The sequence below is a fragment of the Passer domesticus genome, chromosome Z, assembly GCF_036417665.1.
Source record: "Passer domesticus isolate bPasDom1 chromosome Z, bPasDom1.hap1, whole genome shotgun sequence".
Classification (NCBI taxonomy): Eukaryota; Metazoa; Chordata; class Aves; order Passeriformes; family Passeridae; genus Passer; species Passer domesticus.
In genome coordinates, this window is record NC_087512.1 from 28834858 (window position 1) to 28903853 (window position 68996).

General features: G+C 44.0%; 6 protein-coding genes across 8 annotated transcripts in view; 5 read left to right on the forward strand and 1 right to left on the reverse strand.

Moving 5' to 3' along the window:
• SLC1A1 (solute carrier family 1 member 1) overlaps positions 1–22239 on the forward strand; it is a 48911-nt gene extending 26672 nt beyond the window's left edge. Inside the window, exons 3-12 of the mRNA XM_064405118.1 lie at positions 2071–2163; positions 3728–3842; positions 5641–5683; positions 7372–7479; positions 8815–8999; positions 10963–11070; positions 15801–15923; positions 16450–16644; positions 17147–17281; positions 20095–22239. Coding sequence (XP_064261188.1) covers positions 2071–2163; positions 3728–3842; positions 5641–5683; positions 7372–7479; positions 8815–8999; positions 10963–11070; positions 15801–15923; positions 16450–16644; positions 17147–17281; positions 20095–20341 — 1352 coding nt within the window. The 3' untranslated portion in view covers positions 20342–22239. The remainder of the gene's footprint in view (positions 1–2070; positions 2164–3727; positions 3843–5640; positions 5684–7371; positions 7480–8814; positions 9000–10962; positions 11071–15800; positions 15924–16449; positions 16645–17146; positions 17282–20094) is intronic.
• A 1865-nt stretch (positions 22240–24104) lies between these two features.
• LOC135291209 (alpha-taxilin-like) lies at positions 24105–31731 on the forward strand. The gene is made up of 17 exons (XM_064405238.1): positions 24105–24170; positions 25060–25578; positions 25886–25990; positions 26213–26317; positions 26741–27034; positions 27152–27243; positions 27405–27513; positions 27670–27837; positions 28098–28220; positions 28427–28489; positions 28829–28993; positions 29153–29271; positions 29926–29991; positions 30295–30396; positions 30827–30923; positions 31096–31189; positions 31520–31731. The coding sequence occupies exons 1-17, from the start codon at positions 24105–24107 to the stop codon at positions 31567–31569; spliced, it is 2337 nt and encodes a 778-aa protein (XP_064261308.1). The 3' UTR covers positions 31570–31731.
• A 1989-nt stretch (positions 31732–33720) lies between these two features.
• On the reverse strand, positions 33721–52662 carry LOC135289525 (C-type lectin domain family 2 member G-like). Of its 3 annotated transcripts, XM_064403198.1 has the most exons (14): positions 52523–52662; positions 51845–52022; positions 51372–51410; positions 49466–50570; positions 48397–48522; positions 47565–47737; positions 47110–47216; positions 41467–41582; positions 38164–38401; positions 37705–37759; positions 37332–37427; positions 37030–37248; positions 36912–36934; positions 33721–36256 (listed from the first exon to the last, which is right to left on the reverse strand). In XM_064403198.1, the coding sequence occupies exons 4-13, from the start codon at positions 49521–49523 to the stop codon at positions 36926–36928; spliced, it is 1197 nt and encodes a 398-aa protein (XP_064259268.1). In that variant the 5' UTR covers positions 49524–50570; positions 51372–51410; positions 51845–52022; positions 52523–52662; the 3' UTR covers positions 33721–36256; positions 36912–36925. The 3 variants fall into 3 exon arrangements, with proteins under 3 accessions (XP_064259268.1, XP_064259267.1, XP_064259269.1); XM_064403197.1 differs by lacking the exon at positions 37332–37427 and having other exon boundaries at positions 33721–37248; XM_064403199.1 differs by lacking the exons at positions 33721–36256; positions 36912–36934; positions 37030–37248 and having other exon boundaries at positions 37353–37489.
• LOC135289527 (butyrophilin subfamily 1 member A1-like) lies at positions 42180–46319 on the forward strand. The gene is made up of 4 exons (XM_064403201.1): positions 42180–42610; positions 43458–43758; positions 44746–44848; positions 45173–46319. The coding sequence occupies exons 3-4, from the start codon at positions 44773–44775 to the stop codon at positions 45682–45684; spliced, it is 588 nt and encodes a 195-aa protein (XP_064259271.1). The 5' UTR covers positions 42180–42610; positions 43458–43758; positions 44746–44772; the 3' UTR covers positions 45685–46319.
• Positions 52652–55603, forward strand: LOC135289526 (killer cell lectin-like receptor subfamily G member 1). Its single transcript, XM_064403200.1, has 5 exons — positions 52652–52766; positions 53085–53225; positions 53666–53820; positions 54042–54151; positions 54562–55603. The coding sequence occupies exons 1-5, from the start codon at positions 52652–52654 to the stop codon at positions 54728–54730; spliced, it is 690 nt and encodes a 229-aa protein (XP_064259270.1). The 3' UTR covers positions 54731–55603.
• A 12267-nt stretch (positions 55604–67870) lies between these two features.
• Positions 67871–68996, forward strand: part of CDC37L1 (cell division cycle 37 like 1, HSP90 cochaperone) — a 9305-nt gene continuing 8179 nt past the window's right edge. Inside the window, exon 1 of the mRNA XM_064405184.1 lies at positions 67871–68030. Coding sequence (XP_064261254.1) covers positions 67926–68030 — 105 coding nt within the window. The 5' untranslated portion in view covers positions 67871–67925. The remainder of the gene's footprint in view (positions 68031–68996) is intronic.

Consider the following 68996-nt stretch of genomic DNA (forward strand, 5'->3'; position numbering starts at 1 on the left):
ATACCTGTTTGCTCTCTTTCAAAAACATGTGAATTGTTCCAAGTTAATTTCTCAGGTACAGAAGTTTCAACATTGACAGCCTTTGAAAATAGGCTTGTTCATAGAAAGCATTATTTGTTATTATTGGTGTGAATTGACACGATCAGATAGCCAAGGGAACCACCAAGTGACAGCCGAAATGCAAAGAGTAGATTTATTTCATTACCTCACAGCAGTGCCGGGTGGCCGAGCCCCGGGGAGACAGCTCCTTAGGCTTGGCTCATCCCAGCGGCCGGTGCGGGGGAAGTGCTTGCAGCCTGGCTCGCTGTAACAGAAGGCTTACTGCATGTCTCTGGGAGCGTTATCTCTCCCTAGGAATTCCACTTCTCAAAACAGGCACTGGCTGAACAACACAAGGCATAATAAATGGAGTTTTCCCGCAATGACATTTTTAGCATTCCTAGCTGCAAGGTCACTTTGGTCTACACTATCCCGCCTCCTCCCCAAATTTTCCAGTTTTACCCGTTTCCTCCCAAAACTATCCATTCTCAGGAGTTCTTGCTGTCACGATTTCCACAGCTGAGCCCACAGCAATGGAAAAGTCCTCCTTTCTGCCTTTTTCCCCCCCAGTTCCCAAGCTGAGAAATAGAAATCAAGGCCCAGATTCTCTGTTCATTCTGTTATTCATGCCTCAAACAATACCCTTACTGCTGGCAATTTCCTGTAATGGCTGTGGCATTGATCTTCTCTGCATTAATCTATTTTCCTTTGCAATATGAACAGTTCATTGATTATCCTTATTTGCTCTACAAGTGAGAGAATCTTTGCATTATGATTTCTGTATATATGTGTGGTTCTTCTGTACTCAGTCCTATGATACACTAGGCCATGGATGACCCCAAGATAATCAGATTATTAAATAAAATAACCTTCATTCTTCCCTCTGAGTATTGTTTGCATTTTGAATAACAATTAACAGAACTAGTAAGACATTATCTGAGTACTCTAGGCACAAGTTGTCTGTTAATATACCTTCTGAATGAGACATCAACACATGGTTAAACTGTGCTTGCTAAGATCCTTTTTGAGCTCAAAGATCAGTAAGTTACATGTACGTCAGATCTCTTGATGTTTCTTCCTTCACTTTTGAAGGAAGTGATTTTTCCTTAAAAATCACACTTCTCTGAGGCTAAATATCCTCCTTGTGGTTTAGCTTTTGTATACAAAGGAATCCATCCAGTCTTTGATAAACTGACTCAATAAACATACAAATATTAATGGATCACAAATATATAATAAAGAGATAGCAGTGAATTATTAACTAATGTTGTTATAAACAGACAAGTTTTGCAGTCAAAATGCTCATTTTGCCCTAGTTACTGATTTTACACATACAACTTTTATAAATCTTTTAAACAATGAATAAATACTTCACAAGAAGTTTCATCAAGTATTGTTGCCAGAAGCTAAATTGATGTGAGTATAATACCTGTCTCAGCCCTTTCCTCCATTAGTAAATCTGCCGTCTCTTCTTGACAATGACATATACAGGTGGAAAAGTGTGGACCACCCAAACATCAGAAAAAGCTTCAAAAATTTAAAACCAATAAACCTGTTAATGAGGACAAACTGACCAGAAATGAGCCTTTGAGCCACCTGGGATAGCAGGCCTGAGAAACTCCCTTCACACGGCTTTTAGCTTTAAAGCCAAAATGTTACAGATGTGGAACAAGTGAAGCGATGAATTAAGTGAATAAGGAAATAAATTGTGACATACTCTTATAAACCAAAGTTTAATTAATCACAAACATCAGAATCAAGAAAACTCAATTGTCTTTGTCCTAGAAAAAAGCGGGGGGGGGGGGGGGGGGGGCAGGGGAGGCAGAGAAAGGAAAACAGATTTTTGCAAAGAATCAGAAGCAAATATGTTGGTCAGCTACAGATATTTTCCACAAGTGCAAATGTCAATTAAATATTTAGAAACATCTTGAATAAGGAAAAGTTTTCTGCATAGTACTTCTCTCTACAAAAATGACAACATTCTTATATGACTGGTTTTTATTGTTTTGTTTCTGTGGCTGTTTTTTGCAGGTGTTGCTGCTTTGGATTCCAATATTTCTGGGAAGATTGGTTTGCGAGCAGTTGTATATTATTTCTGCACAACTGTCATTGCTGTAATATTAGGTACTCTGTGATTCTTTAACTTTTCAAATCATCAGCATTGCCTAATTACAAATGTACTGCACTGTGACATTACTAATGTCCCAAGACAGGATGTGGAGATGAGATGGGGAATCATAGCAGACAACCTCACATTATCTGTAGTTAGATACAGAAAAGAGCTAGTCCTGCTGTCCATGGTTGGGCTGTGTTCACATCCAGTGTGAAGCTACAGGCAATTTCACCATATATTTCAGCTCAGGGAAGATTGGGAGCTGTCTGCTGAGGTAAAAAATGACCAGCAGTGAGAAAGCTGAATGAATGTCAAAGGCCAACCTTAAATACAAAGTGAATTTCCTCGATAGCAAAACTGATAGCCTGTTCCTGATTCTCAGATTGGAAAATATGTAGTGTGTCACACCTGAAAGAATGACAGAAAATACTGCTTCCTTTGTCATCTTGTTTGTTTCCTTAAAGCTTTTTTTCCCTCCTCTGTCACTGCCAGGCTCCAATCCTACATCTCTTGAAATTCTCATCTCCTCTTACAGGAAGTTCATTCCTGACAAGCAACATTGACATGTTCTATACTTGCTCTAAAGAAACATCCTCAAAACAAAACAAAACAATCTGTCTCATATGTCTGGGTAATTTCTGTGAATACATAAGAAGAAATATTATATAAAGACTAACATTAGTATGTATCTAACTTTGAAATTGTCTCAGCTTTGGGTGAGGTGTTAAACCAGACAATCTCCCAGAGTCCTTGCTATTCTAAGTTGTTCCATGGCGCTATGACATTACTTTTTTCATAATGCAGAGCTATGCAAATACAGTACTGCTTTTATTCATTAGAAAGACTTGTTCCTGCCTGTTGAAGGATCATCCAAACAGCTTTCTCCCTTCTTTCTCCGTTCACTGAAATTTACTAGTTTCATTTGCTTTGGCTTTCTTTGGACTTGTATAAGGAAAAAAACAAAAAGAGGAAAAAAAATTGGAGAATTTGGAGGATAACAATAGTAAAAATGCTTAAAATAAATGAAAAATTTGTCATTGATTTCAGTGTTTACAAGGTCAAATCTAGTATTTCTTAATCTACAATTCTTTATTTCTTTTTCTGAAGCCTTGTCTTACATAACTATATTGCTACCTAACTTTAATGAAACACCCTGTGACTCTGGGGTGCACACACTTGTATTCATATCTGAAAGCTAGTAAGAAGAGCTACATAAAGGAAAAGGGAAATAACAATGAAATATATTCACTCTGCAAAAGTTGCAGCACACTCATCTGAAGCCCAGCTATAGTAATTTACCTTCTTGGTGAGCAGTAGTGATGTAGTATGATACATACAATAGCAAAGTTAAAGTGATGAAGTCTAGGGGCAAGCCTGCAAGTAGCGCCTGTGCTAGAGGAACCCACATATTTAAGGACACTCCCTGCAGACTTTTCTGCACATACCAGCAGAAGCACCCAGGGAAAATGTTTATTGAGTTGAGTTCACAAAGAGTTTGGCTACACCAGATATACTGAGGAAGAATGCACCAATGCCTCTGCTTGCACTGTGAGCTCTCTGCTTCTCCTTCTGCAGGGATTATCCTTGTTGTGACCATTAAACCTGGAGTGACTCAAAGAGCAAGTGATATTGACAGAATGGGCAGTACCCCAGAAGTCAATACTGTTGATGCCTTGCTGGATCTGATCAGGTGAGATTTTATTTTTAGTTTCCATATCCCCTTTGCAGAAACAAACACAAATAAAGTTGTGATATGTAATACAATAAAATGCCTTCTGATACTGTTTGGATGAATAAGGGTAGTATTTCAACAAATAAGACATTTTAAAATTTACTCAGAGCAGCTTGTTTAAAAAAATCTCTTTACACCATAGACTTTGGCTAATAATACAGTGATGAAAAATCCCTCCTTCACAGAAATCGACATGCAAGATTTATCTATTACGAGGAAAAGATCCATAAAGGATTGGTGGACTACTGGTGGATTACTGGTTGGGAGCTTCTGTGTCATCCAGCATAGACAACCAGCTGAAATTGCAAAGCTGTGGTTCCCCTCCTTAAGGCAGCATGCAGAGTAGCAGATGCAGTATGCAAATATTTGCGGGGGTTCCACAGTCAAGACGTTTGCTGTATCACCAGTATCTAAGGCAACTGTATAATATGTCTTTCCCCATTAGCATCATGGACAGTAATAGATACTTTAAAGTGGTTAGAAGAAGAAAACCCCTAGACAAAGTCTGCAGGTTTTCAGAGCCACTGTGTATAAGGGATTTGAAGAAAAATAACACCAATAAAGGCTGCCTTTCCAATAGAGGCTAGAGGCTAGGTGGTACCTTCAAAAATATTTCTGTTGATTATCTTTTTCTTCTGGTATATTTAGTCTCTATTCTGGGTCACTACTTCAGCCCACCATTGTGTCTTTGTAGAATTTTTACTTAATCTGTCATGTAAGAATCAACTGCCACATATCTAGTAGTTTGGGGGTTTGCTATAGATTATAACTCAACTTCTTGCAAAGAAGTTGAAGACTGTAAATTAGCAGTTAAAAGATCTGAACTTCTCTTTTAAAGGAATTAGAATTGCCTAGATATTTATATTCAAAAATATATTCAAAAAAATAGATTTAGGATTCAAAACCAGACAGTCTCATAAAGATGAAGGAAAAACCCACACTTACACTAAGTGATTTTGCTTTTGAATAGATTTTGTTTTTAAAACTGGAAACCAAAGGGACGAGTTTGTGAAAGATCTTTAGGGGAAATTTAAAAACTTCTGCTTCAGTATATAAAATTCTTTTTCTGCACTGGATTGAATATTTACCAAATACCAAATTAGTGTTTTGTTTTTGAAATTAGTTGAATCTGAAATTGCCATTGGAAAGGAGTCACACAACTGCATTGCACTAAATCTCCTTATTTTTCAGTATGTAAAAATTGACCTTGACACTAGAATAACACAGGAGAATTTACAATTAACCAAGATTAACTTCTGAATTCAAAACTACAATAGAGCACACCAAATATCTTATTCTTATAGTACAGACTTTGTGTGAGTTTTTTTTGTTTTCTGCCTATATGTGATATATCCAATAAAGATGGTGTGTCCTGTATTCCTTATGCAAGTCAAGGAGATAATGTAGCAGGGATAAAATACACTGGGTTTAGTAGCTTACTAATAGAAATGCCAAACACTAAAAAATAAGCCCAAAAGTTCAACAAGTGCAAGCAGGAAAACAGTAATTTTAAAATGGGACTTTTAAACCCTTAATTTCTTTCGGAAAAAAAATGATCTATCTATCTATCTATCTATCTATCTATCTATCTATCTGTCTGTATCTGGTGATGCTAAATATATTCCTTTCTGCTAAAAGAAACAAAAAGAAACAAAACATGATCTGTTTTTAAGCATCAAATTTTATCATTTTGTTTATACAAACAACTTTTCCTTAGTATGCTGTAGTATTGAAATGCTTCTATGCTTGTTAACAGGAATATGTTCCCAGAAAACCTTGTTCAGGCCTGTTTCCAACAGGTAAGTTTGAACATCCCTCTTTATTTCTGTAGTTTTCACTGTTAACCACAAATTGTTTTCTTATGTCGCAAAAAAGTTGTCAGGCAAGACTTATTTCTGAGAAGTCCAGGAATATCTTCCATCTCCTTTAAAAAGGTGGGGATTTAAGACATCTTGTTTCCATTTCCTTTATGATAAACATTCTGCTATCAGCTATTAAGTCCCAAAAAGACACTGTTTAAGAGCTGGATGCAGAAACCAAGCAGCATGTAAGATAAGATGTTTCCTTTTGGGACAGCAAGAGTTAGAAGAACCATCTTATGAGGATTAGTTTCCTTGTTCTTAAGATCCCTCTGTGCCTGATAAAGTTTGTGTAAGTTAGCCGTCACTCTGAAGTGTCTCACATCTAATATCCACTGCTAGACCAAATCCTTTGAAGAAAAAGGATGATAACTAGTTGTCTATTTGAGATATCTTTCAGGAAAAGTGAGTGTTGCAAGAAAAAAGAGGAAACTTCTGTCTATATATTAGACTTATCAGTTAACCCTCCCCAGAAATTTATATCAGATATGCTGCTGTGTACAACTCGCTTTATAAAACTTCTCCATGCAGTTTTTGTCATCATTACTGGCCACCCCACACTAAGCGTACAGGCAGGCTCTTTCAGAAATCCTTGACAGAATGATGATGGCACTAAACTGTAGTTACTATTAAAGTCTTGTTTTCTTAATGGATTATAATTGTATAGCACAGAACTTACAATCAGAATAGCACAGGATTTCTATGAGCAGAATCAGTGTAGAACAGTTTTATATAGCACCATTTAACTTGTTTTCTAATCACCTGGATCCACTGCATATTTGGTCACATCTGAATACTTCATTTGCTGTATCAATATAACAACCATAATCTAGGCTTGAAAAACATATAAAAGAATGCAGGTTGGTCACTCGTTCCTCAGAGGAAGCAGACCATGATGGAGGCATCCCTGACCACCAGCTCTCACTGTCCTGCAGCAGTTTTGGTCCAACTTACTCACTAGGACTTGGACCTGCTTGGTTTTATGGACAGTATACTTGCTGCTGTTACACTTGCCTATTTTGTGACTGCATCATCAACACTACTCATCTGGCTGGGTGCCTGGAACATTAAAGACAAATAAGGAGAGGAGTAGTCAGCCTAGTGCCAGGAATCTGGAGGCTAGAAGGGAGCAGAAGAGTAAGTCTGTTCAGTTTGTCTGCTTGGTGCACAGGACCTTGAAGACCTGGCAACAAGGAGAAAGGGAAATATGTAACCCATTTGACCACTAAGAGTAGCTGTTTGCCTAGCATAGTGGCATTAGTTATGCTGACCACACCACCAAGGACCTCTCTTGGCATGGCTGTCAGCAATTCTCTGCAAACTGTTTGTTCCAGCAAAAATTCTTGCCATTTTCAGGAGCTCTAGCTCATGCTCCGCAAGACTGCAGCACATCCATGGGGTATCCAAGATCCTGGGGAGCAGAATTCATAGCATATTACTTGTGAACCTCTTGTTTGATCTACAGCTTCTGAGGTACAGAGCCCTGACAACTCACATGCATTGGGAAATAAAGTCTTTGTCTATGCTGGTTAATTTTTCTCTTATTTTGACTCGGTCTTTGTCTGTTCTCCAGTTTTCTCATTTTTCTAAATAAGTTCTTCTGGATTTTTTTAAAATAATTTTTCCAGTATAAAACCAAACGTGAAAAAGTTAAAACTACAACTACTGTGGATAAAAATAGCTCCGTGTTTCGAGAGGAACCCACTACAATGGCTATGACAGCAAAGGCTTCAGAGGTACGACCTTTTATCTTTTTATTCCTTCATAATATATGAAGTGGGAAGAAAGAACATAGACTAAATTTGGTTTAGTTCATGTGGTTAGTGATGAAGAAATGATTGGAAATAGCACACAGATGGATTTCAGCAAGAGCATAGATGTTAATTAGTAAATGCTTAGAGGTTCTTCCAGCAGGTTTAAGAACATCAGAGGATCCCATGAGTAATTGACCAGTCCAAAGAAAATAGATGAAGATTGATTACATTTATCTTCTTATGAATTATCAATTTTTGAGAAATTCAACACTCACGTGGAAAGACTAGATGTATATCACCATGAGAGGTTTGAGTAGCAATGACTGTAATTGTAAGCACTAAAAAAGAAAATTATAAAGTTATTAAAAAATTTTAAAAGTTGAAAATAATAATATATATTTTTAATGGAAAATAAAACAACATAAAGCATTTGTTAATTAATAGTTTTTACTCTGAAAAAAAGAATATAGAAACAAAAGTGAAAAAGAGATTCAAGAAGCCTTTCATTAGAGGTGTGGAAAGCTTATGGGTGTTATGGGTGTTAATGGTATATAAAGTCTAGACTTACCCTGGAGGAGAGGGAGAAAGGAATTCAATAGAATGTGAACACAAAAGTGTAAACAATACCAAATCAATATATATTTTATTATACTCCTTCCAAATTTCATCTCAAAGTAATAATAGCATGGGAGGATGAGCTATATGAAGAGACTTTAATTAAATCCTGAAACAGAAAGTAGTGAAGAATTGCACCCTTTCATTCATATGTTCATGCTGCATAGAAGAATGAATACCTCTTCAGTAGGATTTTTATGTTATGTGCACACAATTCTCCTATAAATTATGCAATTACACTGATGTCCCAGTAGTTAGGCAGTGGTGAATTTATCTTAGATCCAGATACAAAGTTGAGTTGCTCAGAAACAAATACAAGGATTCTACATCTGTGTTTCACTTTCCGTGGGGAGTAAATCTTGAGTGTAGAGGAGTAAATCTTGGAAGCATGACTGTGGATACTTAGACATTGCCATACCTCATGTCAGAAGTCTGCAGAAAGGACAACACAAATTAAGGGGTGCTTTACTCCCTGCTAAGGTTTGGTTAGATCCATGCGTGGCTTTAAAATACAAAGTGTTCAAGTTCAGTTTAGTGTATTCCTGAATTTGCCCACTTGGCAATTTCAGAAAGCCAATAGAGTGGCTGGGAAAGAACTTCATGTCTTTCAAAAAAATCTAAATGTGTTTTTGTTTTAGAACTCTTTAAAGTAAATTCATTATTTTCTGATAGTATTTTTTTTCTCTTCATTCCAATTTATAGAACAAAACCCAAGAATATAAAATTGTGGGGATGTATTCCAATGGCATCAATGCGCTGGGGTTGATTGTCTTTTGCCTTGTTTTTGGAGTGGTTATTGGGAAAATGGGAGAGAAAGGACAAGTGCTGATGGATTTCTTCAATGCACTGAATGAAGCTACAATGAGAATAGTTCAGATAATTATGTGGTAAGTTCAAGGATATACTGGCATTTCTCAACAACTTCTTTAAGTGGATTTTGTCACTGAAGATGTAAGAGCAGATTCAGACCTAATGTTTCCTTTTGCATAGTGCTTTACAGAAAGCAGCTTTCAAAGAAAGATTGGTAAAAAATTTCCTTTCTACAGATTTTGATCCTTTTGAGGAAACTGGAGACAGGGCTTCTTAATATATACTAAAGGAGCAGTCCTATTCATTCACAAGAAACCAGAGGTTTTTAGACATTCTTGCTAGATGTTTATTAGTGCACTAGTCATTTGAGGACTCTTTTAAGGATAAGCATTACTACTCATATGCCCTTCTGGGTCTTGAACGTTATTCCCTGACAGACATTATCTTCACAGGATGGCTGTATTGGATCTAAGCTCCTTTAGAAGTCCAAATTAATATGCAAGCCACAGCACAAAGAAAAATTCAAAATGGTATACAAAACACAACTTAGTATCATTTACCTCCTGGTAATAGGTTTTGTGAGACTACATTCTCATAATATTCTCAGACAAGAAAAACAAATTTAAAATACAGAAACTTATCTAATAGTGTTTGGTTGGACTTCACAGCTATTGTTAGAATTTTGTCTGTGCAAATCACAATTACAGGATTAATTACAAATACACACAATTCCTTCTAGAGTTTGATCCTATATGCAGAGTGCTTTGTACCACTTACTACAATACTGTGCTTATGTGCATGTTTCATACCAGTACCACGTCAGATCTGACTCTTCCATGGGTTTTTCTTACATCCTAGCACACTGAGATGTCTGTAAAACAGCAAATCTGTCCAGGGTTTGCACAGTTCTTGCTTCCTTAAGGAGAGGTAAATTAATTTCTGCAACTGCTCCAGTGCCAAGCACCTAGTTTAGTCCCAGGCTAAGTTAAAGCCCTGTGAGATAGGCTGCCTCACTCTGCAGAAAATTACCAACAACAAGACTCAGCACATGCTATACAGGAATTTACTTATAAATTGATTATCCATTTTCTTGCATGTGCCAGAAGCTGTGGCTACAGGCTTCCTGAGTTTCTACAGATGTGGGAGCTGTTTTTTGAAACAAGGTAGAGTTTTCTGCTGAAAGTATGAGGAATTAGTACTGTTTTCATCAAGTTCAGTGCTTAGAGGAACTAGGTATCCCCGCTTTCTACAGGGGTAAGATACAATTTTGTTTATGAGATAGCACACACATATTTTATAAATGTATAATTTCTAATTTTAAATTGATACATTTTATATATTCACACATTTCTAGATTAGTTTGTACTGCTCAAAGCTCTGAAGTAATAACTTGTTTCTGTGACAGCCTGCTCTGTGAAACCTAAAAAAAATGCAGTGGAGCTAGTGCTAACATAATTCCTGATATTTCCCTTGAATTTTCTGCAGGCAGTAGCCTATGCAGCTGTTTAGATCCATTAGGCATGGCTTAGTGCAGGTTTACTTTATTCTGTGCAGGTGACACAGATATAGCCCCCAGTGCTGCACGGCAGCTCCTGTAACTGCAGGAGACATTTCCCATCAGTGTGATTATAGACTAGACAGACACTGGTCCCAACCCTGCAAACTTCCATCCCCAGGGAGCCTGTGGCTGTACATGAACATTTCCTGTAACAGGGTATATGCCCATACCCCTTCCCAGCTTCTGTGTATTCTGTGTATTCTGTGACACCAAGTTATACAATACTAGCTAGACTACATGTAGAGTTACATTTACTTTTATTTTCCAGTCTTTTTTCATCACCTCTATTGTAACCTTGCTGCAAATGAATAAAGTCCAATGTATAATATAATTTAAGAAAAAAAATCTGTTGTTGTGAAATAGGATATCAAAACATATTTTTTATCTATTTAAAAAAATTACTCTGGGAGAGAAATTATTTAATGGTGAGCATGCAGTATTTCTGAGAATTCATTTTTGATAGTTTTATTTTTGCTTTCTAGGTATATGCCTATTGGTATCGTGTTTTTAATTGCTGGGAAGATAATAGAAGTTGAGGACTGGGAAATCTTTCGTAAATTGGGTCTTTATATGGCTACAGTAATAAGTGGGTATGTCATTTCTTAAAGATGTATGTGGTTTTGGAGCTCAGTTGATTATCACTCAATTATCCACCATATCCAGTCTTCTAGATCAGAGAAAAAAATTCTCATCAGTGAAAATTATGTGACAATATGTGAGAATGGTTTGAATCCATGTTTTGCTGGATATATGTTCTGTTTTAAAAAGTCACTGCCTTGCATTCTAAAAAAACCCAAATCCCAAAAGCAAATTCCTTTCTTGTATTCACTGTTTTATCTCCACAGCTTGTGCTGAAGAAAATATTGTTGTATTAAAGGTGAGGTTATGAATTATGGCTTATTGGGGCTTGCCAGCCTATCAAATATATACAAATATGTGGATTATGTTGGGAACCTCCATGGAATTTTTTGGGCCCAAGGTGTTGCAGCACAGACCAGGCTCCCTGCTGAATACAGATGCAGAGCAGTGCACAATAAAGGATGCCAAAGAGACTGATCACTTCCCTCCCCAGTACTGAGCAGACTGCTGACATTAAGAGAAGCCGTGGGGGCTGCACTGTTTGCTAGTTCCTCCTTCAAGATTAGGGTAGATGGTGAGGCTGCAAAAAGAGAAGTTGCAATCTGAATAATACAGCCAAGCATCAGAACTTTTTTCCTATTCTTTTTCCTTAGCAGTTGTCTATGTAGAACAGTCTGGGTGGAGGAGGTTACACCTGCACAATGTGGAGCCTTTCAGCAGTGGAACTTTAGAATAACTTAACTGCTCCAAATGATAGGTTATAATACCAGGTTATTATAGATCTCTGAAGACTATCCTACAAATGACTCTTTTGTCAGATAAATGGATATTACAGTCCCAATAAGATAAATGTGCTTAAATTTCAATTTCCAATTCAGTGAAGCATAGCCTTCTGGGCAGTCTTGGTCCATTACCTTAGCATCCACTCCTATAATTCCTTCAGTATACTAAGGATTTATATGTGTTTTGTGTAGAGGCTAGGTCCAAAGTTGTTCAAGAGTTTCTTTCCCCACACTTTATGCATTTGCATGCTATTCTTTAAATGTCATTCACACATTTTCTGACAGCCAAGCAAAGAGAATGGCAATATCTTAGTCTTAAATGCAAACTGCTTTATAAATAGTCAAGAAGGATCTCTGGGGTTTTTGCATTAATCTCTGCTAGATAAGCACATTTATTTCAAGGTTGTTGTTTTGTTTTATTCATAAGCCAGTACGTTTGGACTAGCTGTTTGAAAATCAGAGATAAGATTTCTTACTAAATAAGAGTTACTGCTCCAGAAATAGCACTGATTCATGACTTTTTCAAAATGTTACAGAGATGAGTGCAAGTTATGTTTATCTAATGCATTGTGCAGGTTTTTTTGAGTATTTGTTTGCACAGGTCAGATTTTTACAGGTTTCAAAAGCTGATATTTACCAAGAGATGGTAAATCAAGACTAATAGTTTCTATATGAATTATAAATGACACCCCATCCACAAGCTAGATAGAATCATTGACAGAATGAAGTGTATTACTTCTGCAGGTTTTCTATGTCATTAACTCCAGTTAATTCAGAGGAGGAATATATTGAATGGCTTACTACTGCCTTTTGACTTCAGTTTTACATCAGATAGCAAGTTTTAGTTTTAGATGTGATAGACAGCAACTTTTATAACTATTTACCTATCGGTTACTGGTTACAGGTTACTATTTGTACTTTGACAAGGCAAATCTTCCTTATGATGTGTGTGAAGACACAGTGCCTTCTCCAAAGCACTTTGAATGCAAAGTAAACTGCCACTGCATAGCCTCCTGTTTAACTGATAAACATTAGTTTGACAGGCATAACAATTTTAAGCAGATCCCCAGGTGCCATCAAAAACATTAGCGAGCACATTTGCATCCTTGGAGAGAAAAAGTCTGTTCCTCCAAATATGACCATTTTCCCTGATGGGTGCTCAGGTAGATCTCTGCAGCATTTCTGCCTCCTGCAGAGCAGCCTCCCATGAGTGCTGCTCAAGGTGTTGTGGATAAGGATAACAGCAGCGTATTCTCTGCAAAACTGACCATCAGGGAGGGCATGTTATAATCAGATCACAGGAGCAGATATGGACACACACACACAAAGCTACAGGCTGCAGGGAAAAGGTGCTTGTTCTACATTTTTCAGCCTGTTGTGCATTTTTCAGCCTTTTTTCTTACCTCTCAGGAAAAAGGAGATATGTTGCTCTTTGTTTGGGTTTCTTAAAAACTGCTGTTCCCACCATCATTTTGGTTTTCATTCTTACGTGTCTGACCCTGTCTGCAGTGTATTCTGTTCACTGGTGTCTTCTGTAACTGCTTATCATCCTCTCTTTAAGCTTGAACCTGAAAATAACAGGTTATCTTAAACATTTCTTGTGTTCCTTATGAAGATAATTGTCTCAGCTTTATTTCCTTTAACCTCCCTAACCAGCTCACCTTCTTATTTATGATCTTATAAATAACTTAATTATTTATGATCTTTCATAGCCTCAGCCCTACCAGGACTCATCCACCATTGTCTGCAGCTCATCTCAGTCTCTATGTCTCATTCAGGTCACCATGAGGGAACAGACTTCCCCCAGTGTCTGTGGTGCAATTTGCCACTAAGTATCTCAAGTCTCTCACAATTAATGGTTGCGGAGTCAGAATGAGGACATATTAGAAGTTACAGGACAGGAAAGTCAAAGTGGAGACATAATTTAAGTGCTAGAGGGAACTCAGGCTGAAATGGGAAAAAAAAAAAAAGCAGCAAGTAGACTCTCCTTGCCTGTGCCTTTGTCTCTTCTGAAAGCAGCAAGGCAGCTACATCCCTGTAATAGATATGGAATGGCAGCTTGGAACTCTGAGGGACATGATTCTTCCTAACTTAAAAATGAATGCTATTAGACTTTCTATTTTCAATTACTGATTTTGATTTTGGTATAAAAAATTCTGCTCCTTCCTGATAACTGCATTTTATGGACCAAAATAAGTATTACTTAAAATTTGTTTCAGGAAAACCAGTAGTAGCTAAGCAGATACACAAAAATACTTTATTTTGAATAATGTCATGTTCATGCTGCTACTAAAAAGGTGCAGATCTAAATTTTTCAAATAGCTAAGTCAGTATGCTTTTAGACTTACACATACTTGAAATGCTTACTCTCATTAACATTTTATTAAGACAGCAAATGGCACCCATACCACTTTATTTTTTCCTATATTCAGTTTGTTCTCAGACATGTTACAAACCTAGCAATTTATACAATGATGTCTTGTGGTGGTGCATGTATAAATTGCTAGGTTTCTTTCTAGAGTTATTTATAAAATTTTGTCAAGACATGTTGCATGTGATTATTGACATTCCACTAAATATGTAATGTGATTCTACAATTCTATTATATGTTTCCATACAGAATGAAAACTTCAATGCCTGTTCCTTTTAAAAAGATAATTTTTCAAGGAAACAAATATGCAGGTCTTGTGGATGATTTTTGATGCCATGGTGGATTTCTGTACTGTGACTACTGGTCTCTTAATTGTCTGATTTTGGCAGAACAAAGAGTACCATGATTTGTTGCTATCTTTATCAACTGCTCTGAAATCATAAAGCATTATTACAACACAGGAATGTGCACATGAACATTTTGTGAGGACAGAATAAAAATTCAAGGTCACAGGTGACAACAGTTTTTGGGTTTATGTTTCCAGGCTATGTGATAATTTCTTTTCATGAAAAGCGGATGTTGCTATGGTTGCAACCTTTGAACATAGGGAATATTCATAGACCCTTCAAATACATTTTATTTCCAACGTACTTACAGCAGTCAGTTTACCTTTTATCTTAATGCCCACAAGCTCTGCATGCATGTGCATTCAGGATTACTGCACAAGTATTCAAAATTAATGCATGAGTTGAAGGATGATTTTGTCCCTAAGACCTATACAAATACCCAGGCAAATACATCGGAGCTGCTAAAGTCCGGAGAGCAAGTGGATCTTCTATGAATTGACTCACTTAATTTTAAAAATTAATAGTTTTAAAATACAATATCTCAGCATCTTACAATATTAAAAATGCTTAGACTACATATATCTCATTTAAACAGTCTCAAATACTTCACCAAATTTTAATTGTAGACCTGAACTGGAAAACCAGTTTTCCATAGAGCAGATGTGGATTTTTCTAAGGGTCCATATTTGAAGTTTCTGCAGAAAGATGTGCATTTCAGCTGTCTCTGACTGGAAAGCATATTTTCCTTTATTTCTAAAGCATGTTCTGTAATAAGGGCAGACAAACTGAGAATAATAATTTGATTTGGTTTTCTGATTTGTCTCTGGTTTGCACTGTAAGGATTTGGGAGAAAAGTGAAGTGTTTTAGTATTATTTAAAATCACCCTCTGCACATCACCGTAAATATTATGTATTAGTTTTGGCTTCTCATTTTTATCAGTTTGAAATTTTTTCCAAGTCGTTTCTTGCTCAGCTTAGGAGAGACAAATCATATATGGTCTCTCTCTCCTTTCCAAAAGGAAGTGTAGAACAGCATTATTCTGCTTTTTATTAATGTGGCATTCTCTCTAAGTTTTGCACCTAGGTGTCACTAAAGTCACCTTTAGTGTTTCATAAGTATACTTGAGGACAGAGCTGGGTACCTATTATCACCATCTTAGTAAAGAAAGACAATGAGATGGATCTATTTGTTTAACTAGTTGATTTGTTTTTCTTTTTTTTTCTTTTTTTTTTTTCTGCAGACTTGCAATCCATTCCAGTATAGTTCTGCCGCTTATCTACTTAATAATAGTAAGGAAAAATCCTTTTCGGTTTGCCATGGGGATGGCTCAGGCACTTCTGACAGCCCTCATGATCTCTTCCAGGTAAACAAAAGAAACATCTTTTCTGTAATGTACCTAGTAGTAATTGCATAATCTGTGCTCTGATTTTATTGCTACTCTTTTAAAAGCCATGGTATCAACTGGACAGTTCTCAGTCCCTGAAGGCTGAAACACTGTTTTCATCATTATTTATGTCACACCCAAAGGGCTCTAGAGTGCCTTAGCCTTACACCAAACAAGGGTCTGCCTTTCCCTGGAGGAGGCAGTTCTTTGCCATTCAGTTCATTAGCTGCAGACTTGACAGCATTTAAGCTATTGAACATTTTTTGTGACTACATATACCATGGCAATTTACCATGTAATTTTAAGAACAACTAATACTTAGCTATTTCTTCCCGTTATTAGAAGGTGTAACAAAAGTTGCTTTGCTTTTTCATGGTGTAGCCTTCCTTCCTGCCTTAGATCTCCTTTTGAGTCATAAAGCAGATCATGCTCTGAGTAAAAGGAAACATAATAGAAATGGTGTGTTGGTGCCTTCACTTATTTTATGTGTTTCATTATGTGCCAGTTCAGCAACTTTGCCTGTCACCTTCCGCTGTGCAGAAGAAAAAAACTTGATTGACAAAAGAATCACAAGGTTTGTTCTTCCAGTTGGAGCTACCATCAACATGGATGGCACTGCTCTTTATGAAGCAGTAGCAGCCATATTTATTGCACAGCTGAATGACTTAGAACTGGATATTGGCCAAATAGTTACCATTAGGTAAGTCTAAAGATATCATATGCGTTTTGTGGGAAGTGAGCTTTTTTGTGAATGTTACATTAACTTTGGATACTCCATTGGAAAGTTTAAACTATCATTCACAGCACAAGAAATAACAAATATTCTCACTTCTTGACCAAAGGCCTAGCCAGTGCAACCTGATGGGGAGGTAGTATGGATCAGGATATGCAGCTGGTATACAGCAGTGTTATGAAAATTGCTGTTATTCTTCCCTGCAAACACTCACAACCCTTTCTCAGCTTCTACTTTTGATCCATCCAGTTTGCTTGTTAGACATGTGTTGCCTGTTATTCTGCAGTGTAACCATAAGAGTACAACTATACTCTTGATACCAGATTTTGAGTAAATACTATTCAAGAGGAAAACTGAAACATTTAGACTTCATTCTTGCAGTGAAATTAAACTATTTGTGCCAGAAAACAGAGTTTCTATGAGTAACATGTATTCTGAATGCCTTTTCTGTGTTTTATTTGGGATTTAGCGTCACAGCTACAGCAGCCAGCATCGGGGCTGCAGGAGTGCCCCAAGCCGGACTTGTTACCATGGTGATTGTGCTGAGTGCCATTGGCCTGCCTGCTGAGGATGTTACTCTGATCATTGCAGTTGACTGGCTTCTGTAAGTTTAAGGCACCTCATATTTAATTATTTTTCCTTTTTCATTTATTTATTATCTTTTTTTTTAATGTTTGCATAAGTTGCCTAGAAATGTGTGAATCTGAGAAAGAAAGCAATAAAATAATTTTGTTGCAGAAAATGGACAAAGATTATTCTTATGGCCAGGCTTGTTCAGAGTTGAATGCAGTAATGGCTTTGATTGTGAGAGAAGTCCTGCAGGGGATGGCAGGGAATAACCTCACATTCAGAGATGCTTTCTGCCTTAAAATAGTGGTCACAGCACTAACAAATGATGAGCATCATCTTCAAGACAGACAAGAAATGTCTCTAGAGTGTCAGAGATGCCACCACATTATGCTAAACACATACATCATTCATAAAAATCAAATGTAGCCACAAGCTGCAAAGCACATAATATCCATAAACTGGCAGTGGAGCACAACATGAACAAAGCAAAACTGACCTTGGATTCCACATACACACATATAGCAGATTGTACCCAGATCTGTGCTGCCAGCCCTACTTTGCTAGGGCTGTTCTTCACTGAGAACACTGGACCAGCCCCTGATCAACAAGCACACATCTAAATTTGGAAAGTGATTCTTATGCCCAATCCAAACCATATCAGAGCACTTCAAAACCTCTTGGTCACATCCATCTGCTCTTTCTGGAGAGAAGCCTTTTCACCAGAAATCTTTTCTGTTCAAGTTACATCAGTGTGCTTCTGTGCCACTTTTGCAAAGGCCCAAAGAATCACAGAGTGTATTCTGAAGGTCAGAAGACTATCAATACTCAGTTTTGTCCCACGATATATACAGTAACAGGATTCACAAGTTAACAAATATCACTTCAGTTCTTTTGCCTCCTAAACTATGTGAGCTTTAGTGTTCAGCCCAAGGTCTTTTTCACCTGTAGTTTGCAGGGATGACATTTCACTGGTATCAGTCCAGTGATTTTAATAATTTCATAATATTTGCGTGTCTTCTTTAGGTTTACTTACACTCAAAATAAATGCCTTGCTGTTCCTCCTCTGGCCTTTCAAATAATTTTATTGAAGGATTTCTGCCAGCAACCTATGTAATGCCAGTCTCCAGGAAATCAGAGCTGTTGTATGGATGCAAGAATCAATTCAATTTATGTATAAGCATAATTTCTCCAAAGGAACCAGTTCCATTCACAAGTACATTCTCCCAGTCAGCTGTCGGCAACAGGGTCTAATAGTTTGTTTGCTGTGCTCCACAGTAATTTTGTTTTCTCCAGCTCTGTTCTATTCCTAGTGGGCATTTAATGTTTTTAAGGATAGTGCAGATTAGTACAAACCACTGGCTCAGAGCAGGTATCTAAAAAGTCTAAGAACAGCAAAAACATATAATGGTTCCTTTTTTCCAAAGTATTTGCCCAGCCTCCTGCAAATTGCAGAGCAGAGAGTTCCTGAGTTAGAAGTGATTTTTGTCTTCTTCTTCTTCTATGAATGCCTCATTGCTTTGGGACCCAAGTTTCCACAAGTCCTAGGGAGATGAATTCCACATCCTAATGATGCAGAGATATAATTGAATTTTCTTTGTTTTCATCTACACACTAATAATTTCATTTGATGTCCTCTACTTACCTTATGGGAGTGAGAGAGAAAGATATATATAATAATAATACCCTATTTCTCAGAGCGATCATGACTTTATGGATCTGAATTTTACTCCACTTTAGAAGTCCATGGCTTTTGTGGATGAGTACCTGGAAGGTACTTTTTCCACCATGAAACATGCAAATAAAGATGTTTCTGGTTCTAAACAAGGCATTTTTCAGACTAAGATGTGTTTTGCTGTGTAAATTAAATTAAATAGAGTAGTGCTTTATAACAGATGAGTTTCCAGTGCTGTTTATTTCCTCACTTGTCACACTGATCCTATTAGAATCTTTACTATTCTCTCTTCCTTTCCCTACAATATATTTTTGTTGCGCATGGAAAACTTTTTTAGCACTAGAATTAGCAGTTGGAGAAGTATTGCAAAATACTGTAAATATATGCACCTCAATGTCTCTGCACAGCAAGAGAAACTTGTTCTGCCATAGAGCCTTTGTAGTGCTATGTAGCTGAAAAGAAAAACAGGAAAGCATAGCCTTCCACTCTTCATACCATACTTACATGTTGATTTTCAAACTTTGTTATGTTGCAAGGGTTTGTTGTTCCTGTGTCAAGTAGCAGCAGGTTTTTCATGTCACATTTCTGTCTGGAGAAAAATCCACAGTGCAGGAGTATCATATTCCTTTAAGTGACTTTTTTAGTAAAGGTTTGTCCTTCAGCCCTTTTTAATAAGGAGAAGATAGCAGAAGACAGGCCTTTCCCTTTTCCAGGTTTGGGCCAGAATACTGGACATACTGGGCTAGGTGCTCTTCTGGTGAGGACATGACTGTTAGAATGACAAAAGGCACAATGCAGACACTGCTGCTGCACTCTACAGTCTATCATTACAAAAGGGAACCAGCTTTGTAGTATACTTCAGGGGCCTGAGAGGTGATCCTTCCAACCTTTTGTAAGGCTATGCCATAGCAGTGGAATTGCTGCTCTAACAGACAAGTGACATGCAGTTTTGCATGTCCTATAATAATTTCTCATTAAAATTACTCCAGTCTTCTTCAAATACCTGTGGGTAAAATTCTGATTCTTGTTTTAAAAGACTATTTTCTTTTAATTGAATAATTACCTAAATGTGCACTGGGAAGAAAACAGTGCTGCATGAGCTAGAGTACCTTACTTTTACTAAAAAAAATTTCTAAACAACTAATGGTTTGTCTGTCAACTTTTTTGTTCCATAGGGATCGATTCAGAACAATGGTGAATGTCTTGGGAGACGCCTTTGGTACGGGAATAGTGGAGAAGCTCTCAAAAAAGGAGCTGGAGCAGATGGATGTCACCTCTGAAGTCAACATAGTCAATCCTTTTGCCTTGGAAACAGGAATACTTGATAATGATGAAACACAGGCCAAGAAATCTTACATCAATGGAGGCTTTGCTATAGATAAATCTGATACCATATCCTTCACACAAACATCCCAGTTCTAAAGCCAGTAGCTTTCAGATAAAACAGGAGCACTAAGGGACATGGCCATATGCAATATCTCAAAAAGCTTAAAGGAAACTGAGAATTAATTACATCTCACTTACATCTGATTTACCACACAGACTCTGATTCTCCTTACCATGCCCCTTCTCATCATCTCTCTCAACAGTATGAACTCACTATTGTTAGTCCTTACTGATAGGCTGAAAAAAAGACAGTTGTAAAATACTTTTTTTTTTAAGAATATATACTATTCCTGAGGCTGTGAAATGCCTCTCTGAAATCAGCATGCTCATAAATGGGTCATTAGCTGGGACAGCCAAATGTGTTTTACTCAGGATTAGCAAAGCATTTTACACATCACCATATCACAAAGTACCTGTATGAAATCCCTTTTTACATCCTTGCCTTCTAAACAGGTTGCACAGTACTTGACAACTCCTGTAACTTGATCATTTGCCAAAATACTAATTTCTGCAGCTGAGGGGATACTACTTGCATGATTCAGGAATAAACAGACCAGAAGGGCCTTGAAATAAGTACATTGTACTGTGAATAGGGTTTAGTTTTTATTCAATTGTGAAATAATTAGTCACTGAAAGAGGTCCAGTATTTATGTAGCTAAGTTTCCTCATACCTTTCACAGGTTTCCTCATACCTGTGAATGCAGGCCACTGGTATTGGCCTCCAGATGTGAAATAAATTGCTCTGACTTGCTCTTCTGGCATTTGAAGAGTTTTTGTAAAATGATACTTTCCTATTTAGGTCAACTTTGATGGCCTCCTCGTACATTTCCTTCAGAAACAGAAATCCATTTTCTGTTGTCCATTTATGATTTTAACAAAATATTAGTCAGCCCAAGAGTAAGAAGAGGTCATGGAGACAAAAGTGCAGAGTGCAAATGCTAAATGTTTCTTCCTTGCAATAAAAACAGATAGACATATATATAAATACATATATCAAGAATATAGGAACAAGACCTTTCTCATAGAAAGAAGCCACTTTCACTAAACTTCTTACACAGACTGGTTGGGTTTTTTTGGCTCTTTGGTTTAGTTTGTCAATTGAACATGCAAGTTTATAGCTGCAACACCACTACAGTGCCAACCTGTCAGCTAAACTGTATCTTATGAACCATTTCTGGACCTAGAAAATCATGTCCTCAGGTGGCTTGCTGTAAGATAAGAAGTACCGAGAACTTCCTCATTAAAAACCTCCATTTTCTATAACATTTTATACAAGATTTCCATGGTGCAAAAATCACTCTTTCAAGGGAGGAGTTGCTGTAACAATTTTTTTTTTCTGCCTTGCACATTGAAGTAGTTAGCCATTTTATATATAAATTAAAATGAAATCAATATACAATTATTTCTTTGTGAATAAGCTTGTGGTAAGCATAAAATCACATTCATTTGCTAATAAAATCCCTCCAAGTACCTGCAGTGTTATATACTCGATTCAATCCTACACTTTTGTATTTAGACAGACCAGAAGTGTGCCAAAGAGAACTGATTAAGAAGAAAATATTTACTGTAGATTTTGATAAATTGCACCTTAAATTAATGAGACATAATACTGTATTTAAATTTAACATCATAAACTATATGAAAACATTAATCTAAGTATTGGTAAATTTATACAATATAAAGAAAATATACAGATTGAGTAAATCAGTCTTTTACCTTTGCAGAAATAGTACGAGACAGTCTCTATTTGTGCAGCTTTGCTTATGGGAGGAAAAAGTCTACCATTTTCCATGACTAGCCTATAATCTATGCCTTGTCTTTAACCAGCTTTTTAAGTCACCCTTTTATGATCACCTTATTATGTAGTCACCCTGTTAATGATGTACTGTGAAAAGTGTTCCTAATGTGTTACAAATAAATAATTTCTCTCTTTACTCTTGTTTTAGCCTACTACCGTCTCCTTAAGAGTTCCTTCATCTATAACAAGAAAATCAAAGCCCGTAAAATTCAGGATTTATGTTATTGTCTCTAGTGATTTAGCTGTAGTTTTGGCAAGAATTACTCTCTTCCTCCAATAAAACAGATGCTTAAGAGCAGAGTGCTGAGATTGCAAGAAACCCCTCTAACTACACATGATGACCTGGATTTGGACTATGCTATTATTAAACACACACTAAGCAGGTGATTGTTTACCTATAACTTATTTAACTGCTCAGATTCAACTGAGCAGGTTTGATGGTACTACATCTACAACCAAGACACCAAAGCATATGCTGAAGATCCTCTTAAGTCCAAGGATGCTTTTCTTGACACAGTATTGCAAGGGTGTACCATCTATATATGTGGAAACACCCTGCTTGAGCAACATCTCCTCTTTTCCATAGTCTCCTGGTCTGGAAGATTTGGAGAGTGGTGAAGAATCACTGTTAGAAAGGCATCTGCAGATTTTGGCTCTTTACACCATGTTGTTATGTTCTTGTAGGGGTTTTGGGGCTGCAGAAGTTTATCACAGGATTGGACTCTGCATTTTGAATAGTGTTTGTGACTTTAATTTAATTTGACCTGGAGGACCAGGTTACCCACACACCCATCCTTGCTGAAATACTCAGGGACTTTTAGTTGACTCTTAACTCTGAACAAAGAAAGCACTTGCACATAAACATACACAGGTCTGTCAACACACAGAGGCCAGCTATATCAGATCCACAAGACCTAAAATTGCATAAAAACCATCGTGACATATGCAATTCCATATTCTCTGATACGAACAGAAACTGACCAGTGTTGCATGGGCAGGCAGGAGGCAGCCAGTGGACTCCCATGCTGGGACACCGTGGGATCTCTGCCCTCATCCTGCCATCACCACGCAAACCCCTTCTGCATCACTTGTCTCTCACAGGGTCAAGGTCTTCAAGGTGCTCGGTGACCTGCCCCAGAGCCATGGGGACCCTTACCCCATCTCAGGGTACTGCTCCTAGCTGTAGGAGGAGAGACCTCCAGTGGAGATGGGGACTTTCTGGGGACAAGGACCTCTTGGCGCTGGTATAGGATCCTCTGAGGTCAGGGACCTTCAGACTCTCAGGGGACATGTGATTTGAGGGTCATGGGCAGGCGACATCCTCACACTGAGGTGGCCCTGTTCCCAGCTCCATGGCCCTCTGCTTCCCCCAAATGAACCTGCTGTATCAGGGTAAGGGCCAGGGTGTTAGAATCACTTACAAGTTTCTCACCAGAGGAGAGGAGACTTATTTAAAATTTGAGCTGGAAAACCTGGTTATGTCAAAGCAGATCTTAGGCACAGCTGCCTTCCCACTGCATGTCAGCAGTGGCAGATGGACTAGTGGGAGCTCTGGGACTGAATGTATTGGAAGCACTAGGATGGGGGAACTGGGCTGGCCGTGCTAGGAAGTACATGCTTGCTGGCAGCCTGAGAGGGCATTCTCATTGCATGTTCTCAGTGGGCACTGGTAGCACTGAGATGGGCTATACTGGGAGTCCTAGTGTAGGAGTACTGGCAGCACTGGGCTGAGGGTACCGGGACCACTGGGCCATACTGGAATGGGAGGCACTGGGGGCAATAGGAGCAGTGTGCTTTGGGGTGTGGTTTGGAGGCTGGATCTGCTAGGGCAGGCATTCTGGGGGAGTATTTGTGGTCCATGGTGGATATATGTGGGTCATGAACTGGTTTTGGGAACTATTTTGGGGCCTAAGGATCATGGGGCAAAGGCTGCCCCACAGAGTGGCCTTCCCCCTCCATGTCTGAGCAGTGGAGGTGAAGCAGGTTTTGGAGTTCAATGTGATGCTGGAGTGGGAGTCCCCTCAGGATAACAGCAACTCCAAGGGCACCCACTACACTGTGCAGAAGGTGATGGGGAAACCCCCACCCACTGCCCCCCAGCTGCCTCCCCTCAGAACCCCCAAATGATGCTTGGGTCCTCTTCTGGCTGTGAGGGGACAGCCTGGATGCCAGTGTTCCACTTCTGGCCTTGGGGGGAACCCCAGACACGTGGGTCTCCTCCTGGTTGCTGGGGGCTACCCAGACATCTGTATCCCATCCTGGTCCGGGGGGCCATCTGGGCATCTGGGTCCTATCCGGAGGCCATCTCAGGGAGAGCACACCAAAATCTGAATCTCTTTGAGGAGATGCCCAAATGCATGTCCCCTCCTGGTTGTGGTGGGCACCCCAAACACCTGGGAGTTTTGTGTTTTGGGGTGCCACCTGTGCTCTGTCTCGGAGAGCCCAAAGAGGGAGTGAGTGTGGACAAAACCACCTCTCTTTGCTGCCCCCACATCCAGCCTCCTGGGTCTTTCCAGAAATTTGAGACTGACAGGTCCCTAACTCAGGCCATGTGTCCGTCTGTGTGTGTGTGTGTCCAGGCCTTCCACTGCAGCACCTGACCCTTGCTCGGCCCCATGGCTGGAAGCACCGGGGCAGCTGAATCTCTGCCCTCAGCTGCGCTGTACCGCGGCAGCCCAAGCGGGGCCGACACCTGAGGGCACGGAGGGCCTTGGGGTACCCCCAGTGCTGTCCTCCCAGCCCGAGGCGGAACGCAGGTGGAGATCAAGGAGAACAAGGGAATTTTGGGGTTCCTAACCACATGTTCCCCCAATCCAAGTGGCTGAGGGAAAAGGGGGCCATCAGGGAGGACCCCTTCAGCCAGGCGTCCCTGGCCCAGCACAGCTGCAAACATGGGACTCGATGATGAGTAAGAAGTCCCTTCCAAGCGGCCTCTCCATGACTCCGGCACCGCCAGGGACAGGCGTTACCGGGCAACAAGCGACACCACAAACACAGGCACGTGCCGCGGGGCTCGGGAAGGCAGAGGAAGAGCAGGAAGGAGGCTGCCGGCTGCCCACATTCCCAGCTGCGGCTTCCTTCCGAGCGCGGAGGACGGACAGGTGCTGAGTTTCCGGGCAGGGCAGCAGCCATGGTCTCAGTCAGCCTGTTACAGCTGCTGGATGACGCCATCGGGAAGCCCGAAGTCAATATCAACTTGGAGGCGCTCCGCAGACTGCTGGAGGTCATTGTGGAACACCTGAGCCTGCTGGGTCTGCAGGACGCGGTTCCCGAGGAGGGGGCCCAGGAGGCCGCGCCCGGCCCGCAGGAGGAGGAGCGGGCGCGGGGCGCGGGGCAGCGCTCCGGGCCGCCGGGGGAGCCGCCGCCCGGCCAGGATGAGCTGCAGGAGACCAGGAGCCGCTCTCCTGTCACCTCGGCGGCTGCCGACGAGGGACAGATGGAGAAGACTGAAGCCAAAGAGAGTGGCATCTCCAAGGTAGTGGCTTTTCCCACGCCCCTCGGTGCCCCCCCCAGGACGCCCCCTCCTCTGGGGTCTGTGCTCTTATACGAAGGTTTGCTTGAAGCACAAGCTCCGAGCAGCATGTTAACTTTCTTTGTGGGAAAGGGGGGGAGATTTGGAGAGAAAACCTGGGGCTGAAACACTGCTCTGGGCGCTTTAGGTCCTTCCCATGTTGGGTCTTTTCCTGCTGACCCAGGGTGTGCCACAGGCTCCCCAGGACAGGAGTGGGAGTCTCTGGGGAGCTGCTGGCCTGGGGCTCACCCCCACCGCCTGTCTCTCCTAGGCCACTGCTCTCTCCCAGGAGTCCCACCGGGAGATGGCTGGGATTAAGACCATACAGCTCAGCATGGGAAAGGAAATCCAGAGGATTAAGGAGTCACTTGGCCAGGTGAGCTGCCACCATCAGCATGTTGCAGGTGTGAGACAGCAGCCAGTGACCTCCCTGTTCACCGGAGGTTCAGCTGCATCCAGCCATGCCAGAGGAATGGAGAGTGCAGCCCACAGTGCCCAGCTATCTGGCTGTGCTCCACAGACCATGGTGCAGGCAAAGGTCCTGCAGGTCCCCAGGGACCCTCCCCTGAGGTTCATCCCCCCTACCCTCCTCTTCTAGACCACAGATCTCTGCAAGGATCTCTGTAAGGAGATCAATGAGATGAAAGCCACACAGTCCCGCATGGGAAAAGGCATCCGGATGATCCAGGAAGCACTTGGCCAGGTGAGCTGTTGCCTTTGGGATGGAATTGGGCCCTCCCCGCCTCCCTGCCTCTCAAGACCTTGCCCTGCCACCCTTGCCCTGTGTCCATGGGTGTCACTCACTGTGAAGGTCACGGGGATGGAAGAGTGGGAAGGATGTCCTGTGAGGGAAGCATAGAAACTCAGCCTTGCCCACTAGGAGGCCCCCACCTCTGCCTGCAGATCAGTGTGGTAGTAGATGTCACTGCCTGCCTCAGCCACAGGGTTGCTGAGGCCCTTTGAACTAAGCAGCCCTGAAAAAAGGGAAAATGGGGAAGGAAAGAAGGTAAAGATCTACCAGTAGTTGGCAGCCACAGCCCACCCAGAGTCTCTCTGGCTTGGATGCAAGATCACTTGTGGATGCTCCTGGGTTCTGACTGCAATCCATCTTCTCACTCCACTCCAGAGGAGCCTCCAGGATGATGCTGGCCAGCCACTGGTCCTCCACGACCAGCCTGCCCCTGCCAAGCCCCACACCTCGGACATGGACAAGCTAGGGCAGAGCCCTGGTACCCAGAGCACCACCCCTGGGATGCAGACAGGGACCCCCAGTGCCCAAAGTGGCACCACTGGGACACAGCCTGGTTTCCAAGCAGGCCTTCCAGCTATGGAGAGCATCCTCAGAGACCTGTCTGAGCTCCAGGGCCAGATGTCCTCCCTGCAGAACCTGGTCCAAGACCTGCAGGGTGAGAAGGAGAAGGTAAGCCAATAGCAGTCCCTAAGGGGGCTGCAAGGATGCCAGGGACAGTTGGTAGAGAGGAGGCAAGCAAAGATCATGGGGTCCATGCCCTGACTCTGCCACTACCACCCTTCCCAGATCAGACAGCTGCAGGATGCCCTTGGAAAGCTGGGTGTGACAGTAGCTGAGCGCAAAGTGGATGGCACCAACGAGATCCCCCTGCAGCTGGAGTAAGAGAATGGGAAGAGGATTTTGTATCCTACGGGGCTGCAGGGGAGCTGGGAGGTATGGGGGGTGGCAATCCAGGAGCATCGGGTTTGGGGAGCAAAGCTCACCTTTCAGTTGGCCTTGTGGAGGCTCAGCCTGCCTGTTTCCTCATCTTGTTGGCTAGGCCTGCGCTGCTGGAGATTAAGCAGGAGCAGAAGGAGCTGAGAGAGGAGCAGAAGATTACCAAGGCCACACTGAATCAGCTGGTCACAGCTGACCAGCTTCAGGAGCAGGTGAGGTTTGGAGGCAGCACTCCAAATGTTGTCTTGCATGGCAGGCTGCTCCTTGTGGGGTTCCTGGCCACATTCCCTGCCTGGTCAGGGCCATCTGGGCACCAGATGGCTGCATCCATTCTGTCTCAAAATCTATTCCTTCTCCCCTTTCTGCAGCTGAATGAGTTGAGGGCAGTGATGGGAACTGCCAGGCAGCAGCAGGGAGAGTCACGCTTGGACAACAAGCTTGTGAGGAAGCTCCTACACCGCTGTGAAAGGCTCCAGCATCAGGTGGACTCCCTGGTGCCACAGCAGCTGCAGAGGTCACTGCCAGAGAAGACCCAGGTGGGCAACTGGCAACAAGGAGCCGGGGCTTGGGAGGCTGTATCAGGAGCCTCTGTCTGTGCTCACTGTAATGTAGAGCAGCCCCTTGCTAACCCCCCAGGTTGGCTTGGACGGGTTGGCAGTATGGCAGGAAATTAAATCCTTGATACAAATGTCCAGCTGGCACTGAGTGCTCATGGCCAAGTAACCCAGATCTGTCCTTGAGGGCAGGCAGATACCCCTTGCATGACATCATCTTGTCATCTTTCTCCCTGGAGCAGGATGAGGAGCTGCTAAAGAGCATCCAGGCCACCGTTGTGCGGGTGGAAGGGGACTGCGAGCAGCTGGGCTATGTCACGGGGAGCCTCCGGGATGACCATCGCCAGCATCAGAAAGATATCGAGGTTGGTGGCTGGACCCCCACAGGGTCAAAGTATCCCCCAGGCACACCAAGGATGGTCTGATCACACAGAGGTCTGATCCCCTGCCCACCTGCTTGCAAGCCCTTTGTTGGTTCAAACGGCCTTTCCCAAAGAGCAGGGAGCATTGGCTGGCCAGAACACAGCTCTGACCCTGCTGTGGTGTCATGAGATGCTTTCTGTATTTGTAGGCTCTGTTCCGGTCCCTGGAGGGTCTCGAGAAGAAAGCAGACAAGGAGGACCTGCTGCTGCTGGTATGGTCTTGAGAGGTCCATCTTCAGCCCAAGGGATCTGGGGCAGGGTGGCAAATGCCCTCTGCCCTCTGGGCGTGCAGTGGCAAAACTGGCCTGGATGGGGAAGGGGGAGGGTGTGAGTACTTCCAGACTGGCTGCAGAACCCTTGCCAGGTCCCTCTGTCTCCCTCTTTAAGTCCCTTTGACCCCATGGGGGTGATGGGGTAAGCAGGCCACACAGCCTGAAAAGGGCAGGATGGCCCCCCAGGAACATTTCTGCCTCTATCCCCAACACATGCTGGCCCTGCCTCTTGTACCTCTGCCCTGTCTCCACCGCTCTCCTGTCTTTCCTCCCTGCTAGAAAGTGGACAAAGCTGCCCTGGGCAGCAAAGTCAGTTGTGCCCATTTTGATGAAAGCATGGAGCGTCTGGAGGAGAGGATGCGGGAGTTGCTGAGACGGGTGATGGGTCAGGAGCAGCGCTGGCAGGAGGCCCAGCAGCAGTTCAGTGATGCCCTGGACTCCAAGGTGAGGGGTGCCTTATGCTCACAGTACAAAACTGGCTCCCTGGGGGCTTTGCAGCCCAAGGCAGCCTCCCTCTGAGGCTCCCCACTCTGCTGGCTTTTCCCTGTGGACTACCATGTTCCAGCCTGGAGCACCTGGTTAAGGGTGTGCATCTGTCCACAGCTGGATCGCCTGGAGCTTGGGCCTTTCCAGAAGCAGCTAGAGGATACGTGGGCAAAGATCATTAAGGATCTCAAGGATGAGTTGACAGTAGAGATTGATGACGCTGCTGGAATTAAGCAGTGAGTGCAGTGGGATGGTACTGGCTTTGGCAACAGCACTGGCCTCGTTCTTTCCTGTGTGGTACCCTAGCATCAGAAAAATGTAGCAAACAAACTCCAGGAATGCTGACAAAGCAGCTACACCTTCTTCACCCATCAGTATCAGGTTCTCTGCATCAAAGGAGGCACAAGAATGGGAATCTGCAAAATGGAGTTTTCCAAACCAGAACTGGGTGTGGGTGCAGAGGTTCAAGGATGGAGAACAGAAGGTTGTTTGCCTGGGCAAGGGTGCAACACATGGTGCCACAAGCCTCAGTCATGATCTGCCCACCTTGGCAAGATGCAGGGGAGTTGTGAGCACTGACAAGGCGATGACACCGGGGCAAGGGCTTGTTTGGATAGCGCTGTGGGTGCCTGAACCCTTCCCCTCCTATCCCTGCCTGCTCTGGGCAGCTATGGGCCACAGCCACAGTTCAGCAGTTCCAGTGCTGCCAAGGCAAGCTTATCTCCTTGTCCCCTTGGGTGGGAAGAAAACCAGGCTCAACCTGCCACAACTCCCCCTGCGAACATGGAGGCTCCCTGCAGCAATGCGCCTGGCACCTGTTGCTGCCTGTGAGCTGCTGGCTGTGTGCACTGCAGCCCTGTCAGGAGCTCACCCAGCCCTTTCTCCCTTAGGCAGCTGCTGGTCCCATTCAAGTGCCTGTCCTGCGACCGGCAGCTCAACGTGCAGGTGCCTGGCGCGTGAGTAGCACCCGGCCCTGGTATATTGGGGGCTGCCTGGGTGGGACAGGGGATGGCTGCTGGTGGTGCCCTGCTGTCTCGGGCACAGGGGTTAGACTCTCCTGAGGGGTCTGGAGGGTCTGACTCTGCTGAGCTCCCTCTGAAGTCTTTCAGATGTGGAGTGTTCCCTCCACAAACACCTCCCTGAGGGCAGCAGGCAGAGGGGTGCTGTGGGGTACAAGCCTATGGGTTTTGGTGCGCTGCCCCAAGCTGGGGTGGCTCACTTGTCCCTTGTCACCCACCCACGGCCCCTGCCTTCCCCAGGCACATTGACGCACTGCCGCTCTTTCCACCGCTGCCCGGCAGCCACGCTGCACACCCCTCTACCATCACCACCGAGGAGCAAGCACAACAGCATGGTCACAGGTAGGGGACATGGGGACCCATCTGGCATGCTGGGATAGTCCTGACTTGGCAAGGGAGATCTCTGTCCTGAATGGGGGGCAGAGGGGGCCGGGGGCCTGGGCAGGGTAGGGGAGCAGAGGGGCCCACAGAGGGTGAGCTGTACTTGTCCCAGGTGTCTGGGCTTTTAAAGCCCCTCCTGCCCCGCTCAAGCCCTGGTCTCAGTGGCACTGAAGCCACATATTGTCGGTTGTATCTGGTCACAGCCTGACCTCAGGCCTGGCAGGGACTCAGCAGAGTGGGACAGGCATGGGTTTCCTGCAGCAGTTGTAGCGGAGTCAGCAGGGACACGTGTCAGTAGGGAGCGCACTCTGCCCCCGTCTCTGGCACAGTGGGATGAAGCCCAGAGTACCACAGTGCTGGACAATGAGCATCTCCATGCCCCATCCCTCAGGAAGCTGGTCAATAGCAAGTTCCTCAAGTCACAGAGCTGCAAGGGTCGGGACACATCTAATGCACTGCTCAAGGGTGAACTACACCTCTCCAAAAAGGTAAGCATTGTGAAGGGAAGAACGTCAGGGAGGAACAAGGCTGGGAGAGAGATGCAGAGCATCTCTGAAAGCCACCCTACCTCAGTTTTCTCAAGGAGAGATGGGTGGGGAGTGTTGCTTGGAGGTGCTGAATTGAGCCCCACATTGCAGCCAGGCATTCTCTCCTTCCCAGCCTGGCGTGACTGAGCTGCTGGGCACAGATGACTGCGTGGATCAAGGCCAGGAGCACGGGCCTGAGGTGGCAAAGAGGGCACAGGATAAGCTGGGTATGGCCTGTCAGGACACCAGTGCTAGGGGGAGAGAGCACCAGCTGTTTGCTGGTGATGGGTGAGCAGAGCTCTGTCTGCACACCTGGGCAGGTGCAGGGAGGGTCTGGGGTCTGGGGCAGGCTGAGGAGGGGTGGAAGCAGGATGGAGGGGGGTGACTGGCAGATGGGACAACTGGTCCTCGGGTGTGTTCAAGACAGAGTGGGGATGGCCCTGGCCAGTGTGGGAAAACAGCCCATGTGTTGGAAGGCAGGGGCCTGTCCCTGAGGGTCTTTGGCCATGCAGATGCCCCTGGGCTTCAGGGAGCTTAGCTCTGTCCTTCATCCCCAGGCCCCACCACCTTAGTAGAGCACCAGCCAGCTTCAGACCTCAAACACTAAACCCGGGCACTGCAGCATTTGCTGCAAATCCAGTCCCCCTGGATGGAACCAGCAGCCAGGCAGCTAGCTGTGACTGGATGTTTGGAGTCCTGCATGAAGAAAAGACCGGGACAGCTGCCCAAAGGGATTTCTTTTCAAGTTAATAAAAAAATTTTAACCTGCTGTGTTTGAGGTATTCTAAGCAAGACTGATTCCAAAACTATCCCCTCGCTTCAGAGCTGCCGCCCTAAAGCTGGACAGGGTGCCGCAGGGAAGGGCGAAGTTTTGGTGGGGACAGGAGCAGCAGAGCTTGGGGTGAGGCCCCAGACTGGGTCATGTGGGTATATGGGGGGTGTCCCTGAGCCAGGCGGAGGGGCTGGGGTTGCCCCAACCCATGGGCTGTGGAGGTGCCAAAGGTGTAGTGCCTGGGTTGTCCCCCCACCCGTGCTGCTGGTGCCCCTGAACTGAGCTATGGCGAGGCTGCAGCAGCGCCACACATCTAGGGGGAGCTTGAGATGAGCCCGAGCAGCACTGCTCCCTCTCCCGCATCAGGCTCAGGGCAGGGTTTAATATCATCATCACCATCATCCATGATTTACACTCTGGATGAGGAGTGAGCTGGAGCACCTCCTCGTGGCCTGGAAACCAGAGTGCGCCTTCCTGACTCTCCTCCCAGGACACTGCATTCACAGCATTATCCTATTATCACAGTGGGCTTGGACCTGCTTTGAGCTACCAGCATCCTCCTGCTTCTTGGCACCATTATTTTATGGCCAGTCACCTGCTGGTCAAACAAAAGTGCCAGTATAAAGAAGGTTCATTCTTCCCCTGGGCTGACTGTTGAGTACAGACATGAGAGTGGTGAACTCTGGCCCCAGAGTGTCCAGCAAAAGTGTGCAGGGGGAGCAGAGGGTCATGGAGCTGGCTACAGGCCCACCTCAACATGGGTACATCACCTACCCCTGACCTGCAATACTGTATGTCATCTGCGTGCCTCAGAACCCCCTGACCTCCCTGGATCCCCAGCCAGCCCCAGAGGTCCCTTTCCCCCCAAGTCCTCAACCACCCATCCTAGATGTCTTTGTTCTCACAGATCAATTTCTCCCTGAATATCCTCACCTCTGGCTGTCCCCATTCCCTGGAGGGTCCCACCTCGGGCAGCACTGCAGTGTGGCTCAAAACCACCTTGTTTAAGACACCCGTCCCAGGTTATGAGTGACACAGTAAATCACTGAGCTCAACCAGTTTATTTAAAGACGAAGTTCAGTTCATACTTTTTTTTGGAGTTTGGTGAGTTTTTGTGTGGAGGATTTGGGTGAGCAGCAAAGCACAGCTGGCTCACCATAGCTCCAGGGGGAAATTCCTCCATGTGGGAAATTCAGGTCTAAAGCATGGGTCCATACAGAGTGACTATTTTACAGAATAGAAGGCAAAAACTAAAAACTACCCAAAATTCAGATCTCTTTTGCTTAACCCAGCTATCAGCTCTATTCGTGCTGCTGAGGCCCTGTAATGCACTATAGTGTTTCATCCTCTGTTTTAAAAGGCTCCTTTTAGCTTAAATAAACCTTCAGATGTGGCTTTTTGGAGGGGATTTTGAGCAATGAAGGGACTTGGAGGAAGAAACATCCTGCTTTGCTTCATTCTGGGGAGAAAAAGCCTCTTCTCAGAGCAGGAGAAATTACAAAATGGAAAAAAATTAAATGAAATTATGACATTTTATCCCAACAAACTGGGTAGGAAGAGGGGAAAAGGCCCCTGGAGGGGGGAACTGGGCAAAGTGGTGACACATGAAAAACTTAAGCCTCCGCTCCTTCCAAGCAGCATATAGGTTAATTCTGGAAGGGTTTAGGGATATTTTTGGAGCTGTTTCTTCCCCATGTCCACTGCTAGTGCTGAAAACAAGTCTTATTTTCTCTTAAAAGGGGGCAGTCTTCTCAAAAACAAAGGGATTGGAGGGTCTATCAACCCCCAAGAAAAACAAAGGGGTTGGGGAGCACATTCTCCTCAAGGCAGCAGTGCAGAGGTCACCATTTCTTTAACAAGTTCCTCCCTAATTTGGGGATTTCTTCCCTGTGGGCATTGTTTCAAGGTGGAAAATCCCCATCTCCCACTGCTCCCTTGGGGAGCAAACATACCCAAAACCAGATGATTAAAAACACAGACACAGCCCTGGTTTGCACTGGAGCTGTATTTTCTGCCTTCTGGATGTAACAAGCTGCTGATTTTAAAAAGTGCCTTTTGATCTCCGTTTTTTAAAGCACCTACCAACACCAACAAATTATTAACAGTTGATAAAAAGTTGAACAGTTGTAAACCCATCCCCAAAATCCACCTCTTTCCACTTACAATGGACCTCAGTGAGGAGTAGGAGAAGATTAGCACCCTGGAGGGCTGCAGTCCTCACTCAGGTTTGCCCCTCCATGCCTGCTGCACTTCCCTTGGATGCACAGTTCCCACTCGGTCTGATCCTGAGGTGTCAGTGGAAAAGGGACAGCATGGGGAGAAGCAGGAGGCAATGGCTAAAACACCCCTCTGGGAATGCTCATCCTCAAGCCCCAAACCCCGACAAATGTACCCTGAGCCCCAGCTTTGTGGGAAAAAACTTCAGCCCCTGGGTAGAAAAAACTTCCACCCTTGGGTGGAAAAAAATCCCTTCAGCTACTCCCCACAGCCTCTTTCATGGGCTGTTATGAGGTGTGCCTGTCACTCAGGGGGGTTTTGGGGTCCAAGGGTCCATGTGGGAGGGCTGCAAGGTGCATCTGCTGGCACTGCTCAAGGACTGGGGGCTGTGCACCCTCCACACCCAACCGTCTGCCCTCCCAGCCGCTGACAGGACACTGTTGAACTGTCCTTGAGGAAGAAGAGGCTGATTTCCTTGCCACCCCAATGCTGGAGAGCCAGCTGTGGGGCTGATGAGTTACACAAAAAGGTAGGGGTTTTTGTTGTTTATTTTTTGCATGGAGTTTCAAATTAAATATCCATAAAGCTTTTTAGATTAAAAGTGGATGGAGTGTTGGAAGCTCATCTGTTGGAGCAGGACGCTGCAAAGAAGTGCTTTGCTTTACACACCACTGGACCTTGTCTTTCAAGGAAAGACCAACCTCATCATGAGCCAAACAGGGAAAAAACTAATTATACAACTGAGCAGGGCTGTAATGTGGGTTCAGCTGTGACCTGTGTTTTGTCAGGGCCATGGTCTAAAATTAGGGTCCCGAAGATAGAAGTTGCTGCCTTTCCTGGTAACTCCTCCTCTTCCTCAGACCAAGGTGAAGAGGGCATGTGGATGGGGAGGCAATTCTGGCAGCAGAGGACTGGGACTGCAAGAGGCAGAGACCTGCCCAGTCATGTCTGGGCTTGCTGATAACAGCACTTTATCACATGGTTGAACCCTAACAACAACCTTCTGCTGCTTCAAGATACCGGTTCATTCAGTTTTGTTCCTTTTCTATTCACTTGTGAAATGGGGGATGAAATTCTCTCTGTGGCCTCTCTCCCTGCTCACATCCTGGCAATGAATACAAAGCCCTGAAAAGGCCCAATCCTGAGTGATCCTGGGAGCCGTGAAACATGGTTTTAACCCACTTCTCCTAAATTCTCTACAAAGTAGAAAAGTTTCCACTTGCAAAACCGTATTATGAGGCATCTAGCAGCACCAGCAAAGCCCATTTTCTTCCTCAAGGTGAGTTTTCAAAAATGTTTTAGGGACATTCTCCCTGCTATTGTGGTCCATGCTTCCACTGGAAAACAGCTGAGGAACCAAAAATACCTCTGTTCTCTTACTGAGAAGCAAAAGAGTGAAATATGATTGTTAAATTAGATGTTATAAGGAAAATTAAATGGGGCTGGGGGGAGTGGGGCTGTTTGTTGTTGAGTGGAGTGTTTGCTGGGGTGGTGGAAGTGTTTGCACTTGGGAGGTTCATAGTGGATTTTTGGGGAACTCAGGGACAGAGGGCAAAGCTGGCTCCTCATCCAGTAGGAGCAGTGGCCAGAGTCATTCACTTGCAAAAGTGGGTGGAGGAAAGGCAAAGACTTCAGTCTATCACCATCACGGAAAGCCACCCACCCGCCAGTGTAATCCACAGCCATCTCGATGCAAGGCACCGTGTGGTTGTGGGGCAGAGACATGGGGCTGGGCCAGGTGAGAGCCTGCAGCTGCCCCAGCACTGCCCCACAGCCCAAACCCAAGCCCCTTCCAGGCTGAGACCGAAGCAGCCCTTATGGAACACCAATTCCCAAGCCATTCCCAGTGCCCAGTCAGGACTGGGACAAACCTTCATGGCCCAGCAAGGACAGTCCCCCACAAAGTCCTGCTGACCCAAAACACCGCAGAGAGACTCCCTTTCTGAGGGCAGAGGAGCTGGGGATGATTCCCAGTGGCCTGCAGTCCAGCCATCTAATGACACCAGGATTTGGGGGTGAGCTGTGGCTGGATCCAGGGTCAGGGCTGCTGGCAGGGAGAGGGATGTTCATGAGCCTCTATGCATTGGAATATCACCTCCAAAATTCCACCAGAGCATCAGTTCCAGGCACTGAACCCAAACGGGGGCTCAGTAAGTTCCTGAAGCAAGATACCTTACCTCTCTCTTCCCCCAGAGAGCACTCCAAGATGTCTGGAAATAGAAGATGACTCCAAAGATTTTTACCTCTAGATCTGGCCCTGGGCCTTCCCCATACAAACTCTGCTGCACAGAGAAGGCAAGATGACCTGAGGTGGGAGACACAACCTCATTCACCTGGGGCATCACCTCTCTCCACAATAATTAGCATGCTAATTTGGGTGCTAATTAAGTATCAACAGCATTCTGCACCTCCCACCTTCAGTCTTCTATCACTTAAGGCTAGTCACAAATAAATCCCCGATTTTCTCTGAAATAAATGAGCATCTGTGATGCTTTCACTTTCCAGCCAAATCTGCCTTCCCATTTTTGCTTAATAAATAACTTTTTTTGCCAATTTTTACCCTCCAGGCACCTTTAAATTGTGTCACTGCCTCTGCCAGCATGTTGGTTTTTCCAGTGAAATCCTCAAGCTGTTTCCAGCTCTGACATCAACAGCAGTGATGGCTGTACATTCCTCTCTGTGCACCTCGAGGGGAGTAAATTGGGTGTTTAATACCAAATTTCCTTTCCCCATTGCTAGAAAACCACTGGGACATTACTTCCATGGGCAAGGCTCTCACTCCACCAAGATACAATGGAAGATTCCCCTATCATCACCAAGTTTTGGATTAACCATCAACCCCTTCCAGCTCCAAAGCAAAAATCCCAGAGGAAAAGAACACAGGGGGAGAAGAAGATCTGAAAAATGGAGGGCTTGGGGCCAAAACTGGTGCTCCTGACGATGTTTTTTGGCTCTAATACCTGTTCAAGGTGGTTCAGACATCCTGGAGAGGAAGGAAGAAAGATGCTTAGGGATGCTTTCATGTGAATAAAAGCCAAAAAGGCAGGGAGCAGATTCTGGGGCCAAGTTTTGTCTCACCCATAGCACGTTGCCATCTGGCTGCTGGCACTTGGCCTGGAGCCCTGCATGGCCTTGCTGGATCCATGACATCTCAGCACCTTGACCATGTTGCTGTTCCTGCAACCTCCAGCACGGGCGATGGAACTGGGAAAGAAACTGTGATTCCTGGTCACTCAGCACCCAGTGGAGCCCCTTCAGCATCGCCCGCAGCTTCTGCTTGTCAGCACTGACTCGAGTCTGGGGGATGAAGGAGGAGGATGCCAGAGGGGGAATGAAGTAGTGTGGCCCCCATGGTGCACCCAGATGGCAGCACCACCCACGAGCATCTCCTGTCTTGTCTCCTTTGCTGCCTCAGTCAGCCCAGCATGTGGCTTGTCCTCCTCTTGCAGGGTTTTTAGGGAAGCTTCAAACAGCTTCTACAGGGAAAAAGGAAGGGAAGGGTTCCAGCCCCATCTCCTTCTTTTCTTCCCTTCTACTCCTAGAGAAGGGAAGAAAAGAAGGAGATGGGGCTGGAACCCCTGAAGTACCAGGGATCTGGCCAGTGCAGATGGCCCCATCCTCACCCTCCTCTGTAGCTGCACTACAGATAGAAGCAGATATGTACATGCATATCCATGTTATAATTAACTTCATAGTTATGCTGCATGCACACCCTCACCTTATCCATACAGTTATGTAAATACACAGTCATACCTGGGCACTACAGGTCTCGCAGACAGGCTGGGATATCCCATCTCTCCAAAGTCTCCTGTAAAAAAGGTGCTATCAGATCTTTAAAAATTCTGATCACCCTTCCCTTGCACCCACAGCCAGGTCCAAACCTCCTTTGGGGATCCCCATTTCCCCTCCATGCCCAGAAGCAGAATAAGAACCCTCCACAGCACAGGTGCCAGGTGACAGCAAGAGCTTGAAATCTCCAATATTTAGTTTTGGTCCCAAAACTACCACCTGTTATACTGTTTCATACTTAACCCTCACCAAATTGCAGCATTTCAGCTCACTTTTGGCTTCTAAATGCTTGCATTGCTTTTTTCCCCCTAGAAAGACAGGGAATAGCCTTGCCTCTGCTCAAAATAAATATTCTGGGGGCTGAGTTTTAAGGGAAATTAGCGTCATTCAGGCAGGCTGTGTCGGAGACCGGGATCCGCTCACCCTGTGGCAGCGAGCGGCCTCTTGGAGCAGCACAGTGGGGTGGGCTCGATGCTTGGTGCAGGCGGCGCAGACAAGAACTCCATCGTGGTGACAAAGACAGTGAGGGGACGTTGGTGCCTGTGGCACAGATCCTGCACCGGCAGCGGGGCCAGCTCCTGCACAGCTGCCACCACACTGGCCAGCTGCTGGTTGGGACGGAAGCCACTGATGCCTGGTGAAGGCTGACCTAGAACAGAGGCTAGATGGAGTTAAAGAATAAAGTAGGTATTAAAAAGTATCAAAGTAGGTATTAAAAGTACTCAATGGATACACCTTGGGCAGCACAAGAGCCCAGCCAAGGCTACATCCAAGATGAACCCAAAATAGTCACAAAATGGACGACCAATCATGAGATGTCTCACTCTTTAAAGTTCTGGTTCATTAGTATATTTGAGTTAATTGTCCAATTATAGCTTTTGGTTTGGAAGTCCAACCCTTCTTGTTTTCCTCGCTTTGGTCCACCCTTGTTCATGCTCTTGGGTCTGAGATTCGGATTGGCTGTCCTTGCTCCCCAGCTAGAGAAGGAATAGTTTCGTCCACCTACTCTGTGAAGGGAGCTTACTGTCCCTTAATATGAAGCTCAGAACTACACACTAAAGCAGCACAGAACCGGGAAAAAAAAATTTAAAAAATATAAAAGCTAAAACCTGAGGCACCGCCACCGTGCGGGAACGGCACCCGGCCCTGCGGGCACGGAGCGCCGCCCGCCGCGCACCGCGACAGGCAGCGCCGGCAGACATTGTGTCCGCAGCTCAGGATCATGACAGGGTCTTGGAAGAAACCCAAGCAGGCAGCGCAGGTGGTTTCCTCCGGGAGGTGTCTGACGGCGTCTCCCCAGCCGCGGCTGCACACGGGGAGGCGCGCACGGGAGGAGGCCCGGCCGGGCTGCTCCTGGAGGCGGCAGCGGGCCGGGACGCTTGGAAGCAAAGGCATCCCGGGCGGGTCCGACATTCCCACCGCCTCAGTCAGGGAACAGCCCCTCGGGCCAGCGCCAGCGGCGACTCACGGACAGAAGGGAATGCCGGCAGGAGGAGGGACAGGTTATTTACTAGGCGAATTCTCACCCCTCCGGCTGCACCGGGGAAGCAGAGCGAGGCCAGAAGGGGGCTCCAGGAGACAAGGATTAAAGCAGGAATGTGGCAAGTGAGCAGAGTTCCCTGGAGCTCATGTGCATACCAGCTTGGAGAGGGAGGGTTAAAGTGAAATAAAAACCCACCGTTGTATTTTAACTATAATAACGTTAACGGAGTTTCAATATGCTATATCTCATTTTAATATAACACATATATACGTTTAAATATAATTGCAAATTTTATTATAGAGCTATAAAAATAATAAAAAACCACAATGTTTAAAATACTAATCAGGAATTATAGGTATGAAAAGGTAGATAAAACAATAAGAAGTTCGATGTTCCCAAACAGTTGTAAAATCCGCTCTGCCCCAAAACTGAGCAGCTTTGGCATTTTCACGAGGGAAAAAGAAAAAAAAAAAAAAAAAAAAAAAGAGGAGAAATTAGAAATTATGCGCACTGGGACTGGGCATTGCCAGCGGCGCTCTGCGGTCCCGCCACTGACTCCTCCCGGTGTGGAGCGGGACAGGGCGGGACTGCGAAACCGAACCCAAACAAACCCAAAGTTTGGTGTCTCGGGGCAAAGAAAGAAAAAAGAAAGGCACCACTAACAGCAGACCAACCTAATGCTTAGTTAATTCTTAATTATTTCAGGCACTTACTGATCTTTTCGAAGGAGAATCTCAGCCTACATAAGGATTCTGCAGCAGCAAGAGAAGTCAGGGCTATGCTAGGTATAAATATTTTCCCAAAATTTTTCTCCCCGCGGTGAGGTGGCGGTGAAGGGGCTACACGAAGGGAGCGGGCGAGGCGAGGCGGCGAAAAAAAGCTGCCGCTCGGGGTGGCCGCTGCCGTGGGCGGCCGTGGCGATGCGGTGCGAGCCGCCCCTCGGGGTGGCCGCTGCCCGGCGGCCCAAAGAGACCCGCTCGGGGACGGGCGAGGCGGCGACACCGGAGCCGAACCGAGTCACCAGAAAAGCTGCCCCGAGGGCGAGACGGCGCTACAAGAGGCGCACCGAGCGGGCGGCGCGGTGTGAGCCGCCCCGGTGGCCGCCCACGCTGGCCACGGCGCCCAGTCGCTAGAAGCTGTGCCGGAGGTGGCTGTCGCCTCTGCCAGGTGCCGCCAAAAGGGCTCAACCGAAAGGGGGGCGAGATGTGAATGCAATGTATAGGGCAGAATAAAATAAATAGAATTAAAGAGCCGGAGCAGGGGATGGCCACTGAGAGCTGCACCGCAGTCGCCGCTTGTCGTGGGAGGGCAGCCGAGTGACGACTGCCAGAGCCGCGGCAGCCGCTTCCAGCGGCGGGGAGCAGCGGGACGGGCTGTTCTCAGTCAAGGCCCTATACCTTAGGTCCGCCACTCCGCACCCGAGATCCGGGATCCGTGTATCCCGCTGCCCCTCGCTCGCCTGCTCCCTTCTTCCTGGCCAGCGGAACCAAGAAATACCTTAAAATCTTGCCTATGCATGCACGCACGCACACACGAACGAAAGGAAAATCAGGGTTGGGGGGTTGTTTTTGTTTTTGCCTTTTTTTTTTTTCTTCATGACCTACATGGTGAGTAGCAACACAAGACTGGTTACTAATTAAAGCAGCTGGGAGAGGAGCTTATTATAAAATCATTTGTCTCCCTAGGAGTATGGGCAGCACCTAGGATGAGGATGCACAAGTGGCATCTTGCAGAGTCCATCTACTGTGTCCATGTCCTGCATCTCCTGGCAATGACCCCCTGACAGCGACTAGCCAGCTCCTGGCCTCATCCTTCTCCTCCTCCTCATCCCACAGCACACTTTTTCTCTCTGCCAAAAGCTGTGGGAGAGGAGTTGTGACAGTCTCCAACGTCATCATTGCTGTGGGGAGACCCATGGGGGGATCCACATCTGAGAGAAGGGAAGAAGGTGGGGAGTGAGTAGTTGCAGAGCCTGCTGCTGCTCTTCCTCTGGACAAGCTCCTCTTCCTCCTGAAATGCCTCTGACTTTTCCCCAGATAACTAAATTATCCCAAAATTAATTCCTCCCAAAATAACTCTGAATTCCTCCTCCCAATATAGGCAAATATCTGAATTATCTGAATACATATGAATATCTGAATATCTGAATTATCCCAAATACCTCTGGATTCCTCCCCAAAGCCTCCAAATTCTCCTGAAATACCTCTGAATTATAATAAAATATCCGATTTTTACCCAAATACCTCTTAACTTCTCCAGGGCCTCCCATAGAACATCACTTTGGTGGCAGCAGGAGCTCAGGCTCTTCTTCAGTTCCTTGGGGAGCCCCGAGGGGAGGTGGAGCCCCATTTCACTCAAGCTGGGAAAAGAAATTACAGGGACAGGTGTTATGTGATGGATGTAGCAGCCAAGAACCTCTCCGCAGCTGGAGTGATAAGGATGTGAAGCAACCAGTTGCTACATACTTGCTTTTGATGCTCCCAACATCCTAAAAGGAAAAAGGGAGAAAAAAGGGAGCACAGGCAGTGCTTTGGGGACAGCTTTTGGGTAAGAATGGCACTCACCTGGGGCAAGCACCTGGCCTCCAGCTGCCCAATGAGTCTGTGGAGCTGTGCAACCCCCTCGGCCACCCGCAATGAGTTTTCAGCGCGGGCAGCTGCGAAGGTGTCACCCAGCGCAGCAGCCGCCGCAGCACGGTGCACCCCTGCTCTGCCAGCAGCCGGCAGCCGCTCGAACTCAGCCTCGATGCGGCGCCACCCAGCTTCACTCATCTCCTGCAGGAGACAAGAAATACATATGCAACCCCCAGACCTGAATTTTCCCCTTTTGAGTTAAAGGGGAAAAGTGCTTCTGCTGTAGCCAGGGTGGCTGTAACACTGGGGCAGGGCTGGGGATGCAGCTAATTAGCAACTGCAGGGTAATTACGTACTTCACCGAATGGTTCTCCTTTTCTTTGCCGTGTTGCCATTCCCCTTTATATTCTGTCCAAAACCAATCCCGGCCCTGAGAAGCAGAGGGGAGTGCTAATTCCATGTTAATAAATGTCCCTTTATGACTCAGTCCGGGATGAAAATGAGCTGCACCATGACATTGATTTAAAGTGTGGATAATAAACAATTGCACATGGAGGTGGTGCTTGCCAAACCTGCCCAGGATCTGCACCAACCACTCCATCTGGATGCAGGGTTTGCAGGGTGCCAGGATGCCTCTTGGATACGATCCCACGTGTTTCTTCAAGAGGGGCTTGGGGAACAATTAATACCCAAAGATTCATTCAGACTGCTGAAGAACAGAGGGGACCCCCTGTGCCACGTAGTTGTGGTGTCTCTTCTCTTCACTCAGTCTCCAGTCCAGAAACTCTGCCAACGCCTCCCTTAGGGATTGCAGGTGAGACTGGATTTTCTTCTAAATACACACACAAAAAAAAAGCCCAACAACAACAAAACAACCCACAAGTGAGGCAATCAGCTTTACATTATTGGGGGAAGGAAAGCAAATAATTCCCCTAAAAAAGCCCTCTCACTGCCTTCCCTGGAAAGCAGGGATCAACTCACTTTATGTTTTTCCCACAACTAGAAGCAGGCACTGGAGCTCTGCTTTCCCATAAGAAATTAAAATATTTTTACTTTGCACCTTTTTCTCACAGGGAGGGAGAGGGGGAAGGCCTGATAGGTCGTAGGAAGATGATCTCACCTCACAGGTCTTATCCAGTCCTCCAAAAGTCTTTATGACCACAGCCTATGGCAGCTCACCCATTGCCTCCTGAGGGGATTTTGTCTCTTGAACACCAAGAGAAGAAGCCCTGGCCAGTGTCAGCACAGAGGTTTTTTGTGGTTGCTGTGGCCCTGCTGCCCTCCTTGCAAGGAGAAGGGAGTGCTAGGGGTTGGCTGTGGCACAGGGTGAAGCTGCCTGTCCTTCAACCACCCCTGGGTGTTCCTGTGCTCAGTTCCCGGCACAGGCTGCCCCAGTTGGAAAAGAAAATGCCATCACCCACAAGTAGTCTTTAAACAAATTTTATATCCACAAGGTTGTCTTATTTCCAGGCATTGCTGTCACATTCCTCACCTGGAAGCTGCTCCCAGCTTTGTGTTGTTCACCTCCATCATGTGTAAGGGGCTGGAGTCAGATTTGGGGAGCTAGGGGGGCAAAATTTAACTGCTTTCTACCTTGTGGTGCTATGCAATAACGGGGTTTCTTTTTGCAGTGCTTTAATTTTCCTCCCTTCCCTCCCCAGTGCCTGTGCTGAGAAAACAAATGGCCCTGAAATGGGGGAAAAAAGGGCAATCAGATGGTGCAGGTGTCCAAGCACGTCATGGTCCCATCTGCAGGCAAGAGATTGGAGGGCTCCTCCCTTCTTGTCTGATAAAAGCTGGCAGAGGCTGAGACAAGACTGAGCTTTGGCTGAGCCTGTGCCAGAGAGAGGAAGAAAAAAATCCCAAGAGGAAAAAAACGCAGTGGAGAAGCAGCCAGTGGAAGAAAACCATCTGGAGGAACCCCAAAACAGCACCAGCAACAGCAAGGAAAACACCAAGAAGGTCTGAGTAAGGGGGGAAATCCCAGTGCAGATATGGGGGTTACATCACCCTGATGTCTTGGGAGGGGGGCGGGGGGAAGGGGATTTTGAGCCCCATCCCATGAACTCAAGAAGGGAAGTGATTTACCCTTGCTTTGGTCTCAGGATCTCTGTTTTGGATTCAAAGGTATTTTGCAATGGAGGGTCATGATGATTATTTACTTCTCTTCTACCTGTAACAATCTAGGCAGGGAATTTGGGTGAGAAACAGCATGGCTCTTGATTTTATCTCTATTTGGGTGATTTTCTCACCTTTTTCTCACTTTTACTTATCACCCTGCTGCTTTAATCCCCGTATATGCAGGTTTGCTGAGGAAAACACATGGAAAAGAAGCAACCTGTTTGCTTTCAACTGTCACAGCATGGTTTATTCAGTAATTTTGGGGCTTTATTACTCATGCCCATGGGCAATCCCTTGTTTGCATGCAAAACCCCACACTGACTTCCAGAGGCTGAATTTGAAGCCATTTGGTGCCAACTCTTATCTCCCCCATACACATTTTCTCCAAGGTCAATAGCAAACTTCTTCCCCCCTCACAAGATTTCTCTGGATGTCAGAGGTGAATGTGGCTTATCTCAGTTTTAGGGACTTTCCTCACTCAAATAAACTTTGTCAGATGAATGGTGGAGGCAGAGATGGATTTAAGATGGATAGATTCAGCCTTCAGCCAGCACGAGGAATGGAGGTTTGGGGGTATATCTACACTGGAGATGGGTTCAGCCAATGTGCTACTCATGTTCCCTTCATAGTAATTAGGGAATTAATTTATTTAACCCACCTCCTGAATGAACCAAGCAATGTTGAAGAATGCTATTTTCTTGAAGTACTTTGATTAAATGTGATGGTTAAACATCTTTTTTTACACAGAAAGGGGCAGAAGCTGAGATATGACTGTTTGGAGGATAATAATTGGATTTTATCCTTTCTTTCCTTGTTCTGTGCCTCCAGTCAGGAAGAGAGGACTCTGAGGGTGCAATGGCTTTCTTCCTCAAACCACGGCCATGCACGTGGGACCTTGCCCTGGACTACCACACCGCCAAACAGTTTGAAGGTAATCAGAGGTGGCTAGAAAGGAGCAAAGTACCCGTTTCTTGTGTTTTCTGGGCTGAGATGTTCAATGGGGTTGGAGATTCTCCAGCTCCACCTTCTGTCTCCCTAGGGCCTCTGTCTTCCACTTCCATCTCTTCGTTCTTCCATCTCCAGCCTCAACTGGATATATATCTCCATCTCCAACTTCCACCTCTTCACACTTACATCTCCAACTCACCTTTCCTCTCTCTTTGCCTTTGAAAAGTCACCAGTGAAGGCATTTTGGGGGTGTGTGTTCTCTAGGCTTAAATTTGGCTTCTGATCCATTCTCTGTTTTGCTTTTCAGTGGATGTAACCCTGGATCCAGCCACAGTGGGTCCAGAGGTGATCCTCTCCGAGGACCTCAAAGAAGCCACCTGGGGCAGACCTCGCTGCCAGTGGCCTGCGGGCCCAGGCCGGTTCGACACAGACCCGTGCATGCTGGGCAGCGAGGGCTTCACCTCGGGCCGTCACTACTGGGAGGTGGAGGCCAATGGGCGCTTCTGGGCTGTGGGGGTGGCCCGTGAGTCAGTTCAGAGGAAAGGCCGGGTCCTCTTCAAGCCCAACACTGAAATTTGGGGCTTGCAGAAGTATGATGACCTCTGCGTTGCCCTCACAGCTCCATCCAACACCTCTGTCCCAATCCTCAATGGGGAGATTGGGGTCTACCTGGACTACGAGGTGGGACAGGTCTCTTTCTACGCTGTCAGCAGGCGCCAACGCATCTTCACTTTTCCTGTGGCCTCCTTCAGTGGGGAGAGGGTCTTCCCCTATTTTTGCGTGCTCCTCTCAACCATTAAACTGTCCCCCAAGGGCTGATGCCCTGAAAGGATCCTCCTGAAAGCTGGTTGCATCACAGTGGTTGGAAATGCTGGTTGATGCTCCTCAACTCTTATCTTCCAAGTCTTGGAGTAATTTCTAACTCAGTTCATGGTCCTTCCTTCATCTTAGATGTCTCTGTTTTGGGTTATGCCCAGGGGATTTTGGGTCTATGCTCAGCATGGCTCATCTCAAGTTGTTAAATTATGCAAAGCTTGTTAGGAGCTCGACTTCCCTGAGCTTGTTTTGAGCTAAAAACTTTTTTTTTCTCCCAAATACAGCTTCCTCTGGAGGTTCCTTTTGCTGACCTCAGTGCTTATGACTGGCTGGACTTCCAGCACAAATTAAAAATCTTGATTTTTCCAGACTTTGTGTTAATACCAGCAGCTATTCCTCATATTAAAACTGATTTAGTTATCACAAGGATGTGCTTACATCCACTGCCCCCACTCTTTTCCTCCGCTGTTCCCCATGCTTGAGATGCATTTCCAAGTACTTATCATGTAAATATGTTCACGATAGAATAAATTTCTTTTATTTTATTTAAGTAGAAGGCATCTGCATTTGGGCCATCACCAAGTTGCCCCAACCCCAAAAAGAGCCCCAGAGCTGCCCTGACCCCCCACCCCCCTGGATTCTCAAGAACTATCTCATGTGGATCCCTAAAGGCTGCCTTGTCCCAGAAACACCTTGTTGGCCCCTGGAAACCCCAATAACCCCTTACCCAGGGATTTTAAAATCTTTTTGAGATTTTCTTTCATGTCTCTATGGTGCACCAGATATCTGGGAGTGAGAAGGCCTCCCTGCAGCACTCAAGGAGCTGACACAGAGGTTTGGAGGCCGTCTCATCCTGTTGCCCCTGCCTGAGCTCTGCAGCTCATGTTTATTACAAATCCAGCTCCTCTCAGTGCTGCAGTGGGAGGAGCTGAGCCCACTGTCATCCAGGTATGCACAGAGCCCACCACCACGGATCCAAAACCTGGAAGTACAGAGGACATAACCCATTTCAGATGGAGTGGCAGGAAAAAGGAGAAAAGCCACACATACACTCCTCTCAGCTTCAGTTCTCAGGTATCCTCATGGGCACCAACATGCCAAAATATCTATACATATTCCTTTTATAGGAATAGAACTAATTCAGTATCAATATGCCAACACTGATGCTGATCTATTTCTAATATGAAACCCAAAGCTTTGCAAGAGAGAAACAAACTTAAAATAAAAACTGAAAACTTAGGATTTTCTCACCAAATGCACCACTCCCGTCAAAGGGGAAAACAAATACCAGTTTGAGATGCAATGTTGCCCTTCCCAAACATTGTCCCATTGCTACCTCTGGATGTACCTCAAGTATAAGAAGAAATGCACATTTTGTGGCTGAGGAAACACCAACCAACAACATAATAATGAAAAACATGGACTCACAGGTGAGATAGAGCTGAGCGGTTCACCCATTGCCATGGCTGCTGCTCATGCTCCCGGAAAAGGCCAATCCAATGCTCTGAGATGCCTTTGTATCTCATCACAAAACTCTGAAAGAGGGGAAAAGGAAAGATTTTTACCTTCTTCCAACCAAAACCGTCAATTTTACCAGTTGCTTATGCTGATTTAGGGCTTCTTTGGGGCTTGAACATTTCAATCTGCTACCAAAAAGTGTCATCTAGAAACAGGGGTTTGTTCCTACAGTCCTTGCAGCGCTTTGCTTTGGTGAGGAATTTGAAGACACCTATGATGACATACCCTCAGGGCTTTATCCCCAACTTCTCACCCCAGATCTTCAAAAAAGATCCTGGAAGATCAGTCAGAGAAACCAAAAGGTTTCAAATGCAGTTCTTTTGGGTTTTTTCCCCCATGCCGAGCAGGTCCTCATGTCTCCTTACCAAGTCCTCCACGCTGTCCAGTATGGCCAAGGAAGCACCAAGTGCTGAGCAGTTGTCCTGGCTGGATGTCCAGTTCCCCTCAACCTCAGAAAAATAGTAGCATTTTCCTCTGTACCTGATCCAGTCAAAGGGGCACTGAAAGCAGGGCTGGGCATGAGGCTGAAAAGCTTGCACTGTCATTAAAAATAGAACAACATTAATGAGCAGCACTTTCCCCTTGCCTCTCTGGGGTGGGAAGATCATCCTCCACCTCATGGCTTCCAAAAGTTTTGCATCTGCTTCAACTGTAGGCAAAGAGAAAAATTAAGATACTAGGAGAGATCCTGTAAGAAAATAAGCTCAAATCATGGCGCAGCTTGTGATATTGGACAAGAAATACAGGTGCTGCACCTTCAAAGATGGAAACAGGGTGGTAGACTTAAAAAACCCCACATTTTAAAGAGGAGTTTCAGAGTAGCCCTAAACATGCCCTTGGGTGTTGCTCTCTGTCATTAATGCAAAAGTAGTGAAAATTACAAGGAAAAAGTCCTCTTATTCCTGCAGACTTCTTGACTAGGTGGGACTCATGCCAACATCTCCAGGCCTCTTCTTCTCTGAAAACAGTATTTCTGTGTGACTGTGCTCCTGAAATTACTCTTCCTGTTGATTTTCTAAGGGTTTCTCGATGACATCAGCTCCCACACCATGGGGATGGGTTTGTTCTGTACAAAGACTGCTCTGAAATGTTCTTCTCCCAGAAAGAACAGCAGCTTGGGTGGGCTTTGTCTTCCAAAGGAACATGGAAATAAATCTGTCACAAACACAACAACCCAAAATATCTCAGAGACGTTACCTGTGAGACTAAAACTTCGACATTCACCTGCAAAAGCGATGGCTGTGATGAACAGAGCTGTGAAAAGCACTGCCAGCATCACCTGGCAGGCGACACGTGCCTCAGGCTTCATCTCCATGCTGTGACCTGCAGGAGAACAGACCTTCAGTGCTTCTGAGAGGGCTCCCAGGGCAGCAACACGCTACAGGCCATGCCAAGATCATCAAGGGTTGGTCTCGTGCCAATGCCAGTGGACTAGGTGTCATTTTGGGTGAGAAATACCGAATATTCTTCTTCACGTGGAACAAAATTAGCTGTTTTGTATTTATGGGAGCTCTTTGGGGAACAGTTTCCTCCCCAGCTCCAGACACAAACTCATTAAATGTACCATAATTAAAAATTTGCTTTAATTTCTGGGATTTACCTCATTCTTAAAGTTCAACGGAGTTTTTTTCTGCACCTAAACTAAGACACCTTGGGTCCTGGTGCCTCCATTTCTGTATCCTGTGATCCAGAATATACAATTTCCCTTCACCATGTGCAAAGAAAATTCTCTTTCCAGGGCTTTTATACAAAAATATTCGTGTTTTCATTCAGTAGGACTTCCCCCATTTTTTGTTTAAGATTTTCCTTCTTTATTCCCATCATATGAACCAAATGTCATGTGAAAAACCCTCCTCTCCCCTCTTCTTCCTGGAAAAAATATTATAAAGTAAGTCAAAAGCCAAATATGCCAAATATAAAAATAAAAATGTTTAAAGTGTTATATTAAAAAAATAAATCAACAAATGAAAAATCAACAAAAAAATTGAATATTTGTGGGGGCAAAAATATATCTAAAATAATCAGTTCCTCAAGAGCCTCAGGAAAGGCTAATGCTAAATTGGAATAACCCATCATGTCTGAAATTTGTCTGTTTAGAGCAAAAATTCTACCTGCTGAGTGACAAAAATTTTCCCTCGAGGGAAGTGCCAGAAAAAGCTTTTTTCCCCCTATAACCTTACTTCGGCTGGGTTTAGTTTTCAAATTACAGAAGTCTCAGAATAAAACCCAAACCCAATGATTCTACAGTCCGTTGCCTTACAGTTACCTGCCCGCTTGTTCCTTTCCATGCCCAAAAATCCAGAATAAACTCTCATTTCCTCCATTTTTGGGGTTCCACCTCTATATGTGCTCTTGCCTCACCTGCCAAGGAAAGTTTCATCTATCAGAGGTGTCACAAAGGCTCTCTAATGCTCAATTAAAATTTTCTCAAAATTTTCTCCCAGCACCATATTTAAACTTTTCTCCCCACCTGATGTTGTCCCACACAATTAAAACCCTGTCCCTGCAATTAAAATTTCCTCTCCCCCCAATTAGTTTTATCTGCCTTATTATACTTTTCTCCCCTCAGTTAAAATTTTCTGCCTGTAAGTCAAGTTTTCTCCCCACAATCACATTATCATCCCAAATTAGTTTTCTCTACCAATTAAAATCTTAAAAAATAGTCTCCTCAGGTAACATATTCTCCCTGCAGTTAAAATTTTCTGCTGTAATTAAATTTTCCTCCCTGTAAACTTTTCTCCCCATTAAAGTTTTTCCCCCAATTAACACCTTCTCCCCTCAATTAATATTTTCTTTTCAGTTAATATTTTCTCTCCAAAATTAAGAGGTTTCTCCCCTAAATTAAAGCTTTCTCCCCCCATTTAAAATAATCTTCCCTATTAAAATGTCCTCAATTAAAATTTTCTCCTGCAATTAAAAACTTCTCCCTGCAATTGAAATTCTCTTTTCCAGTCAAAATTGAAGACCACCCCCCTCAGCCCCCAGGCCCATCCCAAACCCTGTCACCTGTGTCTGCTCTGTGAGAACAAGCCCAATGCTGAGGCACAACCTGCTCTTGTGAAGAAAAACAAAGTATTTTTAAAATAATGTTGTTTTGGTTTATTTTATTGTATTCTTAGGGATTTTCCTGTGCCTCCTCAAGGGCAATGAGGAAGGGGCTGCCTGCCCAGGGCCACCTGCCCACCCACAGAACCAGGGGCTCCCCTCCATCTCTACACTTCACCTTCTTTTCCAGCATTTCCGGAATTTTTTCTCAGCTAGGGAGATGGATTGTCCAAAAATGCTTTTTTTAGTGTGCAGTTGGAGGAAACACTGCTGGAGATCACTCTGTTCCATGATGTCAGGGCACCCCAAAACAGCCTTCAGGGATTCTACAAGGGAGAAGTACAGTTCCCTTCAGCCCATTTTATAAGGGTTTTTACTATAAAAATATAAAAAAGTAAGTGTTCTTGCAATTAAGCTACCCAGCTGCAGGTTTTACCCTAAGACGTAATTTCTTTTGTATTTTTTAGGGGTTTTTTGTGATCACTGGTCACGCGCCACTGCAGCAGCTGCCTTTGCAGAGGGCAGGAAGGCTGGCTGATAGCAGCTCACCACAGAAACTTTCTGTGACAAATAAAAGGCTGTGGGGGGGAAAGAAACTAAAAATAAACATGAGACAATAAAAATATAAAAATTAAAAGTACATAAGCACAAATTTGAAATAAAAGTATTTTTTACTTTAACTAAAAATTTTAAAATAACTTCAAAATAAAATAACACAGTGCTTTTCCTACTGGGGCCTTTGGATTTATCCTCTTATTTACCCTATTTCTGGCTGCTGATAGGTATTGGGGCAAATTTCTGCATTTTACTTGGGTTTTTTTTTTGTGTCTGAGGAAAAAAACCAGTTTTTGCCTCTGTAAAAAGGTGTTGCATTGGGATATTGTAGCACTGACTAAAACCTGGGATTAACACCAAAAAACCCTAAGAAAAGGGAGGGAAAAAGATTACTGTAAGCTGGAAATTGGTGGTTGTTCCATGCAGTAGTCAAAGAGTCTCAAACCTGGAGGAAACATAGGTCTAGATGTACATCGGGAGTGGGAGGATGGGTTTGCAGGTGAAAAAGTCAAAATAAAATAAAGTAATAAAATAAATTTCATTAGCAGCCAGCAGGAAATGCAGATTCTTACCTTGGCAGGTGGTGGACAACCCTTGACCACATTGGATCTCTTTGTCCCAGGAAAAAACAGAGACCAAATATTGTGTCAAAACCAGCAGAATAAGTCACATGGAACAAAAGGCATTTCAAGTCATTCCCAGCCCATATTTTGGGGAAGAAACACCAAATGTCACCTGTCTCCTCCCCACCTGCCTGTGGTCACACTGATCCACCTCCCAACATGTTTCAACCTCACAGTCAAAAACCTTATTTAAAGGCTTTTTGAAATTATTATTTATTAATTCTGCTTTCACAGATGTTTAGCACAACCACCAAACTCATAGATGTTTCTACACCTTCAGGTGTGCCACCTCTTCCTGGATGCAGGACACCCATTCCCTCACCACCTTCCATTTACAAGAGTAGGGTGTAGAATACATACATACACGTATATGTATGTACATATGTACAAACTAAAAAGCAGATAAAAGCCCCAGCCAATACCATTTCCTGGAGCCAGATGCAGATGTGAGTAGTTCACAAGGCAAGGGGTTGTCCAAGGACAGTGTCACTTTTGGGCTGTTCCTGGGACCTTCTGAGCAACCATGGCTGGGGAAATAGTTTATGCAGATTTAAGGCATCTTGGGGATGGTTCTTCTGCTGAGAAGCATCGTGGTAAGTCCTATTTGGGGGAGAAAATGCTTGTTTCAAGATTTTTGGATTTGTTTACTTTTAGGTTTTCTTGCTTCTTCATCTCCATGTTGAGATTTCCAAGATGATGGAGAACATTGTTGTGGGTTAAATGTCTTGTAAGGTAGGATCCTGGCTTGAAAAGAGCAGGAATAAGAGAAAGGAAGGGATGGGAGAGGGTGACAGATATCTGGAAGCCATTTTGCTTCCGAGACTTTCACCTGGAGGCAAAATGGGTGCCAAGACACCCAACATGAGCCAACACACCTGGATGTGAAGGAAAGCTGCTGAGATCCTGTCTGGAATCCCGGTGGAGATTAGAGTCTCACCAACTCCCAGCTGTACCAGGAGCTGTAAATTAAGCCAATTTCAGATGGTTTCCCATCCCCCAAGATCCATCATTGGGTGCCCAAGGATGCTCCTGAGGTTTCTGCAGCCCCTCCTCCACCTGAGAAACCACCCTCACCCTAGACCACATTAGTGGTGATTTACTTCTTTGGAGGAAGCAAAGAAGCTGCAAACTTCTGCTCAACTTCTGCTCAAACTCACCAGCTTGACAGAGGGGCTTTTTTTTTTTTCCTCCAAACCCTCGGTTTTTTCATCTTTCAGTTTTTAAAGCAAATGTGTCCTCTTTCAGCACCTGCCTTCTGTCCATGGTGGCACAGGCTCCTTCTCATAGCAGGGGGGCTGGGGCAACTCATCCTGCTGGTCCTGGTGGTGGTGCTGAGTGTGCGGGGTGAGTAACCAGCTCTTTCTTATCTGCATCTCACACTCCAGTGAGCAGCCAGGGAGGGGAAACGGGTTTATTTCAGCATTTCAGTCTTTGGAGGGGGAAAGGTGGTCCTGTAGAGATAAAACATCACCCATCAAGAATAAGCCCATTCTGAGTAAACATGGATTATACCCATAGCTATCAAACAAGGGTGAAGAATACAAGCCATGTTTTTCAGGCTGGCTCAAGCAACTGTATAAGAAAATTAAACCCAGTTTTGTGGGGTTTGTGGTTTTTATCCCCAAATGGCTGCAGCTTCTCACCCCAGATTACTGCTCCAAGTCTTTCAGGGCTCCCCACAACCAGTGGTGACAAGCGTACTGCAGCTGGACAGTGGGATCCAGGGAAGGAACCAGATGGAGCAGTGCATGTTTTCATCCCTGGTGCGGTATTTCTGCAAGCCCCGAGGGGACAGCCCCACAGGTAATCCCCCTTCCTATCTGACTCTGTTGGGAGATGTTTAGGTGAGACCTTTGGTGGGGGGGGTCTTCTACTAGAAGGAGAGAGACCCTTAGACCCTTAGAATTGTGCAATCACAACAGTTATTTGGCAAAGAGGAGTCTTGCAAGGAAGAATCCAATTTTTGCTGATCCCTCCTCCATGGAGGAGCAGCATCAGCCCTAGGGAGCAAGTTCCTTGCCCCTCTTCCTCCACCTCCACCAGCCAATAATGTCCTTGTGGTCATCCATCCTCAGTAACCTTCCTTCTCTCCAGTGGCTGATAAAACTACATTGATGTAAAAAACTCAGCAATGGGGAATGAGCTGGGGTGTGGGATGGGGAATCCCTCAGTACCTTCAGCTGGTGGCTGGGGAATAACCTCACAACCCTTCAGAGTGTCTCATGGCTTTTTCTCCTCGTCAGCCTATGCTGGCTGCAAGCTATGTCCCCAGGACTGGCAGCTCCATGGGGAAAGATGCTACTGGCTTTCTGAGGAATTGGGAAACTGGACTCAAGGCATGAAAAGCTGTGAGAACCAGGACTCCCAGCTGGTGGTGCTCCAGGACAAGAAAGAAAAGGTAAATAGGGAGAAGGCGGCTTAAAAAGGACAAAGACGTCCTGATTTTTAGGTGGGAAGAAAAAAAATTCCTATCAACAGGAGGGTTTGGGGAAGAATTCAAAGTATGGGGGAAATTAATGTCTCATGAATTTGGGAGTCAGGTTTACTCTGTGAATTTGATTACCATGAAACCTTCCAGAGAGAGATTTTGGGAGCAACTGATCACTTCTGATTTTCCAGGAGCACATCAAGACTGTTACAGGCAAGAGCCCACCACCAGTGTGGATTGGATTAAGGTCACATCAGAAGGTATGGAGATGGGTAGACAACACACCTTTCAACCCCAAAATGTGAGTGTATTCACAGTCAGTTGGTGTAAACAGCAGCTTTGTTCCATTTCAGACCCAGTTCATGCCCTGACCTATCTCTCCAAGATGTTGGAGTTTAAGCAAGAGTCTCATATTCCCCCCGCTGCAAAGTTCCATAGAACAAAGGTTGGGGAAGTACACCAGAGCACAGTAACCCCACAGCTCCCACCAGACCCATGCAATAACATGGCTTTTCATGCTCCACACATGCTCCTTGCAGATCTTACTGCAGGTACAGCAACTCTCCTCAAATTTGGTCACCCTCCAGCAAGAAATGATGTGTGCATGGCGAAAGGGTGCAGGAAAAGGGCAGAACAACCCCGCCACACCTCTGCTATCTGCCAGATTTGGAGAGTTTCCTCCTCTTCAGCAATACAACTTTTGTTTTACAGGCTTGGCACCTCTCTGCACGAGATGGATGAAGGGTGTGGGACACTGAGAGCCAAGGACTTTGAAGTTAATAGATGTGATGCTGAACACAAGTGGGTCTGCAAAAAAAAGCCTTTCCTGCTCTGCTCTGTGACAGCAGAAGATGGAGAGAAAAGGGATGCCTCCATCTGATAAACACACACCCCAAAACGCTCATCCCACAAGACACTTGCTGCCAATATTTGGGGTGAAATAGCCCCATCCTCAGAGTTACAGCTTTGCAGGAGATTTCAGGGTTTGCAAATCCTCTTACCATGAGGATTAAGACCAATTTTGGGGGCACAGATGAACCCCTGAGCTCAAGGATCAGAAAGGCTTCTGCCTCAGGCACAGTGTTGAAAGAGCTGTGGCATCAATAAAAGCTTATCAAACTGGTTTGCTTCAATTTATTGAAATAACACAGGCAAGAGCACAGGTGATGCTGATCATCATGCAAAATTCATATATAAACATTGCAAATTTCAACTCAAAAAAGCTTTTGTGAGTGACAGATATTACCTGTATGCATCTCTCCAGGCACAGCTGAGAGAGTGTTACCACACTGATGCAGGCAACTGGGTTTTGCTCAAGTTTTGAGGACCTGGAGGGGTTTATTTTTCTTCTGAGTTGTTTTTTCTGTTGCTATTGTTGTTTTTGTCGTTGTTTTGGGCTTAGCTGTTGCTGTTGTTTTGGAGACGTTTTCTTCAGCTCCCAATTTGGAGGGAGGGGAAGGGGAAGTGGGATTCTGTGATATTTGGTTGATATTCAAGAATCACCTCCTACAAGATCAAAAAGCTCCATCACATTAAGTAGGAAATGAAAGGCAGCTGGAGACTGGAACAAGTATGCTGCTCCTAACACACAGGAGTGAAAGCTGGGACAGATTATGAAGAAGGAGTACAGAGCTGTTGTGATAGCACCAGGAACCCAGGGCCAGCCTGGAGATGAATCCAGCAACATTTCTGCACATGAAGGGGAACAAAAGAGAATTATATGTGTAGTTGTAGCAAATAGCAAAAGGAATAAAAGGACAGCTAGGGAAAATGTAAACTCTTCCTGGATGGGGTAGAGGTGCCAATAAGAAAGAATATGGTAGTCTGAGATATTCAATACCTTCTTTGCCTCCATGCTTTCTAGTAAAACTGACCTTGAGGAATCCCAAGCCCCAGAAAACAGAGGAAAGTTTGGAACATGCATAGCCTTATACAAAAGAAAGAGAGCTTAAACAAACTGTACATACATAAGCTCATGGAGCATAAGAGGTTGGACCCACAAGTGCTGTGGGAGCTGCATGATGCCACTGCAAGTCCACTCTTTATTACCTCTGAAATGTCGTGATAACTGGGAAAGATTCCTGAAGAGTGGAGGAAAGAAAGTATTACTTCTTTCTTGAAGAATGGCAACATGAAACATCAAGGGTACTACAGGCAGAGCAGCTTCACCACAATCTCTGGGAAGTTAAAGGAACAACTAATCCTAGAAGCCATTTTTCCAAACAGGCGAAGCACAACATGGTAATCAGGAACAGTCAATATGGATTTAGGAAGAGGAAGCCATGCTTGACCAACCCGGTAACTTTCCACAATGTGGATGATGTAACTGTTTTGATGGATGATGGGAGAACAGTAGAAGTTGTTTACCTCAACTTCAGTAAGACTTGTGGCACTGGCTCCCCTAACAGACTCACAGAACAGCTGGGGAGAAAAAACAGACAGCACTGTTACATGTTGTGGCCTGGCTGACTAAAGAACAGCCCTGCGGAAAAGGATTTGAGGGTTTTGGTGAACAACAAGCTGACCAGGAGACAGTGATGCAAGCTGATGGCGAAGGCAGGCAACAGCCTTCTAGTCATATTAGGGAGGAAATTGAAACCAGTGTGGAGGGAAGGTGGTCTTTTGTCTCTACTCATCACTAAAGCCACACATGCAGCACTGTGTCCAGCTATGAGCTCCCCAAGAACTAGATGGACTTACTGGACAGTGAAGGACTACAAAGATGACTCGGGGACTGGAACATCTTCCATATGAGGAAAGCCTGAAAAAGCTAAGACTACTCAGCCCGGAGAAGAGAGGCTTGGGGGTGTCTTACCCACATGCTTAAATACCTGAGGGGTTGGAACAAAACGTACAATGCCAGGCTCTTTTCAGTGGTGCTCAGAGACAAGAGGCAATGGGCACAAATTGAAAACCATGGAATTCCATCTGAACGCAAAAAACCACTGCTCTACTGTGAGGCTGGTCAAAGTTGCCCAGGTTATAAGACATTCAATGAGCAAATGGGCATGATCTTGAGAAACAAGTTCTAGCTAACCCTGTGTGAGCAGGGGGGTTGGTTTCATGAAATGTTTTCCAATAGAAACAATTCTGTCATTCTGAGATTGGGTGGTTGTCTATGACTATCTAATGTGAAGATAAAGGGAAGATTAAGCCAGGCTTTTTTTTCAGAGATACTTTGTGAAAGGGCAAGAATAAATGGTGTAACTTTTAATTAGATGGAGGGAAAAAATTTTTTTACCGTGGTGGTCAGCCCAGAGTGCCTATGAATTCTCTGTCCTTGAAAATATTCAAAACTCAATCACACAAGGCCTCAAGCAGTTAACTCTAACTGCACCTGCTTTAAGGGGGGCTTCAACTAAGTGGTTTCCAGCAATCCATCTCAAGCTGAAGGATTTCATTATTCTCCATGGCTGGATTTAAAGAATGTAACTCAACATATTGTGGAGCACTTAAAATACACATGACTCTTAAATATAGGGTTGGTAAAACATGCATACTGAGGAATACAAGACCAGGACTTAGGCAACGTACAGATTGGTTTATGTCTAAAATAAAATGAGAAGTTTAAAAAGAAAAAATATTTTTAATGTATCTAAATGTATCTTCTGAATTTGATATTCAGGAATATCTTTTCCTTTCCTATATACTCCTAACTCATTAACCTGATTTTCACCAGAAATTTGTCTATGATACAAATGCAATAGTAAAAGTAGACTCATATAGACTCTGTAATAGGTTGTAAAAATCGTAACCAGAGCTTTATCCTTACCGTAAATGATTACGTAATTTCTCCTACTGTACTGAAGTGGAAGCTCTCCAATAGTTGTCTGCATGCAGTACTCTATTTGGTGCTATTCCCTTGATAATAACTGTTAATCACTGCATATGCATCACTCTTATAATCAGAACACTTCAAGACCTCCATTGAAACTGCATAATCAGAAGTGACTAAAGGAGGCACTTTAGCTAAAGAAGCCTTGCAACAAATTCACCAGCAAATAATAGTGGCAAAGGAGTTTTCCTTTCAAAAGCACTTTGATTTTAGTCTGATCTCTTAATTGGTATAAACTGTACCAGAAGGGGAACATGATGCATAAGGCCAGCATGTTCCAAACATATGCTTGAGGCACTGACCCAGACACTTGGTAGTGACTTTGACACTTCCTCATAAAGACAGTATTGTGAAGAAAGGGGAGAAGAAACTCTTGATCTACAAAAAATATATACAGTTCTTTAATGTGTAAGTAGCAGCTCCTTTTGCACAGTGGTGGACTGGGTTAACCCAAAGGACACTTTGTAAAGTGATGTGAAAAAGAAATTCAGATTTGCCTTTCAAGGCAGGTAATGCCACAAAAAATATTGTAAAGACAGTAATGATGCCTGACAACAATAATAACATCCGTTCACTTAGACTTTGAGTTGTGCATGTCTAGAAACTCCTCTCTTTCTTCTACAAGAATGAATGGAAATCATGGTACAGTACCTTCAAACTTCATTTGCCTCTACCATTATGCAAAGAGGATAAAATAAGCAGTAGTGATAAAGAAGGAAAGAAATAAGGCACATCTGGAAGGAAATACGATGACATATTAGTAATCTGAGTGCAGCACCTGGCTGGCCCAGACCCAGCCACAGAAATGAGGTGATGCTACCATTTCTCCCTCTGGATCTAAGCTAGTTTGAGGGTACCCCCAAATCACCTGCTCCTTTGCGAAAATGTCACCACCTTCTTTGTCTTCATCAGGTTCTTAAGGACCAAGTTAAAGAATTGTACAATGTAATGTTTAGTTAACCTGAGCATGTATTTCTAAATTTCTATTCCAAACGTATGGAAAGTGTTCCTATATTAGACAGAACTTCATTAACAGTTAGATTTTTTTTTAAGTCTAGTATTTATATACTTGCAATTTATACATAATATCTGATTTTGTGATGTGAAATAATGCCATTACTAGTTTGTAGAGTAAGCACAAGAACCTTCTGAATGAATTAGTGCAAAACTGAGTCCACAGGAAAGATGACCCTCCCTGTTCAAAGCCACTGTATGCTGAAATACACTAATGTTAATAATAATAAATATAATATTAATAAAATATTATTTTATTAAATAATGTAACACTCGATATAATATTTATAAAACAAATCAGTTTCATTGCTTCTTTTGCATAATCTAATCCATAATGTAGTGAGAAGTATGAAAATATAATTATTCTAGGCTGCTGTTGCTCCTTCTGGAAACAACGAACCCTAGAAAGAATAGGCCGTGGGAAGCCTTACAAAAATACAAAAATAAAAGACCCCCAAGAAAAGAGTGAGAACAGGCAAAGTGAAAAAAACAAGGCATGTACATGAGATAAAGAAAATGGACAGAAATCTGACATCCCCAAAGACCACTGGTACAAAAAATCTCGAAAATCTTTTATGTGACTGGACCTTTCACACCATTATTGGATGAAGGTATATAGATAAACATAATATTTTGTTATTAGATCTTCTACCAGCCTTCAGTATGTGACTAACAAATTTAATTGTTAGGATAGCCCGTACTTGGTACATTCTCTCAGCACTTCTATATTCAAAAGTGCATAGGAACATTCCCCTCTGCTCAAGAGAATCAAAGAGATAGTCAAACTCCAGTCCACACAAAATTGCCACTACCACTGCAGTCCTTCCTTTTTCAGACAGGTGTCATAAGCACTGGTTTCAGGCAACTTACTGGAAAATAAGGAGAATTAGTGTCATCACTAATTCTCTATCCATACCACAACAGGCAGGAGTCAGTTTGCATTCTGGGAACATTAAGTCTCCTGTACTCTCTTCATGAAATGCATAGTCATCCCCTACTGAAAGAAAAAAGAGACACCTATAAAAAATAGCTGTCAGGGTTGTTATATGGAATTGTCATTCCTGTGCAATGAAAACCTCAGAAACTTACACTTGTGAATGAATGAGTGAGTGTTCTTGACAGAATGCTGCTCATCTCGCGCATAGTGATGCTTTCAGAACCAGGTGGTAGTTAGAACATTAGCAGGCCTAGGAAGCATGGTACAGGAATGGCACATATTCAGCAAGATTAAGAATTGTTTGATATTGGAAATGTTTAATACAGCAGCTACTTTTCAGCATACTGTCCTCCTCTGTTGTCAGGGAACATTTCAGTTTGCATTCCTGAGAGACACAGCAAACAAAACCACAGAAATACAGCAAGCCCAAACCATTTGGTCCTGTATTTGTATATATGAAAGAACACAACAACATCAGGGGCTTTCTGCCTGCTTGACTAAAAGAATAACTACTTCTCCAGAAAATGGCTTATTCACTATATCCCTAGAACTCTGTTTTCTGAAATGAAGAGGGTAAGAAGTTGGGACACCATTTATGTTTGCACTGGTTTTGAAAGATTTAGTTCAGCAGAGCAGTCCTGGAGTTTGATGCTGTCATTAACTTTCAAAGCATCAAAGAAAAATCAAAGTATGCTGACGATGGACACAACCACAAGACTTGAAGGCAGACTACTTTTTCTACTTATTTAGGTTGTAGAGAATGTCCAGAGCTGTGATAGAGGATGTCGTGCTAGTGCATATTTTATAAAATATGTATAAGGCATGTTTTTATACACAGATTACTAAATCTTGACCTTGATTTCTCAGTGTTTTCAGTTGTTCTCGGTTACAATATAAAGATATATTCTATTTCCATCCTCAAGAGCTGTTGAAACCAGGAGGGACATTGTTTTTCCTTATCTCCTGTTAATGGGCCCACCAATGCCTTGCTGCATGACTCAGACATAACTCCCTCCAGGGGCCATTTCTGTTTAATGGACCCACCACACGACTCAGAGAATAATAACAGCCCATTGTGAGATGCTCCACCCGGGGGGGAGGAGCTAAACATCACCACCTGGATATAGTCTGGGATTTGGGACAGAACAGTCAGACCACTGGATTCCCAGAGGAATGGCTGTCTTTCCCACTGGATCTTCAGAGGAAGACTACACCCTTTCTTCAGGATCACTGCTCCAACAGAACTACATTTGCCACTCCAGGAGGACTGAAGCCACCAATCCAACTGGACTGCTACCAACACCCTGACCAACAGGGTGTCAGGTTGTATTCTGACTTTGTCAGTGGTATTTCTTTGGTATTATTGCATGTATTTTGGTTTTCCTTTTCCCTTTTCCTAATAAATTGTATTTCTGACTTGAGTCTCTCACTGGTTTTGCTTTCAAACCAGAACATCAGTACAATTGGAAGTTGTCTCACACAGGGAAAAGAATTAAATATTCTAATCTGCCTACTGCAGGAATAAAATTAAAAAACTTTATATGAAATTACAATATTCTAAAGTTTGTTCAACAGATGTGTCCTCATAAAGTAGTGTTGAAAGACAGTCACCATAATTTTCAATATGTATTTCCTCCAGAGAGCCAGCATGTAGTAAATGAACATTGTGGCATTTGGTCAACAAACCATACAGCATGCAGTTTCCTACAAACTGAGGGTGTATGTATTACAAGCAAAAAGGTGGTGCTAGTCTTTCAAGGACAAGGCACAACACTCAGCAACTTTGGCTTTGATGAAAGCATGGCATTGCCAGTACACAAACCCTAACCAAATGGGGGACTAGTGGAACTGCATGGGAGTACAGCTCAAGGATACCACGGCAGGGGCAGATAATAAAAGTTGCACTGATTAACTGGCCCTGACTTACATATATATGCAAGGTTCTGTTTTGTTCCCTAGGGATCTCACTGCTTTTGTCTGAATTCTAAGAATGGCAGCTGGTCATCACACTGGTTCCTGTGCAAAGCTGAGTGCAGATGATAGAGGAAGCAAATTATCCCGGTTAACTTCACAAGATAAAACATGCTTTATATTTTATAACATAAAGCATATGTGGGACTCTGCATTTGTGGACAGGAAGAAGTAAGGTATCCCAGATTACCATGACCAGATATGATGTGCCTGGGATTGTACATACTTGGATGAGGGAGACAAATTGTCCTGGGTTACCATGGCTAAGTCTTGTCAAGCCCTACACCACACTTGTCTTTAGTTCTTTTCTTCCTTCAGAAGCCTGTTAACTGTGCTCTGAGTAAAGGAGATCAGTGCTGCTCCATACAGCCCTCTTGAGAAAGAATATACTTTCTAAGTTCCCAGCACAGGAGGCAAGCTATATGACACACTGTCAAGTACCTGGCTTAGAAACTATAGCAGGGATTTTGCCTTCCTGAGGTGTGACACTAAGATGGCCACAATGGATATTCTGTTATAAAAGCTGCTGCTGCCTTCACTTGGACAGGTTCCGTATCTTTAGAGAAGTGGGGACATGTTCACTTCTAATCAGAGGAAAAACAAGCCCTGCAAACCATGCTAGAAGGCTGACAATTTTCAGTAGAAGTCAATAATGAGACTACCATGTTTGACCGTATTTAAAGTTTCACCTTTTTTAGTCACACTGCTTTTATGCCTTTCTAATGGATCCCAGCTTTACAACAACCAAGAAAAATTTTTGTGACCTTTTGATACTCCGAAAAGAAGGCAATACTAAATTTTGCTATATGAGATCTGACTTCTGCTGTACCAAGGACATAGGTAGGCACTGGTTCCTCTTGTGAGGAATACACTTTGCTTTTGTCAATATCTTTTAAATTTAAAAAGTTGAAAGAAGATAGTATGCCCCACAGTACAATAAGTAAGCCAAATCTCAAAGCTGTCTATTTTTGCAGAGCAAACAACACGAATGAAAACAGCTGACATTTGATAGATTAAGGATATGTCAGTACTATGCAGAATAAAGAACTGATATTCTAAAGGGCCAGAATATGCTGATGATATTATTAAACCTTTGGCATTACTTAAAAGAGTATCATCCCTTTTAGAGATATTACTGATCAGTCTTTTCTGTCCTGACACATAGAAAAAATATTCTATGCCCAGGGGACAAACAAGCTTTATACACTACACCTAGTTATCTGACAGCATGATACCCACAAAGCTTGCATGAAAGTAATCATACAAGAAAATGAGCACTCTCTGTACTAAGCCAGATCACCCACTTTTTTCTCCCTTGTTTAGGCTTTTATATAGAGATAACATAGATTATCTCAATTTAGTTTTTGCATCCTTCTCCAGTATCACTGATGTTTTTGAACAAGAAATAATATCATAAATTACCCTTTAATATATCAGCAACTCTTCAAAGCATAAAGCAAAAAGGAAAGGAAAAGATGACTATCTGAAGCAAAATATCTTGAAAAATAAATATCAACTGTACAAGAAATATTTGTTACATGGGGAACATAGAGTATATTTTTAATTTGCTGTAACAGAAAAATAACCAATTTACTAAAATTGCAAGTAAATTTGCAGTTTTAGAACTGCAGTTTTAAAACATTCATGAATGCTCTACAATCACTGACCTCAACAACAGCACTCATCTGCCACCCTGTGTCCATTTGCCTTTTTCCCATCTTACAAGAACACACAACATGAAGCCTGAAGATGACTATCTAACAAGATGAACTTTACATTTTTGTGTTCTGGTTGAATGTAACCAGAAAACTAGACTGCTATCAGAAACAAAATAGGATGAAGAAACTAAAGCATCCTGACTGATCCTAACAAATAATTAAAATTATTCAAATTATTCAAATCAGAAAATAATTGTTTTTCTACTCAAGTGCGTACCCACAATATACAAGAAATTATGGAGTAGAAAGAAATACCAGTGGACGAGGTCCTTAAATTTATAAGGGAGAGAAAGCTAGGGGGCATGACATAACACTAGTATCCTCAGTATCCTGATACTAATATCCTTTACAGTATCAAATCAATTAGCACATGGAAAAATATTTACTTGCTTATTACCTGATGATACAAGATGAGTTAATTCAAATTTTATTACATTAAGTGAGAGATGAAAAATAAACTATAGCAGGGTGGCTGAATGATAGAATACACCTGGGACTGTAATCAAAAGCTGCCCATACAGAAAGGAATGGAGGAAGAACAGCAAAGGAATGAGAAGAGTGGATAAATTATAGATGATCAAGGAGATAGATGCTAGAGCTACTTTCTACTTTGGTTCCTTAAGTATTTGTTCTAATATTATTATCATTATTACTAGAATAGATACACACATAAAAGTAATATCAGGACAGTCAGTCTCTGTGATTGACACCTGATGGATTTGCAATCCATCAGGGCAATGGGACAGTCAGTGGCTTCTGCTTGAGCTTCAGTTGATTTTACAGGAATGGCTTGCTCCAGAAGGACAAAAACCTGAAACCCTTTTAAGATTAAGGAATTCCAAGTCATTTAAAGCTAAGGGATGAAAATATTTTAACAAAACATCTGCTTCTGTAGGTATGACTGACTGTTGAAAGTTTACTAGCAATGGCAAAACACAATGTAGATGGAATGTAGACTGGCCATTGTTATAAATAATTTTTTTTTCTCTCCCACACCCGCTACAAGCAATAGATTTTGGCTTTTACAAGACTCCTGAACCATTAAATGTGGCATGATTTGTCACAGACTTCAAAATGCAAAATTTCTGATAGAAAAATAAAAAGCAGTGTCAGGTTAGCCTCGTGTGTCACCCTAGGTGTCAGAACACAGCCTGTCGTAAGAATGGAAAAATCCTGTAATTGATTTGAGGGGAGCTTGCTTATAAAGGCTGACATTCAAATAAGTGCAACATAAAGGGGGACCAGCATGTACCAGGTCATGTACTTTGGTAAGACAGTCAGAGAAACAGACTCATTATGTGAATATATGGATCTACTTTTTCAATTTTAATTATCACCTATTCAAATATCATACTTTCTGTATTTTGCTTTCTGCAGCAGGATCTAAAGCCCCTTCAGACATCTTTGGGAAAACAGTAAGAAGCAAATAAATTAATTATAACACTCATTAAACAAACCAGCATTCACAGGAACAATTTAATACCTATTCAAAATAATTCTTGTATTTTTTTGCCAAGCCACCATGAGCAAATAACTTAGCTATTATTATATATTACTATGTACTTTGGGATGTGATTTACATATTTAAAGTTATGCAATGTTTTGGAAAAAACAAAGCTGAAATTTCATATTCATTCATATAGGCATCAACTTCAGAACAGCCTGGTTTACAGTACACTGAGTGCAATTCTTTGAACTGTAAACCAGAAGACCCACAAGTACAATTAGGAAATATATGTTTGAAAAACACTTGAATTCTTGGCCAATCCTACAGTACACATCCCAAATTAAAAGGTTAAAAGCTGTAACCCTAAACACTTTAAAGGACAGTAATTTTCCACAGAGATTAGGGGCAAATGAGAAAATATAAGGAAGCTTCCCTTTATGTTTCTGCGTACTATGTAAAGCATGTTTGAATATCTTATAGAAAAAAAATCAGTTAAGATATCACCTGTGAAATACCTTTTAAGAAACAAATTCAAATGCATTTGTCTGCCTTTAGCTCTGGTCTATTTTGCTACAAAGAATCACATCTTATTCAAATACTCTTTGCACACCTTGGAGTGAAATTCTGACCCCTTTGAAGTAAATTAGAATTTCACCACTGATTTTATTTGGGCATAAATGTCAGACATTCTACCTATTTAGAGAGGATGCATTCAGCTGCATTCCTCTTGTTTTATTAATATTTGCTACTCTTTTTTTTTTTTTTTGAAGGCATCAACATCCTTCAAATGACAGCAGTGTTTTCAGACAATATTTTAGCAATAGTCTTTTTTAAAGAGGGCTGACCTAAACCATGTTTTCTCTAGGAAAATGTGCTACTTCACTGTTTGTCAACACCTACTAACGAAGGTCACAGGCACAAAAAATCCCTAATGTGTAGTAAGACAAAAGATGAACTTTAACAAGACCTACTAACAAGACCTACTTCATGTGAATTGCTTAGCATTAAGTAAACATATAAGAAATTACTCTTTGGAAGTGGGTTATATTTTCCACTTCTGGCCATAACATATTTGTGGGGTTTTATTACATAGAGATCAAAGAGTCATGTGTTCAGAGTTGCATTTGCCTCGGGACAGGGAAAAAGCCTTAAGGAGAATAATACTTTAGTTTCCATGTGTAGTTTTCCTTGTGTCAAGGACAACCAGAGCGGAAAGAGCCATCATGCTACTCAAAGAAAAGCCTCTTGCAAGCCAGATGTAAACAATTTTAGAGAAACACACAGGTAGTAAGAGTAATTTGAAAAACAAGCAAGAAGACTTTGGATCAAATAGATAAGAAATATACTGTTCTGAACTTCTTGCATACCTGTTTTGCAAATGGCTTCAGCATGGGCTTGCTTGTCAGTCGACACAGGCATGCTGTCTTACACCATTTTTAAAAAAGCAGTTTTCAAATACAACATACATTAACATACAGTAAGGTACAGGAAAAACACTGATACTCCTCTTATCATTAGTTCCAGGTGTTTGAGTGAAATGTAACTTGTCCATCATTCATTTAGATCTTCATTTACATCACATGTCTTCCAAACAGACAGAAATCTTAACAGATGATAGTCATGTTATAATTAGGGTATCATATTCATCCCAGATTAATCATATCTGAATCAAAATAACTTCAATTACCCTCATATAGACTATTACTGATACTAGGTAAGAACTGTCCATGTGGGAGATGACCTCTCATTACCACTTATGTCAAAGTTCCAGATCATAAAATCTTAAAGAAATGTGAAGTTCTGTTTGAGTAATGGGCCTAATAATGCATCTTATCATGCTGAGATACATGTGAAACAAGAATAACTTATCACTTGTAAAGAGAAATAAGATTACACCTGAATTACGTCTTATACCAGACTTGAGACATCAGTTTCTATCCCAAGACATACAACAAACCAAAGACACCTTTTCAAAGCACACTTTATGAGACAAGAGAGAAGTAACACGAGGAAGGCATTCATTTTGCCTTTTTGTGTTGATCCAAGATGCACAAACTGAGATATAATTTGGTTTCTCGGCGAGAAACACACCAGGAAACATAACCTTAAGAAAAGGGTACTTCCACATGAAACTCCTTGGTCTAGTCTTAGGCACATGCACCTGTCCAAGTCTGCAGGACCCTATCTCAGAATGGACTCACTGCCCTTTATTACTGGCAATCAAAATGCCAGGTTAAGAGCTATCATTGGGAGTTCTCTCATTCTGTATTTTTGACTTTTATCATCCCGTGTAAGAGGGACTAAATTTCATAGGCCTTAGCATTACACAGAAACATTTGATTACAAGAAAATGATTTACTTAAAAAACTTTTTTTTTCTCTTCTATCTGATGAGAACTGTTGGGACCAACATACTGCCACAGCAGTAATCCCTTTCTTATATAAACAACACACAGCAACAGGTCACCTACCTTTCCATGTAACCTAAAGTTTTCCTGGCGTACTTTTCTTGCAGACTTTACATCTGCAACCTGCAAGGAATCAGCCAGCACCTCCTGTTTGGAGCTAAATAGCCAATCCATGGCTAAGAAAGCAGGGCGACAACGAGGGCACATTTCAGTCTTTACACGGGTGCTATCTCAAAGGTATGGCCTCATTATTCCCAGACGAGAGCCAAACTATTAAAACACGCTAGGCAGCACCGCAGGAGCTCTAGGGCCTGAAGGACCGTATGGACACACAGACACATAGACACACAGACACACACACACGTGGTAGTTCGCCGGCGCCGTGCGGCAGCCTGCAGGAACGTGAGCGGCCTTCCATCGGCACGGAAAAGGCAGGGTCAGGGAAAGGCACGGGGACAGGGGCAGCGGCAGGCCCAGAGACAGCGCCGAGGGCAGGGAGGAGGGCGGACGCACGGGCCCGGGCCGCGGCAGGCCGGCTCAGGGGAGGAGCGGGGGCGGAGGCGGACCGGCGGCAGGGCAGGGCCCGCCCCGCCCCGCCCGCCGCCTTCGCTGCCGCCCCGGGGCGCGCCCGCCGTTCGCTCCGCCCGACGCGCCGAGGGCGGGCGCTGCCGGCCGCGCTGCCATCGGCGGAAGTGTCGCCAGCCCAGTTCCGGCGAACGGGTCGCGCCGCCGGGACGGCAGCGGGCATGGCGCTGTGGCCGCCGCGCTCCCGGGACGGCGGCGCCCCGGAGGAGGAGGACGAGGAGCGGGCGCAGGCTGCCGCCGTCCGCCAGCGCGTGCCGGAGGTGCAGGTACGCCCGTGCCCCGCAGCCCCGGCCCCTCGCGCCGCCTGGAGCGCGGGGTGGGTCGGCGCCGGGCGGCGCGGCCCGCGGAGGGGCGGCGGGAGCGGCGTCACCGTGTCGGGACGGGAGCGCCCGGCGGGGCTCTGGGGGCCCGCGGGCACAGGTGGGGTCAGGCGGGCCGCCCCGGTGAGAGCTCCAGCGCGGGCAGGCGATGCGGAAGGAGCTGGCTTGGAGTTATCCCAGCGTCCCCGTGCCCAAGGAGGCGGTGTGCTTCTCTCTCTGTTGGCCAGGGCGAGGAGGCGATTTATAAACGCGTTGTAAGGAATTCGGTGTGGTCTCGAAAGCAGCTGCCATTACATTACTTTTCCAACGGTGGAATTTTCTTCTTGTTACTGCGGAAATAAAAATGCTATAATTCTCAAACAAAGTTGGGACAATAAGTTTGGTTTACTTGCGTTAAAGTTTCTTTGAGATAGTCTTTCGCAAATTGTCCTTCGTGTGCCCCTGCCAGAGGCTATCAGCACTGCAGATTTCATAACGTGGCAGTGGAAGGCTGAGGAACTAATGCAAATGGATGCATTTTTCTTCCCTCCTGGTGGGAAAGGCTTGTCATATTACTGAGTGTGAATTCTGAGCACACACCTGGAAATAATATAAATAGCGTTGCTTAAGGTGTCCCTTTTCTCTCCCAGCTGTGAGTGGTGACATCCTCAACAGATTTGTTCTTAAGGACCATGTGTTTGTGCTGGGCCTTGGCCACTTTATAACTTAAATACCACTTCCTGTGTCAGTTCAAGAGAAGATGTTGGCCATTTGTTTAGGTACTAATACTGAAATGCAGGCAGCAGCAGTTACTTTACTGTTGTGATCTGACAACATAAGCCCAATACTTTCTTTTCAGAAGTGTATATTCAGAGTATTCTCACACTTGACTGCTGCTAATGTTCCAGAGGGATTAAGATAGCCAGAGGGATT

Bases quoted from the DNA above. Each gene is read 5' to 3' on its own strand.
- LOC135291209 (XM_064405238.1), top strand. From the start codon at position 24,105: ATGCTGGAGTGGGAGTCCCCTCAGGATAACAGCAACTCCAAGGGCACC. The intron at 24,171-25,059 runs GTGATGGGGAAA...CGGCACCGCCAG, and splicing joins CCCACTACACTGTGCAGAAG to GGACAGGCGTTACCGGGCAA. The intron at 25,579-25,885 runs GTAGTGGCTTTT...TGTCTCTCCTAG, and splicing joins AAGAGAGTGGCATCTCCAAG to GCCACTGCTCTCTCCCAGGA.
- LOC135289527 (XM_064403201.1), top strand. From the start codon at position 44,773: ATGGCTTTCTTCCTCAAACCACGGCCATGCACGTGGGACCTTGCCCTG. The intron at 44,849-45,172 runs GTAATCAGAGGT...TTTGCTTTTCAG, and splicing joins CACCGCCAAACAGTTTGAAG to TGGATGTAACCCTGGATCCA.
- LOC135289525 (XM_064403197.1), bottom strand. From the start codon at position 49,523: ATGGAGGAAATGAGAGTTTATTCTGGATTTTTGGGCATGGAAAGGAAC. The intron at 47,738-48,396 runs GTAACGTCTCTG...TTTTAATGACAG, and splicing joins TCGAAGTTTTAGTCTCACAG to TGCAAGCTTTTCAGCCTCAT. The intron at 37,249-37,704 runs GTATGACTGTGT...TTCATCCCCCAG, and splicing joins GCGAGACCTGTAGTGCCCAG to ACTCGAGTCAGTGCTGACAA.
- LOC135289526 (XM_064403200.1), top strand. From the start codon at position 52,652: ATGTGTCCTCTTTCAGCACCTGCCTTCTGTCCATGGTGGCACAGGCTC. The intron at 52,767-53,084 runs GTGAGTAACCAG...TACTGCTCCAAG, and splicing joins GGTGGTGCTGAGTGTGCGGG to TCTTTCAGGGCTCCCCACAA. The intron at 53,821-54,041 runs GTAAATAGGGAG...CTGATTTTCCAG, and splicing joins TCCAGGACAAGAAAGAAAAG to GAGCACATCAAGACTGTTAC.